Source organism: Syzygium oleosum, unplaced genomic scaffold, assembly GCF_021117445.2.
Source record: "Syzygium oleosum isolate NSW1041296 unplaced genomic scaffold, Sole_v2.1 Sole_v2.20, whole genome shotgun sequence".
NCBI lineage: Eukaryota > Viridiplantae > Streptophyta > Magnoliopsida > Myrtales > Myrtaceae > Syzygium > Syzygium oleosum.
In genome coordinates, this window is record NW_026607504.1 from 148741 (window position 1) to 219803 (window position 71063).

Sequence of the window (71063 nt, forward strand, 5' to 3'; positions counted from 1 at the left end):
GAAATCAAACTTTCCAGAGATTGACAGATCTGCCGTGCTCTCAAACCAAGATGATACCAGACTCAAATTGCATTCGATCTTGTGATATCTGGGCTGCGGAATATTAGCCTGGATGCGCCACCGGTCATCCTCATCGGTGTTTGGGAGAGAGACTTTTTGTTTTGTTTTGCTTTTTTTGGGGGAACCCTTCCCTCTCTAATTTTGTCACTCCAAAGCAAAGCCATAGCAAATTTTAAAGAAATTAAAAGTGGACAATAACATATGGAGGACAGAGAAGATGTACCTCAGAAAAGTCCCCAAAAAAAGAAAGGTCGTTGTTCCTTTCCCAACATCCGATCATTCACCAAAGATGAAGAAGCCTTTCCATAGTAGCAAAGGAAGCAGCGAATGACTGAGGCCTGTGGGGTATGCTTTTTACCCTCCCGACTACTGTGGGTTTTCTCCTGACTTTAATAATGTCTTTCCTTTAGTCGCATTCCCTTTTGGGTGAATGTTTTTATAACAAAGTCGAGATGGTGGTACACCCAGTTTTTTTTTACCGTCCATTATAATCCTGCATCCGACACCTACTGCCGATAGATACCCCCCTCATGGATACTCTGTACCCTCTTTTCATTTTGATGCGCTAGATTCTGGTGGCGGTTTCTTGAATTCAACAAGATCCCCAGAGTGTGTGTGTGTGTGTGCGCGCGTGCGAGAGAGGGAGAGGGAGAGGGAGAGGGAGAGAGAGAGAGAGGGAGAGGGAGGAGATCTAACCCCCCGTGTCCATGGCCGCTCCTCAGCCCCGTCGTCCCGATCGCTCCGCCGCTGGTACGTCCCTAATCTTGACTACCCTCTATTTGATCTTTCTTGATTCATCTCCTCGTCGTCGGCCTCGGTTCATCTGGTGGCATGGCCTGTGAACCCAATCCCGCATCTCTTATCTCGTGTTAATCCTGATGAGATGAAGCGGGTTCTATTTACTTTTAGATGCCGTGATCAAGAGAACCCTCTTTTTCTCCCTTTTGGTTCTGTCGACTCTCTTGGGTGGATTTTCCTTTCCTCGGCCTCAAAACAATCATTAGTCAATGACTTCCGGACTGGGTGCATCATTTCTGCACAGCAATGAAGGGCAATAACCAAAAGGAAAACAAAATCATATCCAGCTGCCAAGTTCATCTTTCCCCCCATCATGGCTTTGCAGAGTTGATGGAATTATCTTGTGATCCATTTATGTGTGTGTGTGTGTTTTTTTTTATCAATATCGGTTTGACTCGTGGACTGTTGATCTTGTTGTTCACTTACGGACGGCGCACTGCCTTAATTTGCTCGGCTAAGTTAGTACTTGGGGAAGAAATTATAGGTGCATAGGCGTCGATCGGTTGGGCAAATGATCATAGAGCCATAGATGCAAGCTTTTCAGCACTGGAAGCTGGATAGGTTTCGTTGATTATGAGTATTGCCTTTGGTTCCCACGATACTACATCACTGACAAACTGATTGTGGATGCAGAAGAGGGACCTACTGATCCAGAAAACATGAATCAGCAGTTAACTGTGAGTCCAATGTGATGCATCTTTGTTCTCTCGTTGTGCTTACTCGGTAAGGTTCCCTGGTATTGCTTTGAATGATAACGTTTTACTTGGGAATGTCTTCCAGCATCCAGCAAAAGGGTCAGTTTCTCCTAATCCTTCCCAGGACGGTGCTGCTGCAGGTTCTCAGAAGGAACCGGTGAGTCAATCAGTATCCATCGGTTTGAGCAGCGATGGTGCTGATGCACATGCCCATCAGCCACAGACCTTGCATTACGGAGGTTTGTGGGTCTGATATTTTTTTTTGCAATTTGGAGCCGTGTAACTTGTCATTCTTTTCTATGATTGGATTGTTGCGATCTGTATATTGCTGATCTAAGAATCAGTGGTATGAGGACTGTACCACTTACTGCTATGTCTTTGACTTACTAGGCCAAGTAGTAGACCTAACCAGGCGGTGCAGTTCATTTATTTAGGCTATCACAGCATTTGAGTTGTGGAGACATTTCTTTTTTTAATGCAAAAAAGATCTTATTGACGCTGCTCTGCAAAGTTTCAGTGAGAGAGGATCTGTCAGATCTAATTAGGCATTTGTTTTAAGGATTAATTCTCAGCTAAATTAATAGTGTGACAACTATAACTTCCCATTCTTTTCTTTTGGAAGTGTATGTACCTATTCTTGATGACGTCATGCGAATATCCTATTCTCGAAATCTCTAGATTTCTTTCCCTTTTCTTTAACCCAAAGATAGCTGAGCGTATCGACGGATAAGCTTCCTTCATTTCTTATCTCTGCTATTGTTGGTTCCTTTGAAGCCCAAATCTCATCTTTATAAGTTGCTGCTTTGACCATAAAAGAATCTCCAAAATGCTAAACCAAATCCAACAGATGTCTTCCCTGGCTTTTTTGTGAAGAAGCAGATGGTCGACTGACTTCCCTGCTGTTTTGCAGAGGAAGCATCTGTTTATTATTTCGGATTATGTCTTTTGCAGATTGTTTGTTGCTTAGAATATTGCCCGAGTTGCCTTCGATATTATTAAAGCCACTTTTGAAGGTATCGTGATTTTCCAGATTAATTTTTAGGGGAACAGGTCCTTGCACTCTCCCAGACCACTAGGTAGGATGCCCCATTTGGAGTTTCTGTTTCTCATTCGGCAATTATTACTACTTTGGACAAGTTATTGGTACCTCTCAATTCCCAACCGTGAGGGAGCTTTCCAATAGAAATATTCCAAAAGTCACTCCTCTCACAAAAAATTAAGAACACAGAAATTGTTTCTTTACGCTGGTTCACAATTTTGAATCCGATAGTATGTACTCATATTGGATGAAGGAAAGAGCACAACAGAATGCAGGATTCTCTCTCGTCCACCTAAAATTACTGAGCCAGGAAATTTATTAGATTGCAAGGGAGAAGATGTAGCAGCTTGCCTAGATCTCACTCTTACTATCATCGAAAATAGGTGAGATTGAAAGAAACGCTGAAAGAGTGTTGCAGTCTTGCTATGGCTGTGCTGCCAAAAGGCACCCAGAGTCCTCTGGTAGGACACAGTAAGAAGACTGCAAGTGCATCTGAGCACCTTTTTCCTGCGACAATTCGTTAATTCCATTCCATTGATGCTAGGGAATTCCTTTCTTCCACTGATACTTGGGCATTCCTTTCTCATTATAAATTAAGTAATTCATGAAACCATGCATAGCTGTGTGCAACAGCATGTTTTAAGGATACGCCATCAATTAAGAACTGATTAGACTGGTTTCAACATCGGCAACTTGATTTCCTTTAGCTTTTGCAATGCCTGGAGTTTACTTGCAGTATAAAAAAAAATGAATGCTTGTCTTCATGAACTTCAGGATATGGCAGTTCTACTGGGGAGTGGGATGATATTTCTCAATATGCCAATGCAAAAGGGCTGGAAGTAGCATCTCCAGTATGTTATTTATTTTTTATATTAATTTTACCCTCATTCTTGCTCAGTCAGAATGTATTCTATTAACCTTATGTGTTTTTTTTTTTTTGGCATTTAGGGAGTCTACAATGACAATCATTCTCTTGTTTTTCATACTGGCTATGGGTACAGTCCGCATATGCCATATGGACCATATTCCCCTGTCACAACACCATTGCCTTCTGTTGGTGGAGATGTGCAGATGTATTCGTCACAGCAATTTCCTTATTCAGGACAACCTTACTTCCAGCAACTAGTGCCTCCGACTATGCCATATATTTCTTCACCAACTCAGGTTTCACAACCAGATCTCACAATGTCGATGAATGTTGACCAGCAAGGTGATGGAGTGCTTTTTGGGCCAAGGCCTAATTATCCTTCATCCGTGGGATCTTTTGGTAGAGGAAGCTTTCCTGGAAATCCTTGGACTCATGCGTTTCATGATCAGCAACTAGGGTTGGATGGATTGAGTTCTGGAGGTCTTTGGTCAGATTGGTCCAAACCAGCTGATAGGCAACGGTCCTTTTCCCCTTTATCGCCAGCAGTATCTCCCCAGCCAATAGGCATAGGGCCATTTACCCAAAATATTGGAATTGTATGCCTTCTTGCTTTTCCATCTGTATCTATTAGATATATTGTTGAGTTTCACTTTTTGTTGTTTTTGGGGTGGATAGATTTTTTGTTCTTTCTGCTGGTTGAGATAAGTGGCAGTTGAAAATTTTCAAGTACACATCATTTATGATGAGATGCATTGAGCAGCCTCTTGGATTGATACGAGATTAATGCTTAAAAAAAACATAATTGCTTTTGCTTAAAAAGTTTCACTTAGTGGAATATTAGTGTTGGGCACGCGCACTGTGCATACATGATGATGGACGTTCACATATAAAGAAAAAAGGAAACACTTTAATAGGAATTGGGTGATTATCCAGTGGAGTGGACATAGTGGTAGTGGGGTAGTTATTAGACATGTATGAGGTGGGTGGTTATTGTAACAGAGGTAACATTGCAATGTCCAAAATTGAGAGAAACTCATCTTTTGCCCTTAATGATATAAATTTTAAGATCAAGAAGACCGTAGCCAAAGGACTGCTCTTTCATTTCTAAAGATAAGCTGTTCATCATTTGGTGGTCCATATGACTTTCCTTACCTGTGTATGACCATGTCCATAGCCTCAATGTTTTTGCTTATTAGTCTTCTTATTGGTTCTACTGTGGGGAAGGTATATTGAGATCTTACTGAAATAATCTTGTGAGGATTGAGACAGGATGGTGGACCTTATTGACTATTGTTTATCTTATTCAGGCTTCTGATCTGCAAAGAACCTTGTCTGGATATGGATCTTCTGATCCATATAATAGAGACTTTCTGCACAGTGGTATCAACAGGGGAGCTAACTTTGGGACTACATCGATTCCTGGTTTAGGACTAAATGGTCAGGGCTGGCTTTCAGTTGACAATAGACGGCGCCGTTGGAGAAGCAATGGTGCTATATGCAGTTGTAATGGGCCATCTGATATCCTTGGTGACCAAAACCGTGGACCTAGAGCATCAAAGCTGAAGAATCACACTACTCCTGAACATGGTTCCTCCATTGATGATAGCAAGCTTAGCACGTCTACAACAAAGATCCCTCATGGGTCATACAATCACATAGATTTCATCACAGAATACAACGATGCTAAGTTTTTTGTGATTAAGTCATATAGTGAAGATAATGTTCATAAAAGTATTAAATATGGTGTATGGGCAAGTACACCAAATGGGAACAGAAAATTGGATGCTGCTTACCGGGAGGCAAAGGAGAAGCAAGACGCTTGCCCCGTCTTTCTATTCTTCTCGGTAAGTAGCACAAGATATCCTTTCGTTATTGATTTTGCTATAGTTGATCAGTCATCAGTTCAAAGGGAAAGTTTCAGAAAATTCTGCTATTTTGAGCAGTAGAGTAAGAAAAGGTGGTGTTCCTACCACGAGGATTACAATTTCAAAGACTTTCAGGTGTAAGAAGTTGACCGTGGTTGTTCATTTAGTCTGTTTTTCTGTTTATTAATTGAAGTTCCTAATAAATGGTCAACTCACATGAGGCAGCTCCTGGAATTATGTACTTTCTTTGGGTTCAATGGAACTTACTTACTTCTGGAGGATCTTTCTTTCTCATAGTGAAAAGACATAGTAATTGAGCTGCTATAGTAAATGTCAATAATGGTTTAACACTTATAAAGGAAGTCTCATGTCGTGACCGACCTCCGAAATAGGTGTCAACATCTCATACTTTAAATATCTTGATTGCTTGGATACCTTTATCCAGAGTACATGGTGTGTGTCGTTTGTTAATTCCCTACTCACTAGCATGCCTGTTTCTCACTGTGCCGGGAGAATCTGAATACCTTATTCACTCGCATCAGGAACTATTCAGTACATATCAACTTTGCATTGTTCCACTCGTAAAAAATTTGGACTTGCTTCTTTTGGATTATAGTTAGTTCTCGTACTATATCTGTTTCCATCACATGCAGGTGAATGCTAGTGCTCAATTCTGCGGGGTTGCTGAAATGGTTGGACCTGTAGATTTTGACAGAAGCTTTGATTATTGGCAACAAGATAGATGGAGTGGGCAGTTCCCTGTGAAGTGGCATATTATTAAAGATGTTCCAAACAGTCAGCTTCGTCAAATTGTTTTGGAAAATAATGACAATAAGCCTGTGACAAACAGCCGAGACACCCAGGAGGTACGTTAATCAGGGATACTTTGGAATGATTGTACTTTATATGCTGGGTCTCCGTCATGTGTTGCTGCGCAGCAGTAACCTTTCAGAAAGACATTGCTTAATTTTTTTAATAGCATTTATTCTAAGAGAATACTTTGGATCCTGTAGAGAATAGATTATCCTTCAATGGCTTTGTTACTTGTGGTTTCATCTCATTGGTTTATTGTTAAGTTTTGCCTTATTGAAGTTAAGGCAACCCCGCTTAATGGTATAAAATTTAGTTGTTACTGTTTTGTCTTCAACTTAATGGTTCTTTATTTTGAAATTGTTTAGGTGAAATTGGAACAAGGTATTGAGATGTTGAATATCTTCAAGAATTATGAGACAGATACATCTATTCTGGATGATTTTGAATTCTACGAAGAACGTGAGAAAGTTATTCAAGAAGGAAAGGCCCGGCAACAAGCCAGTCCACCTGTTGTAGGGGTAGCTGGCAAAAATGAGCAGAGGAATCAAGTAATGTTATCCAGTGACTTCATCGATAAAATGTCTAAGAATTTTGGCCAGGTCATGCACGTGGATGAGGAAAGTAAAGATGATACAGTAGCTGATATGGCTAGTCCCGCACATGATAGCACCACTGGCACCAGAGTCGACTTTCAAGATTCTATGACAGCGGCCATTTCTTCTGCTCAAACCAGTTAAGATGTCATATTGCTGTTTGGTATGTAACACGACAAAGTGCGACTTGACTAGATCTACTTCTTGATTACTTTGAAGAGAAGGGAGGCTGTGTCTAATGTCTTTGGGATTAGATTGGGTGAGTGTCCAAACAAAGTGTCTTGCCTAGTTTTAGGAATCTTGCATGTTTGTGTATGATGTGCTTTCTCATCTTTGATTTCCAGTCATCAGCGGTTGTCCTGTTCTTTTTCTGTAAATTACCTTAACATTCCGGCCTGATTTATCGATGTTCAGTTAAGTGCCTTGTACTTGCAGGAAGTTCAATAAAAAGCAGCAGTTTACAAAGAAACTGAAAAACGTCCTTCCGTCATGTCTTTGCATTCATATTTTCGTTATGCAACTTCAATGATTTCCTCCCCTTGGAGACACATGTGAGAGAGCGCTAAGTTCTACTGCTTGGAGGCGACTCTAGTGTCTCTGGTGATGGTTGTGTTCATGTTAGTGGTTCAGTTTGGCGGCAGTGGCGGCTGCGGCCAAGTCTTCTCTTCTGGTGGTGGCATGGTGGTGTTGAAGTGTAGAGTTAGGCAGAGGGGTCGCTGGAAGAGTGACTTCTTTTTACCAAGAATGGAGGTTTTGTTTTTCGTAAGATGGACAATAAACAGAGAAGAGACATATGAGCATTTTAGCTGTGGAATATATAGTTGTAGAATATGATAAGTGACATACCATATTTAAAAAGATCCATTGTAATTATGGAAAGCTGTTTTGAAACTTTACTCTTTTGTACAAAAAGTTGCCAACCATCTCGAAGAGTTATTAACTTCTAAATACACGAGAAATTACTACAAAATGATCGACAAATAGTTTTTGTACTACTTATTCTATTATAATTATTCGATACATGGATGTCTAGATAGAAAACATAGCACAAAAGTCATTAGTAACATGTTAAAGGTACTAAAAATTTTCCCACCAAGAAAAGTAACTACAGTTATATTTATTTATTTATTTATTTTTGATAATCGAGGTGTTCGTGCGGCCAGCGAGCTAGGGCTCAAACTAGTGGTGATGCCCGACTAGTCCTCGAGGGGGGCTAGCGCAGCATCCCACCGCCACGACCCCCCACTTAAATCACCGATGGGCGAGTTTGAACCCGGGACCTCTCGTGAAAGGAACTGAGCGCAAACCAACGCGGCCACCGATGGGTAGGTAACTACAGTTATATTTATGGTTAATGACTTCTTCATAATTTATGTTACTTCTCTCATGGCTAGTAGCTAGTAACTTATCAACTCGTATGAAGTAGGTTTTTAGTGCCTGACATGCTAATAAATCGAAAATCAAATTAGAGTGTTGGAACTTGACATTTAATTGTAAATGAGGTCCAACATTTGCAACCAACCAGGGGCAAGTCCTGAGTTTCTCCATCGTGTCTAAAACATGGTAAGGTGCCATTAGAGTTTTGCATTCGCCTTTGCCATTGGGCAACTTCTTTTGGGAAGACTACACACGACACGTCTAAAGATAGTTAGGAAAATGACAGAGGAGATTATCTAATTTAATTTTTTTAAATAATGCGAAAAATATGCGCAAAGTAAGATATTGCCATTAGAACCAAAATAAAAGTTAATTAAAAATTCTATAATGAAAAATGAAAAAAATACAAAAGATAAAATTTGATTAAATATTCTGTAGTTGAAATGAATCAATTTTCAAATAATTTTGATACAAATTTTAACCCCATTTTGCTAACATATTAAAAAGAAATAGTAGATTGGAAATAAAAATACAGTCAAAGTTGGAAGTAAAAAACTAGCATTCCCAATATCATTATATTCGAAACTAACTTCTTAACGAAAATAATGCAATCAGTAAAGGTATCTAATAGGTTGGAAACAGATATTTGCAGAGATAAAAGACAATATGAAAATTGTGGGAAAATTGTCCCAAAAGTCTTAAACTTATTGTACGACGATCAATTCGGTCCTAAATTTTTCAATTGTGTCAATTTATTCCTAAACCTTTTGAAAATTTGTCAATTTAGTCCTAAACCCTTTGATGACTTGACGATTTAATTCTTACGGTCAATTTTAACATTACGTTGATGCTGACCGTCCTACATGATGTGGTTGGCCCTAACATGGATAAATTTTGTATTTTTTTTTCCTTTCTTTTTCTTTTGCCTATGGCCGACGACCCTTGACAAATCCTCTGAGGGTCGTGACACACCTGGCCATGGCCAAATATCGGCCATAGAAGAAAGGAAAAAAAGGAAAAATTGCAAAAATTATCCATGTTAGCGGCAGTCACTCCATGTAGGATAAATGGTGGCTAGCTAGTATCCACATCAATGATTTCCAGCTAAAATTAGCCAGAAAGATTAAATTGGCAAATCGTTGAAAGGTTTAGAATTAAATTGGAAAATTTTCAAAAAGTTTAGGATTAAATTGACGTAATTAAAAGGTTTAGGACTAAGGGTGCATTTGTTTCACCGAAAACTTCATGATAAAGAAATTATTTTCCATGAAAATCATTTTCAAGGAAAATAGTTAATTTTCATTTGTTTTGTTACCTTAATGGAAATGGAAAGTCGTTTTTCCCCAATTTAAACTTATTGTTTTCAGTCTATGAAAAATGTTTTCCATAGATCGATTAGTTTTTCGTCATCCAAACATTGAAAAATCGAAAAACAGTTCAAAAATAGTTTTCCTTCAAACAGACCCTAAATTGACAAACCGTTAAAAAATTTATGACTAAATTGACATAATTGAAAAGTTTAGGACTGAATTGGATGTCGTACAATAGGGCTAGGACTTTTTTGGATAATTATCCATGAAAATTTCCATTACCAAGTAAGCACTTAAACTATAGCTTAGTGATTAACAAATACAAGTTCACTTTATCAATAAAACTTGATTTTAAGTTGACACGTGGCAGCTTCATTGAGACAAGTACATATCACTTTTTTGGATGATTGTAAATGGTCTCCCTGGAAAAACTGTTAGGTAGTTTAAGATTCATAATCACCATTAATTATTCGATAAGAAGGAACTAAAACTCCTTGAAAGGAGACTAGGTCATCTTATAAAGGAAAAGTTTGTTTTGTGCCTTCTCTGTTGCGAAACATGATTGCAGTGCAAAGGTTCATATCACAGATCAAATCTTAACAATACATTCGAGACATAAATATGAAAACTACCATTAGCTAGAATTATTCGATTGTACTTTCAGTAAATTATTAAGGTTCTTTTACTTTCACATTGTTCAATTTCATTTTTCCCCTGCATGGCGCTGGATGGAAAGTAAACATCGACCTTTCATCGACTAGAATACTTTCGATGTGACAAATAACGAGGAAATAAAATATTTGACCTGTTAATAATTGGTAATTTCACACATGTTAAAAATAACTAGAATATCATGGACGTAAAGTGAAAATGACATGTAGCATTATCGCAAGTGATTCTATTGTTGGTAATGAACAATGATGGTGTCTGTACCATGGACTGACCATATCATTCTTCATGGCGATTCTCCAGAAAAGGGAACCAGTTAAAAGGCTTCGGCTCCCCTAGGCTTTCGCTAACTGACCCTTGCCTTGACTCTCTACTTTCTCCTTCTCCTCTATATTTCCATTTTTAGGTGCACTTTGCAACCATTCCTCCTCTAATCTTAGAAATTAGTTCCAGTGCCTTCTGCGCAAAAGAAAAATACCAGAAAAAGAACACGAAATTCGTCTTCTTCCTGCCCAGGAGAATGGAAGAATAATGAAAGAACACCCACAATCAGAGAGGGAGAACGTAAATGCAAAATGCATGGAGGATGGAATGAAATGAGCATCTTATGAAATTAGACGTTGCCATCTCTGTCTCTGCTTTTTGAGCAATCCTCAGCCTCCATTACTTTCTTCTGTCTCTTTCTGAGCTTTCCTGATCGTTTGGCTCAGAAAGAATTCTTCAAGAAATGTATCAATTTTGCGTCCTTGCCCTCTTAGTCACGTGTATAGGGATTCTGACCCCCTCGGTTCATTCCAAGACCAATGCTCCTGATGGTATGTAAACTTGGGTACCCTTCCCTCCTCTATCGTTTAGGCTATTCCTCCTGGCAGCTTTGTATTGTCATTTTAGCCCATATCCACAGTAGTCGTTACCGGACTCTTTCTGTTCAACATGGAATCTATATATACGTTACCGCTTACTCATATATACATCTACATGATTGTGTGACTATGGTAAATGGTCCTAATAAGACGTTCGCTCGACAATACTTTTCTCTCTTCAATGAAGATGCGTGCCCAAATACTAGGAAATCTCAAGATTCTAATATATATTTGGATGTAAATTGCAGTCTCTGCCCTTAATGTGATGTACAGCAGCCTGAATTCTCCTTCAGCATTGACTGGTTGGAAATCGAGTGGGGGTGACCCTTGTGGCGAATCATGGAAAGGAATCGAATGCTCTGGGTCATCAGTGACTGAAATGTATGTGTCTAGGTGTTTTTGTCTGCTTGATTGCACCCATATCACTCTAATGATATCGCTTCATGCTCACTTAAGTTTTCTCCATGTATTATATGTTTCTGAAAGCATGCTAATTTTTCTTTGAATTTCTTGCAGACAATTGTCAGATCTAGGCCTCACTGGATCAATGGGCTACCAGCTATCAAGCTTGAAATCTGTGACGAACTTGTGAGGCCGATATATTGACAATAAGTGCATTTATCTCTATGCTATCTTTCACATTGACTGATTGTCACCTGACAACAGTGACTTTCTTTGTCATAGTATAGTGATTTGAGCAAGAACAACCTCAATGGTGACATACCGTATCAACTACCTCCAAATGCACTTCACATGTAAGTACGCTTTCACACATCTACTTTGAATAACAGTTGCAGCTTCATCCTTCTAGAATGATCTGGATCTGCAGAACAATAGTATTCGACCTCCCTGTTCATTAGTTTCTTCTCATCTCTTTCACTATATCTGAATTTGTTCTTTTCCATTTCTACTCTGTCTTCCCAATAAAGAGAAGGCATGGTCAACCTCAATTGAACTCCTAGAAGCCTCCAACGAGATTCGTGGATATAGCAGTATGCATTTGTATAAGAGGAGCTTTCCAAGTGATTTGCCTATGATTTTTGGAGTTAAAATGCAATTTATTGCTCTTCTACCGAAACTACCTAAGTTGTAACATGCTTTACATGGGATTTCACAATTGTTTTGGCCAAATTCTCCATGCCTAGAAGGATTTCTGACTTAGGTCTGGTTTTTCTGATAATTCTTGGTATAATCGATATGGCATTGGCCAATGAACAAATTTCAGTTGAATGACATCCGATTCTTCATGCAGTGACCTTTCATCCAATGCATTCACTGGAAATGTTCCTTATTCGATTTCTCAGATGACTGATCTCAAGTACCTGTAAGTATTTTAATTTCAATAAAGTCGTGTTTGTCTCGCCCTTTTTGAGTAATCTTGTAGTTTTTTTGCAGAAATCTGGGCCATAATCAGCTCAATGGACAGTTAAGTGATATGTTTGGAAAACTCCCCAAACTCACCACTCTGTAAGTCCAAGTAACTTGCAGGACGTATATTTGCAATTAAGTTCCTAACTCTTGCCTGCTCTCGTTATGTATACATGTGATAAAGTTTGTAGAACAAGAAATCTACAATTTCCATCTGCCTTGGCATGTCATGTAATGTTAACTTTTGTTTGTCCTAAATGTAAACTTAGTATATCTTTAGTGTGATCTCTACATGATGTAGCAAGAACCTATGTTACCTATGTTTTTCAATGCTTTAAGTTTCGGTTAGCTAATTATGCTTAAGAACTGTGGCAAGTATGACATTGTCACAACATTGATATTTGAATGTCAACAAGGTGAGCACTCTGATGAAGGTTATTTTTGTGTTACAGAATTATATGGGTGTTTACATAATTCGATAATAAAATCAATGTCATCATCAGAATCCTCCGTGTAACTACAAACAGAACTCTTAGAAACAAGAGAGTACATCATAGGTTTCCTCTCCATTTTTGGCTACCAGAGAGAGCAAAAAAGAAATGCCAGAGTTTGCTTCCAGAAATAAGATTTGTATGGCTTTAGTGAGAGAGACGGATAAAGGAATTTACTTATTTGAATTGTGGGAACTAATTTGTGTGCAAGTGCGGTACTCGTTAAATCTAGATCTTTCAGTGAATCTTCCATATAAGCAACCTCTTGGTCCCTTTAAGAGAAAAACTGATCAAAGGACTAGTAAATGAATATGGTATTAGGATTACACGGTGGCCTGACAAGGAGGAGGGTGATATGTGTTTACTTGTTTACCTATCATGTTGCTTTAAGATGAGTATTCAATCAGTGGCTTATTCATGAAATGAATCAGGGATCTATCTTACAACTCATTGTCAGGGAATCTGCCTCAGAGTTTTGGATCACTGTCAAGTCTCACAAAATTGTAAGTCGCCAACACATTTATCCACTGACTTTCGAATCTCATGTTTCTAACTCCGGCTTTTTATACAGGCATTTGCAAAACAATCAGTTCACAGGTCCTATAAATGTCCTTGCAGGCCTTCCCCTCAATGATCTGTAAGCAGTTAAGCTGACATTTTGTTGAATTTGATGATTGCTAGCATTCAGGTTGTAGAGAGTTAACAGCTTGCTTTCTTATAATGTAGACTTTTTGGAGGATTATGTCATACTTTGTGTTTTGTGTGCATGTACACTCCTTTCAGGCATGTGATCATGTGTTGCATATTTTGAAATATAAATTGGTGCTTATGTTCGTGTGCTCTAATTTTAGACACTGCAATTTAGAATTTCCCGATGGAGTAGTCAATATCAATTGCTGTACGCACCACTCTCTGCTTCATGTTTTGTGCCAAGTTCCTGTTGAAGTTGATGGAAATCTGGAGCCTGACAGGATATTCTCGATATATGATCAGGAATGTTGCGAATAACCAATTCACCGGCTGGGTCCCAGATGCATTGAAGGATATTGACAACATTGAGTAAGTTTCTGTCTGTTTGGCTGAAGATAGTGATCACTTGTCTCCTTGACCGGATTTTTCTTTTTGTGAAGGACTGAAGGAAATTCTTGGTCCTCTGGCCCAGCTCCTCCGTCACCTCCTGGTGCTTCTCATGCTAAGAAAAGCTCAAAAGAAAGTGATGGCAAGTCTGGAGTGAGTGGACTAGCTGTAGCTGGAATTGTTATGGGAGTGTTAGTGGTGCTGGCAGTTTTAATTGCTCTATTTTCTAAGCGATCTTCTTCACCATCTTCACATTTCCTGGATGAAGAGAGGGCTAGCCAACGCAGAGCATTTACTCCCCTTTCATCACGAGAACTGTCCCATGACCTGCGTGCCGAGACGCGTAAAAGTTTTAGAGGTAGCTTTTTCTTCTTTTGGTTTCCATCATATAGAGCATAAGAGAGTAACACACGTGGTTCTAAAATGAAGATTGGCCAGGCCATTTATTTGGTTTTGCATTCATAGATGTACTGAAATTGATGTTGCTAAATCATATGTTATATGGAGAATGCAAATGTTAAGCTTACTAATAAGTAAATCAGAAACGTCTGATTGTGTTGCTCCTCTCTACAAATTTTACTCTAAATAGACAACTGAATGTCAACTATTTCGTTTTTCTTGACAAGTCAACATAAATTTCATGCAAGGGTCTATTGGGGTTGTTCCAATCCCAAAGTCAAAGTATCCTTCTCGATAAATGGCTGACTTGGAACCAATAACATAAATAAAAGTACAAGACAGTCTACTTCCCAACATACTCTAAGAGAAGTTGAGCACCCAGTTGATCATCCCTCACTCTGCCTTCAGTCAATGAAATAATTGAATGACATCCACAATTTAGTGTCAGGGGATTTGTCACGTGGATTGCTGTTTCTTGTCATTATTAGGTCCACAAGTTTGCTGTAGGCATGGCCTTATTTTGCATTGGCTTCCTCAAAATTTCCTTTCTGGAGGATATATTGGGCTTCAAACTTCAGTTCATGTATCTGATCTTTTCTTTCTTTGTTTCTCCTTTAGTGTTAGATATGGATCGTAAGTCAATGGAATCATCTGCTTCCATTGATGTAAAGGCTTTGGAGAAATCGCCTTCAATTGGATTTCGTTCTCCACTTCATGACCACATGGAGTCCCTTAAGGATAATGAATTTGCAAACCGTTTGAATGCAAGAAGAAGCACATCATTTCGCGCTACGACCTACAATTTGGCCGATTTGCAGAGTGCAACTGGTAATTTTGCAACAGGCAGACTTATTGGTGAGGGATCCATTGGCCGTGTTTATAGGGCTAAGTATGCGGATGGGAAGGTATAATATGCTATATTTTTCTTCTTTGTAACCTAATCATTCTTTTCTTGCATGACTTATGCATCTTTGTTGTGAATTGTTAGGATCAAATGACTATTCCGTCTTGCGAGTATCTGCACAAGTTTCCCATGAGCCATAGGTCCCAAGATATCTGTTTCTTTACTGCACAATAGATTAGACTACTTGGGCTCTCAGTAGGTTTAGGTGTTTAGCATCTAAATAACACAAAGCAATTGCACTCACAACCTAGCTCAGTTGTGCTTTCAGTTCAATTAAAATATGACATGAAGCAGAAAGTCATAACTTTTTGTCTCATTATCTGATTGAAGTATCTCGCCTGTCCAGCTGTTACTTTATAAGTAGTCAGGTAAACGTCAGATTACTCACGCCAGAATCAAATAGCTATTACTGGGGTCTATCCACATGAAAGCTTGTCTTACATAAGCTCATATTCATTCCCAAATGAAGGTTGCTAGAGCTCTTGTTAATAGGGAATTCTAAGCAAGTTTCTTCACTTAACATAACGCTATGCCTTTTCTTCAAGTTATGTTTTTCTTCTTTAGTCTTTAGGATGGAGGCCAAACCTCAAAAGGATGAGCTAGCAGCATTGCCACGTGAGCCTGCTACATTTTGCTTCAGTAGGAGTAGGGCATCATACTTGTGCTTATTGTTTGAGCTGCCTCCTTCCCATGAGATTTGCTGATATGAACAGTATCCAAAGGACATTCAGTCATGCCCACACCACCCACATCCAGTGACTTCTTCCAATTATCTTTCGGAAAAAAATTTGATGCCCGGCAGAAGAAGTATTACTGGTCTCTCAGGATGATTGAAAAAACAAACATGGCATGTATTAGATTTACATTCTGAGTGACCTTCTGAGAGTGTAATGTGGATTCTCAGCAGCTGTCCAGGTTATGTTGATGGTCATACTTTTGTCATGTGATGACACACGTCCTCAGATAATAAGGTCATGTCCTAAATTGTGATTCAACCACCACAACAAATCCTGAGATCGAAAAACCTTTAGGAAAATCTGTATATGCCCAGCAACATCATTCAGCTGTTTGCTCACGTATCCATTGTTGCAGATGAAAGCTCTTAGTAGCTTCATGTGAGAGGACATTGCCTCAACGGATGTTGTCATCCATACTTTTAGCTGAGAAACATTAGTCTTCCATTTCTACACAGTTTTCATTCTTTATGCTACATTCCGCTCCATTTTTATTACGTCTACTCTTTCAAAAAGAGTAAAGTTCTCTTGTATCTTGGAAACTTAGCACGCTATACAATATTCTTTGGTAGGAAGAACTGTCACTTAGAAGAAATAAATTGTCCATTTTGAATTATAATTATAGCACTTCTTTTCTTTATCAGGTTTTGGCTGTCAAAAAGATTGATTCTTCACTTTTCCAAGGCAGGAGGGGTGATGAATTTTCAGAAATTGTTGCAAAAATCTCAACGCTTCACCATCCAAACATTGCAGAACTTGTTGGTTATTGTTCTGAGCAGCGGCATAACATGCTGATCTATGAATATTTTAGGAATGGCTCCCTTCATGAGTTTTTACACTTGTCAGATGATTACAGCAAACCATTGACTTGGAATACTAGAGTCAGAATTGCTTTAGGCACAGCGCGAGCTGTAGAGTAAGTTCTATACCAACAGTATCATCCGGAAGCCATTAGTAGTGTCAAGCTATTTCCAATCTTTTGTAGCTATTAATTCTTAACATTTCTGGTTCCTTCACCGTTGTGAAAACAAATGACAGTTGACAAAGTGGCTGGAATTGTTTCTAGTTAAAGTCCTGTTTTATGTCTCTTACTATTTCTCATGCAGGTACCTCCATGAGGTTTGCTCTCCCTCTGTAGTGCACAAGAACATAAAATCATCTAATATTTTGCTTGATGTTGAACTTAATCCACGACTCACCGATTGTGGTTTGGCTACCTTCCATCAGGTTATGTATTGAAGCAAACTCTCTCCCTCTCTCTCTTTACATTGGACATGTGAACTTGTTTGCATCACCTCCTATAACTTTGTGAACATATACATCGCTATCACTATGGGGCTGTGCCATCAACAACATACAACTTTTGTCAAGCAACACTAAACCTGACAATAGCTACCATCTCTGTCCCTCAGTCTACCTCTGGCTGCTTCTTGAGCTTTAACAGCAATTTATTCCTTTTCCAGCGGACAAGTCAAAATCTCGGAGTTGGATACAATGCTCCAGAATGTACAAAGCCCTCAGCTTATACTCTGAAGAGTGATGTTTACAGTTTTGGAGTTGTCATGTTGGAGTTGCTGACTGGTCGAATGCCTCTTGACAGGTAACTTCAGTAGTTCTTGTAAGTGTTTAAAGAGATTTGAAATGGTGAAGGCAGTGTATTAAATCCATCCAGTCTGACTGCCCTACTATCCATGTATCAGTTCGAAACCAAGATCAGAACAATGTCTAGTGCGATGGGCTACTCCACAGCTTCATGACATCGATGCTTTAGGCAGAATGGTGGATCCAGCACTGCGCGGACTGTATCCTCCCAAGTCAGTCTCCAGATTTGCCGATATTATTGCTCTCTGTGTTCAGGTAATACTCCTCTGTCTGCAGTCTGCCCCTCAATGAGGGAACAGAACTACTAACTAGAACTTAAAGGTAGGTCATAGAATGAGTACGAGAGAAGTAATATGGCACAAATAAATTTAGACTTGAGGAACATGTCTAGGTCTATGTCTCGCGTGCAATTTAACTCGCCATTAAGTTTCTTCTTGCTGTTGAGCCGTGGAGTGTTGAAGACTAACTAGGATATTTTACCTTGTTTCTCTCTTTCGTATCTGGTGGAGAGGCCTCTAACTGTCTGCATTTTGTTTTAGTCGGAGCCTGAATTCCGACCTCCCATGTCAGAAGTGGTGGAGGCATTAGTGCGATTAGTTCAGCGCTCTAGTATGAACAAGAGGGGGGAGAGTCCAGGTGCATCTCGTCGTATGGATGACTTCGACTATTGATTGTTCGTCCTTACGCAACGGAGAGGAGAGATCGTTGTACTTCAATTCAACTTTTGATTTGTTTTTATGTTTATGTCTGCCCATCAAATGACTTTGTGTGCGAAGAGTAGTCTCTGCCAGTCACTTTCCTAGTGGAAAAAAGCATAGAACTCAAAGATAGCAGGAATGCTACGAGGGTTCAGCATTCATTGGGAAAGAAGCTTATGTAAATACATCAGAAATGACATCAGAAGAAGACACATCGCCGCGGAAGATTACCATATAGGCAAGAGATGATTCAAGAATCCAGGGAGAGGACCGAGTTTCGACATTTTGGTTTTGATGGTGATGGTTTAAGGTTGGCGAGATGCAGGGCGAATGCGAAGAGCCTGCAGTCTCACAACTGGAGCTAGGCATAGCATTTGGGACAGGGTTGTAGTTTGAACTTGAGCAAAGTGTCTCCACAAAAGTAGGTATGTAAATTGAATGGACGACTTGAAGTTGCTAAATGTGAATTGACAGCGTCAATGACAGTGAAGTTACTTGCGAGCATGAGCACCATACTGATCACGAGATGCTGCCACACAGTCAAAGGCAGCCACTCTACTGACCATCCTCTTTACCATCTGATAAACTTGATGCAGAAGAGAAAATGATAGTCACCAACGGTTATTGTGTATTGTTTTAAGTTACAAACCATTTCACTAATTTACTGACATTTTTTCATGCAGCATATTAATGTGTTAAAGTCATTTACTATTATAGAAAATTGCTTACTCAGTTCACTTACCAGCAACAATTGTTTCAAAATTACCAACTATTGCCAAAACTTACCGACATTTATTTGCTCTTATACGAAATTGTCAGTCTTGATTGGGGTGATTTACCACCAGCTTTTCCTGGGTTAAGTTACCAACGAGTTTTACCTGTATTAACTTCTATTTGAGTGAGTCATTAACATTTATTTGATTGTTTCGAAATTACAAATGATTTTAATAAATCGCCGATATTTATTTACGGAGCTTATCAATGTGTTAAATTTGCTAAACTCTTGCAGGGAATCGCCATATTTTATTTGAGTATGTTTACCAATATTTATTTGATTGTTTCTAATTACAATCGCTCCAATATTTTACCAACATGGATTTGTTAAAGATACCAAGATGTTCAATTTACTAACTCCTATAGAAAATTATCAACATTTATTTCAGTTACTATCAACATTTGTTTGATTGTTTCGAAAATACCAATTATTCCGAAAATTTACCAACATTTATTAGATTGTTTTGGAAATCAATAACTGATAATATACTAATGTTTACTTAATAAAATCATCAACGTATTAGAGTTTCTAACTCTTATACAAAATTACCAACCAGTCCAATAATTTACCAACATTTATTTGTGAAGCTTAATTAACCAACTCTTACATGAAACTACTACCTAATATTTGAGTTAGTTACAAATGCTTATTTAATTGTTCAAAAAAGTGAATGTTCAAATAATTTCTCGACATTAATCAACTCATCTTTATGGAAACTACCGACCGGCAAAGGGTTACCAATGTTTATTTGATTATTTCAAAAGTACAAACTGTTTCATATATACTGATGATGATGTGGAGAGCTTATCAATATGAAATAGACCCCCCCCCCCCCCCTTTTCAACATGACCAACTACATTTCAATAATTAACGAACATTTATTTGCGGAGCTTAAGTTACCAACTCTTACATGAAATTACCAACTCTTATTTAGATCACTTTCCAACTTTTATTAATTATTTTAAAATGTCAACTATTTCCATTAATTTATCCACATTTCGTTGGGAGCTTCCAATGTATTAAAGTTCAAATTTACAAATAAATGTTGGTAAATTATTAAGCCATTTGGAGATTTCGAAAGAATTAAATCAACGCCGCTAATTCTATCAAATAAGAGTTTATATAGTTAAAATTAGATGTTAACTTAATTGGTGAAGAGTTGATAAATCACTCAAATTAATATTGGTAAGCGAAGCGAGTAAATATTGTCAATTTGTAAATAGTCGGTAATTCAAAACAATCAAATGACTGATACTCCCAGCATATTACTGGCTATTGTTGGTATCTACTAACAAATTATATGTTAAATAAGTTGACAGCCAAAATTAGCAAACAACATATTTTGAAATTTACCAACGTTTTTAAGGATTTATTAGGAATGTGCATAGTATTCTTGTGGATGAATACTATCAACATGCATTGCAGAGCCCAGTGAGAGATTGCGAGCCGGTAAGAGGGGTTCTCATGCACAGGGAATCGTTGGGACTCGTCTCGTGTGATGTCCCTCTTTAATGCATTGTTCTCCGGGATGTTTTCATGCTTCTCGGCCGCCGACAGCAAGACACAAGGGCGGGGCGGGCCTCCGTACTGAAACGTTGGTGTATCGACAAAGTGAACATGTCCCCAATGCACCTTCTGGTTGCCCTCGATTCTCCTCCATTTGCATCTGCTGCTTGTTGCTCTAGTATTTTCGTCTCCTTACGGGAGAGGCACTGGGAATGGGTCAAGGCCAGGAAGTCGAGACTAGAAATGATTCCCAGGTCGAAATTCAGGTTCTAAACTTGCCTTGTCCTTTTCTACTGTTAATCAAGTTGGGTTGCTGGTTAGTGGGGGAGGCTGGCGAAAGAGTTGTAATTGCAGGAAAGAGCGGAGATGTACTTCTTCTATAGGCCCAAGGTGGAGAGAGAAGCAGCTCACAGCGCTGACGACGTGCAGCGCCTTTACATAGTTCTCAGTTCCCAGTCCGGCGAGAGGCCCATACGGGAGAGTCAAGATCCCCACAAGGCTACTGTCCAGTGTCCAAGGTGGCCAGAGTAGCCAGGTAAATGATGGTTTAGAAGAACCACGACCCAACTATGTCTGTGATCATCTACCTATGTCACGTGCCCTTTGTGAATGCCAAACGCAGGAAGGGAGCATCGAGAAGGGAGCGCCGTTGAGGTTCATAGTGATGGGGAAAAGAAGAGTCTTCCGGATCCAACCAAACGGAGCCTACGTTACTGGGGATTTGTGGAGATGGTCACCACCAACATCGATGATGTCAAGTCGGCTCTTAAAGCAGGTGCACTGCGTCTGCTCTGCTCTGCCTTCTCTCGCTCTCGTGCGCGCTCTCTCTCTCTCTCTCTCTGATTCAATTGCATAATCAACTTGCTTATTGCAGAGGAGTACGACAGCAGAGGAGTACGACACTTCAACGAGGGGACACCGCCACATGGCTGTGGCAGGAGCGTTGGGGTAGGGTGTGTACTGCATAGTTCGACACGAATCCAGCGGGAAGAAAGCGCACACGCATCTCATATACAGGCTCGAATTCCTTCTGGAAGACAAGAAGCAGGAGCCCCAGGAGTTGCTGAACGTCCACAGAGAAGGATCCTCTCTCATCCAGATCAAGAACCCCGAGCAGCACCAGCAGCTGCACGGCAAGTGCAAGGCGGCGTTCCCCACCCACCTGCAGGGGCAGTTCGGGCGGCTGAGGTACAGCCCGGCAGACCCACCTGACTTCCTGAACTAAGAAGGGTTTGAGTTGCTGCTGATATCAGCATTGGACGACATGGAGGAGGAGCAGGGGAGAGAGCTCATAGCAGAAGAAGAGGGCGATCCCTCCTGTTCCGATCTGCTCAAGACGTTCGGGGACACTGTAACCGTGGATGCCCTCCTCCGCAGGGGCACCTGCGTCTGAAAATTCAATCTAGTGACACTTCTGTTAGTGTGACAACTGCGGTTGCGTTTCATGTGGATATTTGGGCCCCTAATGTCACGCCCCGTACCCTACGAAGCGCTAACATCCCTTACCTTGGTCGATTGCAGTGCGACGTCCCAGGAAACGTCGCCGACCCAACGCCCAACAGAGAACAAGCACAAGCGGAAACAATTAAATAAACATCCCTGACAATTATAAAATACGAGCCAAGGATAGCCAAGCAATAAACACGATCACAGCAGAAAATAGGTACATACTTACATTACTATAGAAAACCTTTTTACAATACCCATCAAACAACAAAAGCGAGCAGTACAAACAGTCAACAGCCACTGGGTCAAAAGGGGTAAGTGGCTAGGGTGCTCTTAGAGATCCCAGTCAGGATCTGAGGATTCCGAGGATTCATCCAACTGCTCCTCTGACTCCATATCTGCTGCTCCGTCTCCACAGGGGTGCATGCTCAACGACCGCTGAATGCGATGCGGTATCCCAGAAAGAGGTGGTGACCTCGGCATTCTACGGTTGGGGGTCTGAAATGTTTCGGTTTACACAACCGTGAGACGAATCTCAGTGAGTTCAACCCCTAAACCTAGGCTAGGCTAGCATGCAATCTCCTGACCGGAAATAAACACTCAAAGTATAACACAACAATGATCACACAAGTCTCTGACCCTGCAGGTTAGATAGTTCAACATCTAATAATCACGGCACATACATGGCACACATAGTCACACGTATGCCAAACACATGCTCCTGCACCGAGTCTCACACACTCGCACGCTAATCCATGCATTCTTATGCATGCAAATGTCGTCAGCATGTCATATGCATTTTCCGGCCCACTGGCCCACACTGGCGCACTGGCAATCGCCCGATTTATTATTTATTACGACTCAAGTCGACAATATTCACGGCCCGGTGCGTCTAGCCTGCTTCAAAGTGCATGAGGCGCAGCAACCGATCTGGCCCAGTGTCTCTTGCCTGCTTCAAAGTGCATGAGGCGCAACACTGATCTCCTTACGAACCAGAGCCTGCTTCAAAGTGCATGAGGATGGTCGTCTTCCGGACGTACCGGGCATCGTCCTGCTTCAAAGTGCATGAGGACGGCATCGACCCGAAGGTCATGACCCGAAGGCCCTTAGGTGATCACACAACCCATTATTATCTGAACCCCGCGTAATACGCATCAGGGTATTTTAGGTGATCACATGCTCATGACAGGCACGCAGTCTCACACAATTTCATCACAAGCCTCATTCTCGGCATTCATAATGCGTGCCATGAAATGCAACATGAGCATCCACATAACATAGGCACATGCACACAGTTCAATCAGAGTCATTCCACAGTGCCTAATTCACAAGCCACGTGCTTGCTTTGCCTATTAATACCGTGCGGCCCAATTCCAAATACACAATTCAAGCCATCAATTGGCCAATCACACTCCGCACGATTCAGCCACGCAAGCACGCAATATGGCATTTCACAATTAAACACAATTGATCGCCAATCAATCAATAGCCAATTATTCTGGGTAATCCCGGCCATTCAGCTAATAATTCTTGCTGTCCATTATAATCCGGTACATTCCTCAAAAATATGGACAGCCGCTATTTCCTCAATCCGGGCCCAACAATTATATGTAATAATCCCATTAATTTCCTCGGATTTTATTTCCACCAAACCATCCTCAATACAGTCCGAATTACACACTGATACTACCCAAGCCTGTCCAACATACACCGATAATACCTAAGCCAGTCCAAAAAATCGCACTATCAATCCTAATCCGAGTTTAGGAATTTTACTCACCTAATACAAGGTCACGACGACGGGGAACGGCGGCCTATTGCTGGTGAACAGTAAAACCGACGGCGGAATTCCCGGGGCGACGCGTATGGGACAGCGTGAACAGTGATCGTACGGACGCGATGAACAGTACTCCCGTACGGACACTGTACGGACAGGTGCGACCGGCGTCGTACGGAGAGGCTGGACGGCTGGGTGGTGACGGAACAGCGATCCGAGCTCCTGCGAAGCTCGGGCGGCCCTTTTTGCCGGACGGGAAAGAGAAAAAGAGGGAGAAAGAGAGAGAAAGGGAGAGAGAAAGGGTTGGCCAGGGCAAGGCTGAGGCTGAGGGCGCTGAGGTGGTCCACGGCGGGGCATGGTGGTCGGCGGCGGTGCTCCGGTGGCCGGCGACGAGCTCTGGTGAGCCAAACAAGAGAGGAAAAAGAGAGAAAATGGAGGAGAAAGAGCTGGTGGCGGCTGCTGGGGGTGTTCTGGCCGTCAGTGAGGGTGAGAGGAGAGAGAGAGAGTCTTATCTGGTCAAACATGGCAGCCTAGGGGCGACACGTGTCGCAAATCCGACGGTTTTGACCAAAATACCCCTAATCCAACGGCCGACGTTCGTTCTAGCTAAATAATTGATGGACAATATGGTCTTTAGGTCCAATAATGCAGCTGATAATCCATATTTAATTACCCCAAAATTTTTCCAAAAATTCGGACCCGAAAATAGCCCAGGGGCAAAATCGTCATTTTTCCGGTCCGGGGCGAAATTCCAATTTTTGCACGTACCAACTCTCCATGAGCGTGGCCAACATAATGTGGTGTCGGAATCACGAAATTCATCGCGCAAGCCCTCGAAAATCCACGTCGAAATTTCCGGAATAAAATAATATTATTTATCCAATTTTTTTCCAAATTCCAATTTTTGGCCATAACGACTCCCGGTATGCGTGGCCACCCAAAAATGGCGCCGGCCTCGAAAAATAACCTCATTTGGCCTCGAAAAGCAACGCTGGCGTCCCGAGGGGCAAAATCGTAATTTTTCACCCCTGGACCGAAATTCCAATTTTTACTCGTACTAACTCCAAACGTGTGTGGCCAGCATAATATGACGTCAGATTCCCAAAAATAGTCTCTTAAGCCTTCGAAAATCAACATCGAAATCTGGGCCCAATTTCGTGATCAAAACTCGCTCGAGTTTCAATTTCAGGGTCTCTGGCTAACGGGCGGCTGTTTAGGACATACGCGTATCGACCTAGGGTTATTCGAATTACGACGGTCCCGATCATTGAGAGAATGAGAAATTATCATTAGTTCCAAAGGTCACGATCGTTCGGTTCAGATTCAGGATTGGTTGGCCATGTGCACTTTCAATCTTGCAGAATCACCTGCGATCCGATTGTACATCGTTGGCCTTGGCCAAACCAAATCCATCACCTTTCCTAAGATCGGCCCACGTCGGCCCAAAATATTCACTCATCGTATCTCGAGATCGGTGTCCCGTTCACTGTCGAGTCCCTAGTCCACGTACCGTTTCCTAGTTAGCCATACCCCATTGGTTAGTATCCCGAGAGTGATCAGCTCTGGGCGAGACTTACTAAAATGAAATGCGAAATATTGTCAATTTTATTGATCCCAGAATTATGTCGAAATTCGGGCGGTTACAACTCTTCCCCCCTTACAAAAATTTCGTCCTCGAAATTTGTAATCTATCCTTATCTACTCAAATAACTGGGGGTGTTGACGTCGCATCGCTTCTTCGCTTTCCCACGTGGCACCTTCTGTTCTGTGGTGCTCCCAGACAACTTTGACCATTGGGATTGTCTTGTTTCTCAGCACACGCTCTTTTCTATCATCGATCCTGACTGGTCTTTCCACGTACGATACTTTATCGTCCACGTCTATCTCCTCATATCTTAAAACGTGAGTCGGGTCTGGTTCATATTTTCTTAACATCGACACGTGGAAAACACTGCGTACTTGGAACAAATTAGACGGCAAGGCAAGTCGATAAGCCACATCTCCAATCTTTTCCAAAATTTCAAATGGCCCGACATACCTAGGACTCAGTTTTCCTTTCTTGCCGAACCTAGATAATCCCTTCATAGGCGACACCTTAAGAAACACGTGATCTCCAACCTGAAATTCTAAAGGTCGTCTTCTTCGATTGGCATAACTTTTCTGGCGACTCTGCGCCGTTCTGAGTCTGTCTCGAATGACCTCAACTGCTTGCTGTATTAACTTTGGACCCGTGATACTCCGTTCACCCACTTCATCCCAACACACTGGCGTCCTGCACGCCCTACTATATAAGGCCTCAAATGGTACCATCTGAATGCTCTGCTGATAGCTGTTATTATAGGCAAATTCCACTAAATGCAGCTGTTCTTCCCATTTGCCTTGAAAATCCAACACACAAGCTCTTAGCATGTCCTCAAGGGTCTGGATCGTCCTTTCAGATTGGCCATCCGTCTGGGGATGATAAGTAGTACTAAACTGCAACTTTGCTCCTAAGGCCAATTGCAAGCTTTTCCAAAAGTTGGCCGTAAATCTCGGATCACGATCTGAGGTGATCGTCACTGGTACTCCATGAATACGCACTATTTGCCGCACATATAATTCTGCGTACCTTTCCAGCTCAAAGTCATTTCGCACTGCCAAGAAGTGCGCTGACTTAGTCAGTCGATCTACTATCACCCAAATTGAATCATGTCCTCTCTGATTACGCGGCAATCCCGACACGAAATCCATCGTGACATGTTCCCATTTCCACTCGGGAATCTCTAACGGTCTCAATAAGCCACCTAGCTTGCAGTGCTGTGCCTTCACTTGTTGGCACGTCAAACACTTGGCCATATGCTTGGCCATATTTACTTTCACCCCATTTTTCCGGCAGTGTCACCACAAATCCTAGTACATTTCGTACTGCCCGTGTGAACATCGTAATTACTCTCATGGGTCTCAATATGATTTCTTTCTTACTCCCTACGTCATTGGACACACCTTTGTGCTACTCGGGTGAACCTTATGCTTACTGCGGAAATTTCCATTCAAATTTTTTTTTCCTCGAGTTTTGCCTCATCAGGTACACACAATCATACCTAGAACCTCAAGATTTCTATCCCCGAATATAGGGAAATCCGACTTCCGCTCATCGGTATCCATCTCAACGACTTTTTTGAATCTCGTGATCCACATAATGCCATTCCTTGTTCTGGGCCTAGATTTCCAACTAATCCTCAAGGCGGTCAACAGATTCCACATCCAGGTCACCTCAAATTTAACTTCCAAGTCCCTGAGCCTTCCCAACGAGGTTCATTCCTTGATCACCACATACGTCCCAATCGACTCACGACTTAGCGTATCTATTACTCATCCAGTCTTTCCATGGCGATACAGGGTGTTGCAGTCAATTTTTCGACATCCGTCGGGTAATTCTTTTCACGTGGCCTCAACTGGCACGACACATAATTTGCTACTCTACCGTGTTGCATCAACACACACCCAAGTCTTCTTAATAAAGCGTCACTATAGACCTCGAATCCTCCCGGTTCATGTTGAATATTCAATACCGGGGCAATTATCAGCCTACGCTTCAGCTCTTGGGAACTCCATTCACAGTAATCATTCCATTCAAACGGATTTCCTTCCCAATCAGTCGTGCCCGTAGCACGGCTATCGACGAGAATCTTCCACAAAACGTCGATAATCGTCAGCCAAATCTAAGACACTGCTAACCTCCGTTATTGGCATCAGTCTTGGCCACTTAGTCATCACCTCGACCTTAGTTGGGTTCACTGTAATTCCATTTCCCTTACATTATATGTCCAAGGAATGTTATTCTATTGAGCCAAAATTCGTACTTGCCATACTTGGCGTGGAGTACGTGTTCTCTCAAGGTTCGCAACTCCTCAGTCAGACTTGCTTCTTGCTTCCAGGCTCCTCGAGTCTCCCAATACATCGTCAACGAAAACCGTTACGAACTAATCCCATAATTCTTGGAACACTCAGTTCATTAGGTCCATAAAAGCAGCGAGGCATCCCTTAGACCAATGGGCGTTACTATGAATGCATAATGCCCATACCTCGTCTGTTAAGCAGTCGTAATTACATCTTCTTTTTCACATCCTTAACGGAAAATTTCCAGTCCGTAACACAATCTTAGGAACATTCTCGTTATGAATTCTTTGCCGATGACATCCGTCCATAATTCAACCTCAAAGGACACTAAAGTTCCTTGCAATTGATCAAACAAGCTATCGATCCTCGGTAATGGGTACTCATTCCTTTTTGTCACCTGGTTCAATTGCCGGTAATTTACGTACCATCTCAAAGTCCTGTCCTTTTTCCTCATACCAAATACAGGAGCTCCCCATAGAAATATACTAGGGCGAATAAAATTTTTGTCCATGAGTTCCTACATCTGAACTTTCAATTCTTTTGATTTCCAGCAAGGACACTCAATACAACGCCCTCGAAATCAGTTCAACTCCTGGGCAAATTTGCCACGATTCCACTTCTCGTTCTAGTGGCAATCCCGAAATTTCTAAGGAAAGACCTTGAAAGGTTACACACCTCGTTAATTTTTCCGACTTTAGTTCCGTCACGATCGGGTTAACCACGCCCACTTAGCGTCCTTCTCAACCTTCATCTGACATCTAATCACCTCAAGCAAGGGCATCCAAGGAATCGATATTCCTCCTCGACTTTCCTGAAATCCAAACCTAGGACGTCCATTCAGACAAAACTGGATTACCCTATTGTCATAATTCATTATGGCTTTCTGCCTTATGAATCATTCCGTATCAATTTCCACGACAAAATCGTACATGGCCAATACTGCCAAGTCAACACTCCTTCCTCTACTATCAATTACTGTCTCACAGTTAGGACACCTCAACGACAGCATCACTTTATCATTCAAGGAATCGTCACACCAAACGTGACTCAAGTACAACATACTCAATCCCATCCAGTTTAACTAGTTGTTCCGACTCTCACTTTCGATGCAAGCCTCAGGACGACTCGTTTGACGGTTCGGCTTTCTGATATCCTTCCTAACCAGTGGGACGAATCACCTGTTTCCCCGCCATCTGCCTTTTCTCGAAGCGGCGATTATCCTTAATTTGAGCAAACCACTATCCAGACGTAGTTGCACTTTCCAATTGATCTCGCTCTATTACTTGAGCTCATTCATACACTTCCCCATCATTCCTGATTTTCCGAACCTTGTCCTGTAGATTCTCAACCAGCCAAGCAGACTCCATTTCATATCATTCCACAGTCATCTGCCATCGGCGAAGTCACATAAACTCCATAAGTTCCCTTTTCTTGGCACTCTCCGGGAAATATTTTCCCATAGGAACTCTTAACAATCATGGCCCAAATTTGGGCTATACTCATTGGGGATATCTTATCCCTGGTGGAAGGCCATCTATAACTGGCAGGATTCTATAACTGATACACCGCCAAATTTACTTTCTCAATCTCGGTGCACTCCGATGTTTCAAAGGCTTTCTCAACTTTCGCTATCAATCTCGGTGCAACCTTGGGTCACCCTTACTATTGAACTTAAGAAAGTTCCACTCGAGAGATTATTCCACCAGTTGATGCACTCGCCTATTGGCCACTATGTGAGCTTAACCCTACTGGCATTATTTCCAATCACAGCAGCAATCGCTGCAGCCTCAACAGCCTAGGCAATAATGGCGCTCCCTTCCTGAGCTTGCCTGCCCACACATTCCCCCTTTCTAATAGGATCTGAGTCACAACCTCGAATCTTAGGTCTCAGCCTCATGGTCTACAACACTCGACTGCTACCGAGTTTCCTTACTCATCACACTGCCATTCTTGATGCCTCACTATACCGTTACCTGCTATAACCCCCTAAGGGATTTGAGACTTAAACCAATTTATCCCAGTCTAAGTCCTAGGCAGGTATCAAACAACAATTAATAATTAGCATGCGGCCTAACATTTATCCAACACATCACCCAAGGGATTCACATACTCACTTCGGGTCCTGCCGCACCTGCACTGCAAGGGCCACACTGGTAAACACACAATCAATATACAATGGTCAGGAGATGCATGTAGTACACGAGGTCACCCTACTGGCTACCCATGGTCTCATCGCTCCTTATCACTCCAGGCTTCGACCAAATTGGACCGAGCTGACCTTGCTCTGATACCAATTCAAACGGGGATGTCATGCCCCGTACCCTACGAAGCGCTAACATCCCTTACCTTGGTCGATTGCAGTGCGACGTCCCAGGAAACGTCGCCGACCCAACGCTCAACAGAGAACAAGCACAAGCGGAAACAATTAAATAAACATCCCTGACAATTATAAAATACGAGCCAAGGATAGCCAAGCAATAAACACGATCACAGCAGAAAATAGGTACATACTTACATTACTATAGAAAACCTTTTTACAATACCCATCAAACAACAAAAGCGAGCAGTATAAATAGTCAACAGCCACTGGGTCAAAAGGGGTAAGTGGCTAGGGTGCTCTTAGAGATCCCAGTCAGGATTTGAGGATTCCGAGGATTCATCCAACTACTCCTCTGACTCCATATCTGCTGCTCCGTCTCCACAGGGGTGCATGCTCAACGACCGCTAAATGCGATGCGGTATCCCAGAAAGAGGTGGTGACCTCGGCATTCTACGGTTGGGGGTCTGAAATGTTTCGGTTTACACAACCGTGAGACGAATCTCAGTGAGTTCAACCTCTAAACCTAGGCTAGGCTAGCATGCAATCTCCTGACCGGAAATAAACACTCAAAGTATAACACAACAATGATCACACAAGTCTCTGACCCTGCAGGTTAGATAGTTCAACATCTAATAATCACGGCACATACGTGGCACACATAGTGTTGACACCTAAATTTTGGCGTATCATTTAGTCGTAATTTGTATAGAAAATTAGGGATTAAATTTTTAACCCCTAAACAAAAATATTTAGGTTGCATAACATATAGTTTAAATTCATTTTAGATTAATTGCATTTTGCATCGGACCGGCGGTGACGAACGAGTTTAAATTTCATCGAATGGGACTCGGCTCGCTTGGAATGCAAAGGCCGGGAATTACAAGTCAAACGGGCTCGGTTGTTTTAATTTGAGCTTAATTCAGCCCATTATCCTTAATTAATTCAGCCCATTTAAATTAAATTAAAATCTAAGCCCAAGCCTAAGCCCATTAGGACTAGAGAGCCCATCTAATTGACCTAGATTAGTGTTATATATACATCATTAGGTAAGGATTTTAGGGAGGACTCTCACAATTTTCAGAACACGATTTTTGAGAGACACATGTGAGCGAGAGTAAGAGTAAGAGAGAGAGAGAGAGTCGGTGGCGCTCACCTCACAGCTGCGTCGCCTCGCGACCGTACTGCGCGGGACCCTGTTGCTGCTGTTCCGCGACATCGCCTGTGCCTACGTCGTGCTTGCCGCCGCCGCTGCCCAACGTCCACTACCACGCCGATCCAGTGACATCCGTGAGTTGCCGCTGCTGTGTCCAGACCTCCCTGCAGCCGCGCCTCACAGCCATCAGCGTATTTGGCTGTCCCACAGCTTCCTTGTCGATCCAGACCAGCCCAGTTTTGGTTCTTGACGACATCAGCGAGTCTGGTGAGCACCCAACGAAACAGTCCAGGACCTACGCTCTCTCGCGTCCTGTTAGCATCCTCCAGCACGTAAATACACAGCACAAATCCAAGGGGCGTCATCAGTCAAAGAGGTGGTCTTTACAAGGAAGTGGAAGAGTGACGGAAGAGAAGAGAAAATAAGTGGAGGAGCAATTTATCGTTTTTAGGCGGTCTAAGTCAACGCAAGTTCAAGACCACCTGGCGTCCTTCCTTCTTCTCGGCAATTACCCATCGACAAATCGAAGAGATCAAGCATCACCGAGAGAGCCACCAACGTGTTCTTCAAGAGCATCCCTCGGCGAGTCCAGCCTGCAAGCGTTTCGGTGCTCTGTCCAGCGAATTGCTTTGCCTCCTACCCTCACCGCGACATTGACGAGCTCCTCGTGATCCACGATGCCGCGTCGCCCGTCGTCCGAGTCCGATCCCGATCCACAATTCGAATTTGGGAATTATCTGCAAATTAGGTAATTCAACATTATCCGATATTTTCAAAATATTTAATTTCCTAATATGGGTGTTTGAATATTTCGTGAATATCATGTGGATATTTAGATATCTTAAGATAATATTCGAATATCCGCAATATTTTTAAATATTCAAAATTAGGAAAACTTCCTAATTTAGCAACGTATCTGGACGGCTATCCGACCTTATCCCTAAGGTTCGATACGCGGCGATACGGAAAATTATTATCCTATCCATAACTACTTGGGTACGATAATGATTTTAATCCGCTTTCCAAATTTGAATAATCGGCTTTCCGTCGATATCTATAATCCTATAGATATGACCGATAGTTTGATTTTTGTGCCTAATCCGAGTTTGAAACAAATATGGCGGATCGCGTGGACGTTTTGAATGTGGTTGCTATCCTTGTTTATTTAATTGCTTTCCTTTTTCAAATAAACAGAAAATTCAAAAAATATTAATTAGATTTGAATTAGAGTTTTCACATGTCTAGGAATCCTAAATATATCTAGAAGATAGAGTAGTTGTTTAATTTAAATTAGGACTTGAGATGATCTATTTCCTAGTTTAAATTAAGTAATATTCTAATCTTAATAGATTATTAAGGTTATTTTATTATTTCGAATTTTAACAAAAATCCTAAAAAGAAATCGTGCTAGGGTAGATTAAGTAATCATAATTTGCATGTTAATTTAGGCATTTTTATTATTCCGAATTTAAATTGAGAAAATACCAAAAATAATTATTCGTCCTGTCATTAGAAATAGGTCACGTCGTCGCACGACATATAGTTTGCATGCTAGGTTGCATTAATCGCATGTCATTTTCGCATGTCATTGCATATAGGCTAGACTTCATTTAAATAAGTGAAAATCCAAAAAAAGAAATTGAGTGAATTGCTTGTTAATTAGAAATCATATTAGGGTGTCAATGTGATTTTCTAGCTAACAATGCAGATGCTTACGTTGCTTCCAGGTAAGTAATTCTTCAAAACTTGCAATTTATTTAATGCTTTCTGGGTGTTAAATTGATGGTTTGCGCACTCGCATGAACACCTCACATGTTAGTAACTAAGTTGAAATGGATCCAAACTGCCTGCCCAAACATTTTTGAAAAGAAAAGGTACCGAAAGGGCGTTAGACCAGATCTAGCGTAATCAAGTCCCCGGGCTTAGAATCTCTGGTTCGTAGGAATAAAATATATCTCCCTATGTTTTATTTAGGTTTCTAATCGACCTACCATAAATAGATTAGTGGCGACTCCAAGCATGAAAGCTTTTGCATGTTAAAAAACTTAAACCCTAAGTTGCGAATTGGTAGGGCTTGGGAGGGCCCGAGTTAGGCTCAGTCTTAACAATCCATTAGCCTGAGAAATTTTAGGTCGCGACACATAGTCACACGTATGCCAAACACATGCTCCTGCACCGAGTCTCACACACTCGCACGCTAATCCATGCATTCTTATGCATGCAAATGTCGTCAGCATGTCATATGCATTTTCCGGCCCACTGGCCCACACTGGCACACTGGCAATCGCCCGATTTATTATTTATTACGACTCAAGTCGACAATATTCACGGCCCGGTGCGTCTAGCCTGCTTCAAAGTGCATGAGGCGCAGCAACCGATCTGGCCCAGTGTCTCTAGCCTGCTTCAAAGTGCATGAGGCACAACACTGATCTCCTTACGAACCAGAGCCTGCTTCAAAGTGCATGAGGATGGTCGTCTTCCGGACGTACCGGGCATCGTCCTGCTTCAAAGTGCATGAGGACGGCATCGACCCGAAGGTCACGACCCGAAGGCCCTTAGGTGATCACACAACCCATTATTATCTGAACCCCGCGTAACACGCATCAGGGTATTTTAGGTGATCACATGCTCATGACAGGCACGCAGTCTCACACAATTTCATCACAAGCCTCATTCTCGGCATTCATAATGCGTGCCATGAAATGCAACATGAGCATCCACATAACATAGGCACATGCACACAGTTCAATCAGAGTCATTCCACAGTGCCTAATTCACAAGCCACGTGCTTGCTTTGCCTATTGATACCGTGCGGCCCAATTCCAAATACACAATTCAAGCCATCAATTGGCCAATCACACTCCGCACGATTCAGCCACGCAAGCACGCAATATGGCATTTCACAATTAAACACAATTGTTCGCCAATCAATCAACATCAAATTATTCTAGGTAATTCCGGCCATTCAGCTAATAATTCTTGCTGTCCATTATAATCCGGTACATTCCTCAAAAATATGGACAGCCGCTATTTTCTCAATCCGGGCCCAACAATTATCCGTAATAATCCCATTAATTTCCTCGGATTTTATTTCCACCAAACCATCCTCAATACAGTTCGAATTACACAATGATACTATCCAAGCCTGTCCAACATACACCGATAATACCTAAGCCAGTCCAGAAAATCGCACTATCAGTCCTAATCCGGGTTTAGGAATTTTACTCACCTAATCTAAGGTCACGACGACGGGGAACGGCGGCTGATCACTGGTGAATAGTAAAACCGGCGCGCGGAATTCCCGGCGACGCGTACGGACGGCATGAACAGTGACCGTATGGACGCGATGAACAGTACTTCCGTACGGGGACACTGTACAGACAGGTACGGCCGTGTCGTGCGGCGAGGCTGGACGGCTGGGTGGTGACGGAACAGCGATCCGAGCTCCGGCGAAGCTCCGGCGGCCCTTTTTGCCGGACGGGAAAGAGAAAAAGAGGGAGAAAGAGAGAGAAAGGGAGAGAGAAAGGGTTGGCTAGGGCAAGGCTGAGGCTAAGGGCGCTGAGGTGGTCCACAGCGGGGCACGGTGGTCGGCGGCGGTGCTCCGGTGGCCGGCAACGAGCTCCGGCGAGCCAAACAAGAGAGGAAAAAGAGAGAAAATGGAGGAGAAAGAGCCGGTGGCGGCTGCTGGGGGTGTTCTGGCCGTGAGTGAGGTTGAGAGGAGAAAGAGAGAGTCTTATCTGGTCAAACATGGCAGCCTAGGGGCGACACGTGTCGCAAATCCGACGGTTTTGACCAAAATACCCCTAATCCAACGGCCGACGTTCGTTCTAGCTAAATAATTGATGGGCAATATGGTCTTTAGGTCCAATAATGCAGCTGATAATCCATATTTAATTACCCCAAAATTTTTCCAAAAATTCGGACCCGAAAATAGCCCAGGGGCAAAACCGTCATTTTTCCGGTCCCAGGGCGAAATTCCAATTTTCGCACGTACCAACCCTCCATGAGCGTGGCCAACATAATGTGGTGTCGGAATCGCGAAATTCGTCGCGCAAGCCCTCGAAAATCCACGTCGAAGTTTCGGGAATAAAATAATATTATTTTTCCAATTTTTGTCGAAATTCCAATTTTTGGCCATAACGACTCCGGGTATGCGTGGCCACCCAAAAATGGCGCCGGCCTCGAAAAATAACCTCATTTGGCCTCGAAAAGCAACGCTGGCGTCCCGAGGGGCAAAATCGTAATTTTTCACCCCCGGACCGAAATTCTAATTTTTACTCGTACTAACTCCAAACGTGTGTGGCCAGAGTAATATGACGTCAGATTCCCAAAAATAGTCTCTTAAGCCTTCGAAAATCAACATCGAAATCCGGGCCCAATTTCGTGATCAAAATTCGCTCGAGTTTCAATTTCAGGGTCTCTGGCTAACGGGTGGCTGTTTAGGACATACGCGTATCGACCTAGGGTTATTCGAATTAAGACGGTCCCGATCATTGAGAGAATGAGAAATTATCATTAGTTCCAAAGGTCACGATCGTTCGGTTCAGGTTGAGGACTGGTTGGCCACGTGCACTTTCGGTCTTGCAGAATCACCTGCGATCCGATTGTACATCGTTAGCCTTGGCCAAACCAAATCCATCACCTTTCCTAAGATCGGCCCACGTTGGCCCAAAATATTCACTCATCATATCTCGAGATCGGTGTCCCGTTCACTGTTGAGTCCCTGGTCCACGTACCGTTTCCTAGTTAGCCATACCCCATTGGTTAGTATCCCGAGAGTGATCAGCTCTGGGCGAGACTTACTAAAATGAAATGCGAAATATTATCAATTTTATTGATCCCGGAATTACGTCGAAATTCGGGCTGTTGCACCTAATGCCAATCTTGCTGTATAATTAAATTTCGGCAGCACAAACGGCTGTAACCTACTTAGGAATGGCCTAAGTAGCGGAATGCCAATTCCAACAAGTATTCTATGATTCACATATGGATCCAAACATGGGACAAGGGACTGGCCGTTGGAATTGTGATTCATTTCCAATTCATTAATTCATGCAAAACCAACATTAACATTGGTAGGTGGATTTGAATCTTAAAGCATATCGACAATGAACAGGAAAGAGAGAGAGACTGAGACTTGAGAGGATAATCGGATCATAAACAAGAATATGAAGACGGGCAATCCTCATACGCAGCAGTAAACCCTTTTAGATATTCTTAAAAATATTTACGTGTCCCTTTGCAATTTTTCAAAAAAAATTTCATTTTGGTTGTCTTTATTTCCATTTTCTTGTCAAATCGATGCGCAGCAAGCCAGAGGGTTACGATAAATTCAAGAAAAATTTGAAATAATTGGACTTTAGGTGAAATTGCACTTAGAGAATTTCAGAGAGTAAAAACTTGACAATGCTCCCCAACTGTCGACGGTTTATCTCAATTCTCGAACTCAGGATTGCGTCGCTCGTGGTTTAGGGTTTAAGGAGGAGTGGGGGGCGATGCAGGAGCGGTCAGTATCGAACATGTCCATCTCCATCTCCATGTCCATGTCCCTCAAGCTCTCTTCCTTCCCACCTCCACTTTGGAGACTCCAACCTCCTCCTCCTCCAGTATCGGACGCCGCCGCCGCCGCCGCTATCCCGCTCTCCTCAGCCCCCGCCCACTTCAGCACCCGAGGCTTCCATTGCCTCCTCCCCCGCTCTCCCCTCGGTACCCAGAACCGTCGTCCCAAGCACCCTCCCCTGCTCTCGAGCCCCGCCGATGTGCCCTCCCCTGAAGATGAAGAAGATGAAGAAGATGAAGATGAAGGTGAAGAAGACGACTCCGCTTCCTCCGCGCGCGACGCCGTGTCTCGCCTCCTTCACCTCGAATTCGGTCTCTCCTCGGACGATGCCTCGAGGGTCGCCTCCAATGCCCCCGACTACATCCGCTCGTTGATCGACGGGGTCCGGGAGCTGGACGAGCTCTCCCTCTGGGATTCTTCCTGGAAGTCTGCGCCCCTCGTCTCCGCCTCCACCGCCGCCGGTTTTCGGGAGAAGGTGGCGTTTTTGGCCAAGCAGAGAGGAGACCGAGGCAAGGTCGCTTTCCTCGAGAGCATCGGCCTCCCTCTCTCCTCTGCCCTCTTCGTCGCTCGTTCCGTCTCCTCCGACTCTCTCCCCACTCTCCTTCGCAAGGTCAGCTGGTCGAATTATTCCTTCCTTCTCTTTCGCTCATTATATATCAGCTCATCCTTGAGCAGTTTCTTTTGGAATGGCGCTTTTATGTCTGAATTGAGCCGTGTCATTCCAAATTGTCTCTCTGGCTCACTGAGAGCAAGCTGGGATTCCAATAACTTGGCTTGCTCTATACACTTCTGTGCTTTCATAAATAGGAAGTTACAATCAGTATTCTCCGCAACACTAGTCCTCTAACCATTGTGCTTCGAAGCTTGACGCTACTCGCCCTCCCCATCAGGCATATGTTCTTGAATTAAGCTGCGGGACATTCTCTTGACAATAGCTTGAAGCATCGTGTTTAGAAAGGATTGGTTCATCAGTCTCCACATAGTACTCACTGACACAGAAAAAAACAGAAGAAGAAGTACTGCCCTGTTTAATTGTCCTTGTCTCTATCCTTTTGCGTATTGCTGCCCTGGTAATGACTTGATAGTTTACTTATGAATATGACATTTTCCTGGAAAATTATGTGTAAGTTTGTTTAGAGACAACTCTGTTTTGCTCTAGGAGTTGGTTTTCTGGGGAACACTCTGGAGAATATATTGATTGTCTTTGCATACTTCTCTCATATATTTTTTCATGTCACTGCGGTGTCATGGCTTAATTTGTTTCTGGCTTATAGGTTAAAGTGTTGAAGGAAATCTTATTTTCTAGCAGTGATGTAGAAGGTTTGCTCGGGAAAAATGCTCGTCGAATGATGATGCACTTATCGATTCCTGTGGATGAAGATGTGCAGCTAACCTTATCTTTCTTTGAAAAGGTATGGTGACTATCTTGCTTTAATTGAAAGGTGTGATAAATGTCTTTTGACTAGTGGCGGTTCATTTATCTAGGGGCACCTTTCATGGATAATTATACTTTACAGATTGAAGCAAGACGTGGGGGTCTAGATATGTTGGGCTACAAAGATGCCTCTTTTCTATATCTGGTTGAATCATTTCCGCGTCTTCTTTCATTGCCGATAGAATCCCATGTAAAGCCTCTGGTACAATTTTTTGAAAGTATTGGCATTCCTCATGGACGAGTACGGAATATCTTTCTTCTCTTCCCACCGATCATCTTCTACAAGGTTAATGACATAAGCAAGAAGGTTCTGGTGTTTCAGAAGGTATTCCGATTACTATTGTTAAATTGATTTATTTGGACTAGCAGCCAATGTCATGTTAAAGAAGCAAGCATAGGTTCTTTATGTCTGTAACTCAATTTTTTCTTTCATGTTTTTCTTGCAGATTCTTGCAGATAGTCATGATGTTGGGAGAATGCTTCTGAAATATCCATGGATGCTTTCCACGAGCATCCAGGTGAACTATGAAGAGATCCTTTCATTCTTTCAGATGGAAAAGGTATATTACCGGAATACTCGTGTTTTTGGTCCCTGGCCAGGCTATATATCCTCATTAGAAATGGGTTACGATCAAGCAACATTTTTAGGTGAATTTAAATGCAAATTTTGTTTGATGCTGATGGATTTGGTAGAATAATTTAGTAATTTGTTCGTTACTATGTGTTAAGAAGCATCGATCAAATCAAACCGATGTTCAGGCAGAACGACTTTTAAAGAAAAAAAAGGGAAAGAAAACAAAAGAAGAGAGTGATAGCCTGTTATTCTCAGTTTGCCTTTTGATCTTTAGAATGGGCTGGGGTATTTGTTTGAGAGTTTTGTAAATTTTAATATGTACCCGGGTGCTTCAAATATGAAATCATGTTGCTGTTTTATTACAGGTACCAGAACCAAGCAGTCACCGCGCAATTAGATGCTTGCCTCATATTATGGGGTGTTCAACTAGCAAGCTAAAGTTGACGGTGGAATCATTGGGTGAACTATCTGTTCGAAATAAGAAAATGGGTAAGGTCATTGCTAAAAGTCCTCAGCTACTACTACGGAAGCCTGAAGAATTTTTCCAGGTAGCTGGTGAACTCTTTCTTTTATTGGGTATATGCTTGGTTCTTTATCATCCTTGGATGTGATAGTAGCCTGACATGTACCACGTTAGATGCTTTCTTGATTTTGTTGCGTCTTCTAAGTATAAATGCTGTGTTTTCAAAGTTCCTTTGCCACTTACCTGCTACCTAATCACAATGCATGACTCTGTAATCAGGTGCCACTGGGGCACCTCACTATGGCTTGCTAAAATGTCCTATAGGCGGATATGGGACAATCATCTACCTGTCGATCTTATTGACATTATCTTAGCTGCAATTATCAGCTTCCTCTCTCATCACCTCCTTCCCTTGTCCTTTCGCTGCAAAGTAAAGCAAGAAAGGCTTTGCTCTATGATTTTTTTACCGACGTTGCCTCTATCTACTTCAGTCCCTCAAGGCTTATTGCAAAGTCCAGTCACTGGAGACCCTTTTTTTCTCCTGGGCCTTTGGATGTTGTCCATCAAAAGTTAGCGTGCTTGGTTATCTTGAAATATAAGATTTAATTATCACTCTGTTATCCAATTAATTGCTGGATTCTTCAATTGCTGCAAATCAGTAAGTGATGCTAATTTATAAAAGCAATGCTTTCTGCAGGTGGTTTCTTTACTCGAAAATTTTGGATTTGATAGGGAGACGGTGGGGAAGATTGTTCTTCGCTGTCCTGAAATTTTTGCTGCTAGTATAGAGAAAACTCTAAACAAAAAGCTTGAATTCCTTAAAAACATGGGCATTTCCAATCATCACCTTCCAAGGGTTATAAAGAAATATCCGGAGGTTCTTGTGTCTGATGTCGACCGCACTTTGATCCCTCGGTAAGGATTTTTTTCCCCCGAAATTTTTTTGATTGAATTGCTCTCTTTTCTTGAGCATCCTTTTGCTGTTCGAGACAAACTCTAAGCTAAAGGCATATTTTCTGTTCCGAAATAAGGAGAGTGGATAAAATTGCACAACAGGATCTTAAATGTCTGAGTCAGCTGTTTATAATCACTTTTTATTGTTTAGACTATCGTCTAACAATAGTGGTGTCAAGTTATTGAGTAGGATGTTTGAGTAAGTTCTGTATAAGCTTTTTTGTAAATGAGAGAGTTGACTGCTGCACAAGTAATGTTATGTGGTAAAAAAAGGGACTTGGCAATGAGAATCAGAATTCCCTTTAGATTTTGTGGGCGCCGTATTTGGTGTGTAAACAAATTAAATAGCAAACGCGTTATGCTGTCAGTAATATGCTTATAAACCTAGAGAAGCATACCGAACTGAACTACTGAAATATAAAGGAAATACTTGCGAGGTGATTAATTATCTGTTTGGCTTGAAATGTGAGGCTACAAACTGGGAAAGGAGGAAAAATGAAAAAGATACAACTAGGATGACTTAGTATGGCAGAGGTAGAGTCGAGAAGAGCCACCTCAAGATGAAACTGGAAAAATGAATTCTTCAACTGCATTAAGGATGTCTTTTGGTTAAAGTAAGGCTCATGATTCTAGAACAAGGAGGGGAGCCAAGTGATATGAGCAACTTTCCTTGCTCGAGTTTTCTGTCTGAAAAGATGGTTTATGTAGCATGTTTGGGCTAGTTTAATATTGTGTTGGTGTATTGCGGACAGGATAAACTATCTGATGGAGATAGGGCTTACAAAGCGAGAGATTGCCTTCATGGTGCGGAGGTTCTCGCCATTGTTGGGTTACAGCATTGAGGAGGTGTTCATACCAAAGCTGGAATTTCTAGTGAAGACAATGGAGAAGCCTCTGAAGGAGATTGTGGACTACCCGAGGTACTTCAGCTATTCACTGGAGAAGAAGATAAAGCCTAGATATTGGGTGTTAAAGGGTACGAAAGTCGAGTGTAGCTTGAAAGATATGTTGAGCAAAAATGACGAGGAATTCGCCGCCAAATTTATATATGTCGACAGGATGCTTCTCCCCCCCGCCCCTTCTCATCATTGAAATACCCGTGAAAGTCGTTGAAACATAGAAAGCCGGTGTGTTGTACATACATATGAAGACAGTGAAATCAAAAAGAAAAAAAAATAGTGAGTTGGGTTTTCCTCAGTCTTGGATAATTTAGTGCCTCTTCCATGGAACTCTGGTACACAGGGAAGACTCCCTGTCGAGGCCTCGGATATGTAAAGTCCATTCGTTGGTAGCGTTGGACCATTAGATTTCAATGGATCGTGACGTGCCATTGGATCAAGATTAAAAGACTGAAACAGGCAACTGATTATGACTAAGGTTTTGATTGTTTCGCGGAAAATATTTTTCAAGAAAGTATTTTTCTCATTTTCCAGCATTTGAAAATGCTTAAATGAGTCAATGGAAAATCTATGTCTAAATTCAGAAAAATGATTTTAAAATATGATTGGTTATCGATACTTAGATAAAAACTCTGCACTTGAAAATGGGAATCTTAACTCTTTTTTTAAGGTCCTTGCCGCTTGGGCTCAAATCCATCAAAGTTGGGCTTAGGACATTGGCGCCTGCGCCCAGGTCCCTGGCGCTCGCAAACAGGTCTATTGAGAAGGGGCTTGGGACCCTGGTCCCTGTGCTTGGATCCCCGGAATCGGGGCTTGTGTCCATCGAGGTTGGGCCGTGACTTAGAGTTAGTGCCTAATTTCCCTGCACATGGGCTTGAGTCTAGACAGTTCAGGATCTTGATATTTGTGCTTGGATCTCTGACACTCAGGCATGAGTCCACAAAGGCTATACTCAGGGTTCCTGCACTCGGGCTTAGATCCCCAGTGCTTGTGCCCAAATCCCCCGAGACCGAGCCTGGTCTTGGGACCTCGATGCTTGTGCCTAGGTCCATAGAGGTTGGGCCTTGGTCCATCAAAGCCGAAGCCATGACCCCGTTGCCCTTGCCCGAATCCGACACCTCAGCCCGGGTCTATCAAGGGCGAGGCCCAGGACCCCAATGCCTATGTTTGGTTACCTAGCTGCACTTGTGCATACTAGGGTTCGAATAGTATATCTGTATATAAGAAAATCAATTCAAATGACGGAAAATATTTTCTAGTTCTTTTTCAGATTTCAGCCAAACATTAAAAATATTGTCATTTTTCTGGAAAATAATTTCCTAATAAACATTTTTCAAAAATAAAACATTTTCCCAAAATAAACATAACCTAAGTTGATTTCAAGTAACTTTGTACACCGATCAGTAACTTTTATGAAGAAAATTACTAGCACTAACATGTTGAAACTTAGCTTTGATAAAAGAAAATAGGAAGTCCCTTTCTATTAAAAGATCATTCATTCTTGATGAGTAAATACTTATTGTTTCAATTTGAAAATCTATTGCATCAAAAGAGTCGCTTATTTTAACCACTGATTCATCTGAGCTTAATATTTCTCTATGACAAGTTAATAACCACATGAAAAGATAATCACTTATTTTTGACAGGTTGAAAAGTTCTTTCCTTTATAATGCAAAGTTTTAGTGATCATCCAGTTGCTCGCTACAGCGGGACAGTCGCTTAGCTAATTGCCACATACTCATCTCATTTTTGGTAAAATAAGTTATTGAATGCGTGGAGGAGTAGCTGTAGGTATATACTTGGTTTACATATACAAATTTTCTAATTGATAAGGTTAATTTTTTTTTTGTAAAAATTGCTATACTAAAATTTGTTTTTGCGTTTGCAAAGTTGCTCTTGACCGTGTTTCGCTAACGTGTCAAAGCTAAATAATCTATGAAAAGTTGCTTTCACATGAAGAAAGCACTAATTTTCGATAAAGCACTAATGGCCATAATCTGGTAAATGAATACTTACCCTTTTAAATATGGAATAAATTGCTAGTCGCGACGACTCGGTGCGATGAAGTCTCTCCCAACAAGTGATGATCCTTGTCGGATTGAAAACTTTACCAGAGCATGAAGGGATCTCGCATATAACAACATCTTTGAATCATCGTATGTTCTTTCAGTCCACGTGGAGAAATTGAATTGAAGCTGTTGTTGTTAAGTAATAATTAACATTAGTTTATCAATTCCTGAGTGGATATCAAGTTCGGGGCGAGTCTAATTAAACTTATGCTTTGGACGCGAGGCTTAGTGCTGCATATCAATCAGGGATCGGCCGGACGGATGTCGATAGGATTTGCCAAAGAAAATGGAAGCGGGCGGACCCCTCCGATTTCGAAAAAGCATAACGGAGACTTGTGAAAGAGACCCGGGAGGGGAAAGCAAACGACCAGATAATGAAATCGAAGTTGGTTTCACTCGAATCGAAATTCATGGGTCCAAGTAGGTGAGAATCTCGTTGAAATTTGGAACCAAGGGAATCGGGAATCTTGACTGTATTTTTGTCCAACTCATGCTTGTTCCACAGATAATAAGTTGAACGAACGGTTATCGTCCTTAAATGCGATGTGAGACTCGCCACCATGAAGCCCGGGTTGCTTCTCGCTCACGCTTGTTTGGGTCGAGGGAAAGGGAAAGGGAGTGAGCGGAGATACCGGAAGGGGATACTGCAAATGCTGCGACTTACTTTCTTTCGAACGCGAACAAGACAGAGGAATAGTTTGAGTGTATTCAGAATATAAGCGTTGCTTTCGATATGCATCCGAACGCTAAAGGAATTTTGATACCCTTTCTCTTGCCTTGCGTTCGTTTGGTTGCATGAACGTTTTGGTAAGCTTTGAGCACGAGCCTCGGCTCACCGAGTGTTTTGACAAAGAACAAAATCGAACCTTTATGAGCGGTAAAAAGAAGTGGATCCTCGGCGAGGCCAGAGAAGAGCGAGTACGCAACCTTATTGAAAAGTGGGTGTACACAATGATTCGTTTCGAGACATTAAACTCAATAACAGCAAGTGCACCCCATTCAAATGCCCCATTCAAATGCTCGAAAGGAAGACTTTAGTTTTGATCACATATCATGTGTTGAAAAGAAGTAGTGATATTGGTGGTGCGTGATTAGCATAAAGCTGGATTGTTTGTGGTTTCGATAATTGGAAGGGTGCATTAAACTGAGAAGCATATGAGGAGAGTGAGAGATGCTTTTCCTTCTCTTCCACGTCCCTTTGCTTTTCCTTCTGTTTTTCTCTATACCCAATTCCTGTACATGCATAACTCATTTTTTTTAAAGATGTTTGTGATGCAGCAGAAACATATGACGTAATAAGATAGGAATGTTGGATGGGAACAGATAGCTGACATGGTGTCGATATCGCCGCCATCAACGACTTCAATCAAAGCTTCATTTTTAGTCATTTGTTTTCGATGCGCTCGATGCGGTCGACTTTAAAAACTCTGAAGTACATTCCACGCCTATCACACCTTGGACCCCATCTCACCTCACCTCAGCTGTAAAACCCAAAAACATCTTCATCTTTTTTGCTTTCTTTTTGTTTCTGCTCTAGAAGTGCAAGCCAGCTTCATCTGAAAAAGATGGAAAGAGTATGCAAGCCAACACACACAGAAATAAGAAGATGGAGGAGGAAAAGGTTGTATTGGCCGCCTTCGAGAGACGACAGGTCAAGTCAACCTCACCACAGCCAAACCATGCAACATGAGATGCAATTTTTCACAACTTACGAATAGGAGCACCAATAATTCCTCGAAAAGACTAAAGCATCGTGCCAACTCCTTTCATTGTTAAGGAAAGAAACATAAATTGGATATTCTACATTTACAACTTCTCCCAAATATGAAACCAGAGAAATAAATAACCACTATTTGTTCAGCCGTATCGATTGCTCATGACTTTTGGCCTCTATCCAAACCCCACAAAAAATGATTACAGGACTTCTGTTATGGACTCATTGAATGATTCTAATATAGTTCATGGCCTATTAGAAGTAAAAGATGCTTTGGCGGGACCCTCGTGAAGAGAAAAGGACTACAATCAGTTTGACAATGATCGAGTGATTCTTCAGCGCAAATCAAGGAATCTCATAGATGTGGCGCACAATGGGTCGTAATCTATTGTCGACTAGAGGTTTCTTTATGAAAATCTCAGGTTGGAGATTGAAGAAGGGGAAGGAAAAGGAGTTCTCGAACCAAAATAGGTTGAGGAGGACCTATTCAATCACATAATTTCAGCCCCATAAATATGGAAAAGAAGAACACAGAGAAAGTTGGGAGATCCAATTGAAAATGAAAATTCTAAAGACAATTATCACTCAATACGTAACACAGCATAGTTCTCATTCGACCCCACCGGTCCACTGTGAATATTGATGTCTTAGTGGGGCACTAAATCCACAATTAGCATTTGTAACAACATGGGAGGATGTGTCACACGCTTATCTCTTGATATCCAGAAAGCGACTTCCTCTACTCGCCATTTCCCGGAAAGCTTCCACTTCAATGCTCGCATCAGCAAATTATAATAGATTGGTTACTTTTCTGAATCCTTAAGTACCCTCCTCAGATTCAGTTATTATCCCACGGGATGCATTCGAGGAGATTAGATTAATGATTGTTTTGTGGTTGCGAATCCAGTGAAGTTGAGGGAAGGATGTGGAGGAGACCGACCCACTGATTGCTGCATGATTGTTCCACAAAATTTTTAGAAATCGCAGGCCACGTCTTTGCCGGGTCAATGTCTAAATGATGAAGCGCGTTATTGCCTAATGAATTGGACTGAGGTTTAGTATTCAAACGTGATCAAGAGGCGATCCCTTTTTTTTTACCAACTGGAAGTGGGGTTTGCCATTGAAGTCTTCTATGGAACCACGCCCTCGTATACTCTCAACCACTAAGTGTTGCTGCAACTAGTTTTGTCTAGTGGACTTGGACTCATCTCCACCTTTGTCATGTCTTTCACATTTGTGAGGTCCCTTGGTTTCAGCGAAACTAAAACCCCAAAAAAGAGAGAGAGAAAAAAAACCTTCCCGCCTTCCCACGAAAATTAAGAATATTGTGTAAATTTCAGCAAATTATATATAAAAAAACATATATTAATTTACTTGTCAACCTCTATACTTATGAAAACTCCAAACGTGTCGGATTTGAAAAATGTCAAAATGGGTAACTAGTACGATTTTGGTTAAAGTAAAAATAAAAAAGTAAAACTCTATTGGGTCGGGTTCGAAATAAACTTTTATTTTGTAGACCATCGCTGAAAAACCTCTATCTTTATTAGATGCACTGTTCAATTAACAAATGTATATATTCGGGTACACTTTCATGTCAGGTCAAGTCTAGAAGATCCACATGCTAGATTCTAAAATGGAACTGCTGAGGAGATCATCAAGTGCTTTGTTAGATGATTATTGCTCTCGTGCAAGAAACGGGCTTCTCATTATTTCAAAGAATTAAAAAAGTCCAACGGATAAAGGAAGCCATGCAATTCTAAGAAAGTTCTGACCAGAAGAGTTGGTAGTGCGATCTTTTAATGATGTGATGATGGGGTGAGTCGTTGGCAAGCAAAAACCATTCCAAGGGTTTTGATTACATATAGTCCCAAAGAAAAGCACCTAAGACTCTAGTGGCAACAGATAGAGAGCACCTTCATGGGTCTTTGATCCAATTGAGCCGTACAATTGTTATTTTCAGGTGTAAACCTGCAAAATATCATAAGCCTACCAAATAAATGAACAAAAGACGAATTGTGTCTATGAGCCAAAAAAAATAAAAACCTAAAGATGTTGGTGCTGCGAGAGCAAATTCTGGAATAAACGGCAAGGGTATACATGTCAACCAAACGACAAATTGAGGTGAGAGAATGAGTTAGCAATAGTTAGGGAAATCGGCATGCAATTCCGCAAGCAATTGTAATACGATCTTACTAAGTTAAGATGTAGTGCCAAAGTTGTACTTCATCTCTATTTTAAGACTCGGGTTAGTTTCTGTGCCACTTGCGGGTGGATTTCTAGTGACGTCATTGTGCCACAAATCGCTCTATATCCCTCGACTTGGCCAACTATGCAAATTGCTTCGTGAAGTGCTCCTTGATTAGTTTTCATCCTTCAGCATCTTATTTATCGATACCCTCATTATTGAGTAATCCGTGAAAACCGAGAAAATGACCACAATGAAGCATTGATGAAACTATATAATAAATGGGCGAGAGAAGATGACGATGAAGGAGGAGAATCGACTTGGAATGGGTGGAGCATATGCGAAGACTGGTGGGGGTACCGACAAAAATCCATGTAGACAGACTTCGGTCGTATCTTTCCGAGTCTTTTATGGAATGGGGGTCATCGGATTACCCAAGGAGGAGTTGCTATCAACGTTCCCACGCGCATGCAGTCCCCTCCCTGCCACCACTATATAAACCCCTCCCTCCCATTCCACACATCCAAGCCATCCTCCTCAATCTCCTTTCTCATCGAACTCTCCATCGTGATGACGATGACCTCCTCATATGGCAGCCTTGTTCCTTTCCTCCTCCTCACCGCATTGGTGATGGCGGCTGTGAGCGAGAGTCGGAGGAGCTTCCAAGAAATTGTGTCGCAGTCGGGTGGGGATGCTGCTACTGACGGCACTCAATGGGCTGTTCTAGTCGCTGGGTCGAACGGTTATTACAATTACAGGCACCAGGTGATCCACCACCTGAATCAAGCATCACCTACAGTTTTCTTATCATATTCTCCTCGTATATCTATATAAAATATTATGGACAATTGGCTTGCTGTACGTACTTCCATACTACATAAGTAGCACGTAGATATACAAAATATGAATGGATTGACCTGTGTGATGTGTGTCTATGCAGGCTGATGTTTGCCATGCCTACCAAATCCTTAAGGCAAATGGGCTGAAAGATGAGAACATCATTGTGTTCATGTACGACGACATCGCCGAGAATGAGGACAATCCCACCAAGGGTATCATCATCAACAAACCCAACGGCCCTGATGTCTACCATGGAGTTCCCAAGGTCTTAATTCAACACTCTTTATCTAGCTACTTTTTACATCCACTATATAGGAGGATGCATATTCGCATGATTGATTTTCGATTTTAATTAACCAATTGGATAATATTGCAGGACTACACTGGTGACGAAACCACAGCAGCCAACTTGTTTGCAGTCCTTCTCGGGAACAAGACGGCCCTCAGCGGGGGCAGTGGCAAGGTTTTGAACAGCGGCCCGAACGACCACGTCTTCTTCTATTACACCGACCATGGGAGCACGGGACTAGTGTGCATGCCTGTGGGGGACTACATATATGCAAATGAACTGATGAACGTGCTAAAACAAATGCATGAGGCGAAGAAGTACATGAACATGGTGGTATACATAGAGGCGTGTGAGTCCGGGAGCATGCTGCAAGGGCTGCTCTCCAAGGACATGGGGATATATGCGACCACGGCGTCCAACGCCAACGAGAGCAGCTGGGGCTACTACTGCCCTCGAGACGATGATCCGTCTAAGTACGACACTTGTTTGGGGGATCTCTATAGCATTGCTTGGATGGAGGACAGGTATTACTATGTCGGCTTCTCTATTTTTTTACAGTAACTATAAGTGCACATTTGATTATAAAATTCCAAAAGCAAGAAATGACTCTTTTAGAAAAAAAAAAAAAGCCAGCTAGATGGGCAAATAACAAGATAAGCATGTGTGTCTATCTCTATATGCCGAGCGTGCACGGCATCATCTTTTACAACATTTCTTTGTCAAATGTACATGTACTCATTCTCTGTTCTCTCGGTGTTTGTCACCATTAATCCGAATATGGGCACGTGAGAACAGTGATGCCCATGATTTGGGGAAGGAAACATTGCAGGAGCAATACTTAGCAGTGAAGAAGAGGACCAATTTGTCCCATGTGATGCAATATGGGAACACAGTTCTCAGCAAGGCCTTCCTCTCTACTTACATGGGCCAAAGCTCCAAGAAAGTCTCTTCCGTTCCCTTGGACGAGCTCTCTTCTTCGAATTCCCTGGCAGTTCCCCAACGGGATGCTGATTTGGTCTTTTTCCAACGCCAGGTCTGTCTCCATCACCATTGATTATATTGCATTTATCTGTTATGACCAGTAATTAAACAAAAGATACGGTTCTTTTTTTTTACTAGTATTTCTTGCTATGTCTGTCTTGTCTCTTGAAATCGGGACACCTTTTCGATTCACTTGTTGTGGGTAATTGTAGGTGCAAAAAGCTCCAAAAGGATCTGCTGAGAGTGTGGAAGCACAGAAGAGACTGGACGAACAAATTGCTCACCGATCGCATGCTGACCTCAGCATCAACCAAATTGTCAATCACCTGTTTGGTGATTCCATTGCTGCAAGCATGTTGACTGCTGTTCGACCTGAAGACCAACCTGTTGTTGATGACTGGGACTGTCTCAAGACATTTGTGAGTCTCCATAACGTCCTCATCAATTACTTCAACCAATCCCTACATCATACATGTGTATTCACATCTAATTTTTCTCGTGAATCGTTTCTAATGTCGAATTTGTTCGTTGTGACATATAGGTGAGGACTTACGAGCAATATTGTGGACGCCTTAGCGAGTACGGAATGCAATACACAAGAGCCATGGCGAACATGTGCAATGCTGGAGTTAACAAGGACCGTATGGAAGCAGCTTCGATTCAAGCTTGTTCCGGGAAAGCGGAGTGAAAACGATGATCAGTGTCCCAATAATGCTTTTGTGTACAGTTTCTGAACTATCTATGGAGTATATGTGCTGCTTCTAAGAAATTGGAATAAATTTACATTGGCGAGCTCTCTATGTATTTTGTGAATCAGTCGGCTCGTCAAAATGCTCAAAGTTTGTTGGAAAGTATGTCGGTATCTTTTCATATGGTTAATGATATGGTCAGTTTCTTTCTTTTTTTGGCAATTCTCGCGAATCGGCTTTACAATACATGTAATTGGGTTTGCACCATATCCTTTTCAACCCCATTAACCTAAATGAGACGACTGGATGATGACCCCTTTCAAGGGCATGTTTCAATTAATGAAAGGATTGACGCCAAACAAGAGAAGCACCTAAGCTAGCTGCTTCAATGAAGGGATGGCATTGCTTTCACTTGAGAAACAATAATAGGAAAATATTAATAAAAAAACCTTTTTTTTTTGGCTAGAACCTTGGTGGATAAAGTAATAGAGTTTCAGAATGAGGGATTACGGCATTGTGGATATATAGGGAGAGTGACAACTTGTTTCCTTATGAACCTAATCCATCATCTGGAGACAAAACGACCGACAAAAAACAACCAGCATGAAGACAAACGTTAACGTAATCTAATGCATCACTCATATCCTCGCTTCCATCAAATTGAGCTCCTATATACTTTACAGTTTTTGAGCTTCCCAGGATGCATTTGTATGTATTCACTAGCTTATATATTGTACCTTCCAATCGTCCCAAGCCGCACAGCTAACTCTCTTCATTGAGTTGGCTTAGAGTGTTGGAATGAGCTCTCAGTATTTAAGAAAATAGGCAATTGTGTCTTTGAAATATAACGTGAAACGAACTGCCATGAGTCTACGAGAATTGATCGGACTTAATAATTACATACTGTTTCCCTAGAAGTCGGGATTTGTCCCATATAGTGAAAAAAGGTTGATCGTTGTTTTCTGTTAAAAAAGTTTCGGACAAAAATTGAATTGCGTATCAAGGATGAAGAACAATGAATTTGAAGGAAGGGAACTGCAAATACTGAAGAAATATAATAATAAATTGAAAATACATAGAGAATATGTTCTTGATATCGTGGTGTACTTTACAATTACTACACACCAGCTTTTGTAATAAACTAAACATAACAGCTTACAAGCAGTCAATACTCTCTACATGCTGTGACAAGCGGTTACTAATGCAATTCCACAATTCTAAGCCCCACGATCGCACGTCAACCATATCCGTAAGCGGTCACATTTGTTCAGTGCTTCTAGAGTGTGCGAGTCAGTTTCTACTAAAAGAGAAAGAAGAGTGTGCAAGCCAGCAACGCAGAAGTAAGAACGTGCAGGAGGAAAAGGTCGTATTGGCCGCCTTCGAGAAATGACAGGTCAAGTCAACCCCACAAAAGACTATTCAATCAATCACACGGTCAGAGCTTCTAGAGTATGAACAAGAAAAGGCACAGAGAGAGTCGAGGGGTCCAATCGAATATGAAAATTCAAGCCATTATCTTTGAATATGCAATATAGCATGCTTCTCATTGTACCCCACCACCACCAGTCCATCATGGTGTTCTCACACGCTATCTCTTGATACTGAGAAAGCAACTTCCTCTACTCGCTGTTTCCCGGAAAGCTTCCAGCCATATGAATATTTGTTGTTTTTTCTCAATCCTTAATTACTCTCATCGGATTAATTTATTCTCCCACGAGATACTTTCGAGGAGATTAGAAAAGTTGATTCTTTCTGGTTGCCAATCCAGTTGTGGTGTTCTAATGTTGAGGGAAGGATGTCAAGGAGACCGCCCTCTCATGCTGCATGATGCTCCCACATATTAAAATCGCATGCCATGTCTTTGCAAGTGTTGTGACCATCCATGAGGTGAACCATCGAAGGAAAGCTATTGGATTACTAACCTGGCACGAACTGTTACTCATCGAAGAGATAAATGCCATCGCCTAACGCGATCTCTTCAAAGCCCATACGAATTGTAACTTAAAATAATATATAACATCTGTTGTTTTTTTCTTCAGTGTTGACACCTATTTTCAATTTGCCCAAAAATTAATTACACAAAATTTAGGAATTAATTTTCTTTAATTCCTAAAACAAAAAATTTTTCTATTTAAATGCATTGCATATAGACATTAGGCATATTTGCATTAATAGGGTCTATTAGAGCATATTTTCTTAATTAATTTTCAAAAAATTAAAAAATTAATTAAAAAAAAATTAAATTAAAAAAATCGGATCGGGCCGGGCCAAGGCCGGCCCAGCCCGACCTTCTTTCTCTTTACCCCTCCCGCGCAGGCCCCCGGCCCGCTCCCTTTTCTTTTTCTTTTCTTCCTCCCCGCGCGGCCCAGCCCATTCTCTTCTTTCTTTTTTTCTTCTTCCGCGCGAGCTGGGCCTGGCCCGGCCCAGCTGCCCTCTTCCTTCCTTCCCCCTGCGCCGGTCGCTCTCTCCTCCCCTGTTCTCCCCTGTGCGCGACTGAAGCGTGACGCATGGCGGCGCCGCTCCTCATCGTCGTCATCCGGTCAGAGGAGGCCCAGGCGAGCACGCCACAGAAACTGGCCATTAAGGCCAGTCCCGTCTTCCCCGTTTCCCAGGCTCTCTCTCCCTCTCTGCCCCGTCTCTCTGCACCCTCTCTGCACCGGCCCCCCCTCCTTCTGCTTGCCCGCACCGGCTCGCTATGGCCGCGAAAGTCGCGGGGCAGTGTAGGCCGGCAAAGCCGTCGTCATTGTGCACGTAACGGCCGGGGACGCCGTCGTTCGCCTATAAAAACGAGAGAGAGAAAGAGAGCCAGGGTCGGCCGATTTCAGAGAGAAACAGAGAGAGAAAAATAGAGAGAGAAAGAGAGAAAATAGAGAGAAAAAGAGGGGAGAGTTGGTTCTTGCAGGTTCCCAGCCGCGTCGCCGTCGCCCCCCGATCAACCGGAAAGCCCCAGACGCGCCGTCGACGGTGAGCTCTCCCCCCAGCCCGAACCGCCTCTGTTCTGCTCTGTTTTTCTGTTCGGTTTGACCGGGACTCGCGCCGGCCGTTTCGCGCGAATCCCGGCCCATACCGTCATCCCCTGCCGTCCGTGTGTCCTCATCGAAGGTAGGTTGGGTCGCCTGAATCCGCCGGAACAGGTCAGAATTTGCTGTTTTTGGTAGCGCACACCATCTGCTCGACAAAAGTCCTCAATGAAACCGGTTTTCGTTTTGGTCGCCGGCCGGCGAACGGCGGTCGGACGGTAACCCCGGTGGGTGGAGAGGCTTGGTTTTACTCCCAGGAGGCCGATTTGGGGGCGGCGCCGGTCTGGGTCACCGGCGAGAGGCCGTTTTTGGCTTGGCCGGCGGGCCGCTCCCACGGAGTTCGGCTGACCGGTTCGGCCACGACCCGATCCCGGCCAACGACCAGGTCGGATCCGTTGACTCGGGTCTGTCTGACCGACCTGGTTCAACAGATCCGACCCGGGTCAGCGACCGGGTCGGATCCGTTGACCCGGGTCGGTCCGACCGACCCGGTTCAGCTGATCCGACCCGGGTCGGTCAGACCGACCCGGTTCAGCTGATCCGACCCGGGTCAACGCGACGGGTCGGATCCGTTGACCCGGGTCGGTCCGACCGACCCGGTTCAGCTGATTCGACCCTGGTCAACGCACCGGGTCGGATCCGTTGACCCGGGTCGGTTCCGACCCGGTCCGGATCCGCTTCTTTTTTATTTTATTTTATTTTATTTTTATTTTTAGTTTTTTAAAAAAATTTTAAAATTATATATATATATATATTTTTCCTTTTTTCTTTTTTCTCCTTCCCTTTTTTATTTTTTTATTTTATTTATTTAAAAAAGGTTTCGTATTTTATTTTATCTTTTTTTCTTTTTAAAAAAAAAATTTAAAATTTTTTTTTTAAAATTTAAATTTTTTTATGTGATATATTGTTGTTGTTTTAATCTAATGTGATATTATTTTGTAAGTTTTTGTCTTGTTTAAATTAGACAAGCTTGAGGTTGCGTGGTAGTATTTTGCATGTTAGTTTTTATTACCGTTGTATTGTTGTGCATGTTTTTAATACAATTGCATAAGTATTGTGTTTTTGAATGTCATCTGACTTAGTTAAGGTTAGAACCTTAGGCTGCATAAATTGTTGTATTCTTGACTGCTAATCGTTTCTGATTATGCACTCACTTGATCACCTCACATGTTAGGAGAAAGGTCCTAAAATCAATCCAAATTGCCTGACAAATGTTTTCAAAAAATGAATAGGGTAAAAAGGTACCGAAAGGGCATTAGTTATCCAACTAGTGTAACCAAGTCCCCGAATTCAGTTAATCTCTGGTTCGCAGGAATAGGGTGATTCTCCCATCACCCTATTTGGGTTTCTAATCGACCCACCCCAAATCGATTAGTGGCGACTCCTCGATATAAACCACTTGCATATTAAAAACTTAAGCCCTAAGTCGCGATATGGTATGGGCTTGGGAGAGCCCGAGTTAAGTCCCGAACCTAGACTTAGCACGTACCAGGTGAGCCCCCCTTCTTTTTGCATGTTTTAAAAAAAAAAGGGGCTCGGGAGTTCGATCGCGACAGACTGGCGACTCCGCTGGGGACTTGCAATTTTTAAAGTGGACTTAGGCCAAAAATTTTATCCTGTTAAAAAATGATTTTTATTTGGCAGCAAGGACTCCAGGTACGATACTGACATTAAGGTGTTATTTGTTCTTGCAGGTTCGAATTGATTGTTTATAATTTGTTGTGCATGCTTTAATGATTTAGCACTACACCGTTGCACACACAACCACGCTGCCGGACCTGGGCCGCGATAGGGCATCTTAGGATGGTGTTAAGAAAGATACGACCTCGAACGCGAGCCCGCGATGTAGAGGTTGCCTTTCTTTTCCCCGAAATTTATTTCTAAAAAATCGTAAAGAAATATCTTTAGCCGCTACTCGCGTGACTATAAGATATTCCTTTCGATTTGGCCGAGGTTAAAAGGACTTGACACCAACGCGAGGCTGCGACGGTCAGGCACCCTTTTAATTTCATTTTGCTGAGCCAGTCTAGATAGAAATTGAACCTCACTCCTCATGTGTATGTCATTGTGATTGCCATGGTTCAAGGAAAGGTATATATTCTGTCCCTTTTCATTTTATTATCTAACGTACTTATTCGTTTGATTTGTTTTTTTAGGCCACCCGTTGATTGCATTTTATACACGATGGGAAGAGCTGATGTCCAATTTGTCCCCACTCCTAAAAAAGAGCTTCTGGCATGGTGGGACCGACTCGATCAAAATGGCCAACAGTATGTTAAAGCAAGAATTGGTCGCCTACTTCCCTTGCTCAAAATCAACATCCATTCTGGCATGATGCAAGCATTAGCACATTTCTGGTGCCCACAAACATCCACTTTCATATTCGGTAAGTTTGAGATGACCCCGACCCTGGAGGAGTACAGCGTTGTCATTGGAAAGCCTTTGGGATCTGAACTCATCAAACCACTTTTGGGTGTGTCCCCTCTATCCGAATTATCCCAGTTTTTGCGAACCGATAGCAATACCGTGAAAAGAGTCGTTAAAGCCTATTGCAATGCCTGCCCCTGATTTTTCCTAAATGAACGTTTTGAAAGTCAGCCTATGAGCCAAAAAGCTAAAATTTTTATCCTTGCTTTTGTTGGGTGTGTCATTTTCCCCCATCGCAGAAATTCAATAAACCCTTCGATTGCGTATGTGGCCAAACAAATTTGCACCGGCTTGGGTTGTGTTAATTCGGTTCTAGCAGAAACATTTTTGTCTCTGAACCGTTTTAAATAAAATGATGATAAAATCATGCGGGCCGCCCCAGAGATTTTGCAAATCTGGTTTTTATCTCATTTGAGAGGATTTGGGCATCTCATGCAGCTTTTTGAAGTCGATGACTTCATGCATCCGATTTAAAGGTTCGAGGTTTTAAAAAATAATTCCCCTCATAAGGATTACTCCACCTGGATAGATTTTTTGAAAGACCCCGATCCCGAGGCTTTCTTATGGCGTGCTAAATGGTTCCATGAGGGTCAGGTTCGGTATGCTCACCAGTTTCACAATCCTGTCCCTTTGCTCGGTTTATCTGGCATCACTTCATACTACCCCTACCGGGTAGCTCGCCAGTACAGGGCCCTCCAGGAGATCCCGCCACCTCTCATGACAGATTTGCTTCGAACCCGATTCACTCGCTCAAATTACAATTACGCTGACGAAATTGGTGTCATCCAGAGAAGATGGACTGAATGTCAACCTGAGAACATTCTTGTGCCTGAACTATTGAAAGGGCAAGAAAAAGTCCACCATGCCTCTTTATTCTACATCTTACATCACAAAATCCCGGCAGAGCTACAGCCAAAAGTCCCGGATGTACCCAACAAGCCCAGTTGCCAAACACAGATCGACCAGCTCAAAAGGACCGTGGGGACAAAGGATACGCTTATTGCGGAGCTTGCCCGTGAAAATAAACGGCTCCAAGAGACTGTAGCTTCCCCATCGTTTATAGAATAAGCATCCGGGAAAGGGCATCTTTTTGTTAAAAGCCCTGTTTTTTTATATTTCCCTGTATTTATGTTTAGGGGTTTTGGTTATCTCCTGTAAAAATGTTTATGGGTTGTACAAATGTTAATATAACTCGGGCCGCTTTTTATACTTTAAATAATTTTTTTTTCGCCCCTTACTGATACCACCGCGGCCTTTGGCCCAGTGGTATCCGGGGATGTAGCCTCAGGGTCCGAGGCGACCGGGGTTCGAACCCCGGGGACGCCACCTGTAATGATATATAAATAAAAACCTTTTTTTCTCTCTTTTTTTCTTTGCAAATAAGTAAATTATGCAATAATAATATGACTAAGTCATAGAATGATTTTTTATTGGGCATTATACTCATTCATATCAGCGTTTTCACAGGTAGCTACAAAAAATGGCCGAAGAAAACGTCCGTCTTAATAACATGGAGGACGAGATGAAGATGGTCATTAATGCGATCCAAAATCTCACAAAGCAGGTGGAATCCATTCATGGCAAGCTCACACCTACGCCTGCAGCAGTTGAGGTGGTGTTATCACCACCATCTACCGGAAAAGACAAAGCCTCTGCCAGCGACAATAAAATGCCCCCGCTAGAGGACGATCCGCTTCCCCTTGCTGTCAGGAAGCCTGAATTTGAAGCTGTACCAATGACAGAACAGGACAAACGCCTTGCAAAGGTCGAGGAGATGCTGAAACAGCTACAAGGCCCGCAGAATGCTGTACCACTTGACCTATCTATATACAAACGGGTCAAAGTACCAGAAAAATTCAAGATGCCGGAATTCGAGAAGTATGATGGTACCTCATGCCCCAGACATCATTTGCACATGTATCATGTACGGATGACCCAGTACGTTGACAATGAACCCCTCATGATTCAGACCTTCCAAGCGAGTTTGACGGGGCCAGCCTTGACATGGTATATGTCGAAAGATGTGGATGCTTTTAAGTCTTGGGATGATGCCGCTGATGCATTCCTCAAGCAATATCAGTTCAACCTTGACGTCACCTTCACTCGTGACGATCTGGAACGCACGGAAAAGAAGAAGAGCGAGTCATTCAAGGAGTATGCCACCAGATGGAGGAACTTGGCCGCCCAGGTTACCCCACAACTCATTGATCATGAACAAGTGAAGTTGTTCATAAAGTCGCTTACGTACGAATACAGACACCGCCTGGTTGGCGCCACTGCTGAATCCATTAATCGTCTCGTTTCTGTGGGTGAACGAATTGAAATGGGACTGCGTGACGGATGGTTTACAGACCCCACTTCCACAAGTAAGAGACTCCACAATCGAAAAGAGAAGGAGCCCCTGACGGATGGAAACATTGCATATACCCTGCACCTGTTCATCCTCCTGGACATTGTGAATAAATGAGCAAGAAACTCTACCTCAAGTCGCCAAATTTCATAGGCGATATAAGAAAAGACAATTCACTCCATTGCCTGGATCCCCTTCTCAAGTCTTGGCCATACTCCGGAAGAAAAACCTGCTTTCTACCGAACCAAAACGACCCAACTCAGAAAGCTTTTCGAATTATGATCCGTCAAAAAAATGTGACTATCACATGGGCGAGGTAGGGCATTCGACTGATGACTGCTATACCCTCAAACACCGAATCCAAAACTTGCTCGACACCAAAGCCTTTTCATTTCAGACATCTAAGCCAAACATACAGAACAACCCGCTACCCGAACATGAAAACAGAATCAATGCCATATCCACTTTCAACGCCTGTCGAATCAAGAGTGAGAGAGTACGCACTGTTGATGTTTATAATGCTCTAGTGAGAGCAGGGTATTATCCTACTGGTGAAGTACTGCCCCTGTCCCTAATGAAAGAAAGGGTTGTCAGCATGGCGAAAGCAGGTTTGATTGTGTACGCCGACTGTATCGATATAGTAGCCACCATCTCTGAGGTTATCATCGACTGGGACAAAGAATTTTCAGCATTGAATGCCGAAACAAGTGAAACCATCCCCACGCTTATGAACGAACCTTTGTCTGATAGCCCAGACGAGGAGGAGGAGCTGACGATTGAGGTACCCTTACCCGCAGAGCATATAGTGATCGAAATACCTCAGCCCTACCGGTACGAGAATGACAAAGCGGTCCCATGGTCCTACGAATTGGATGTGGACCTAATCACCAGGTCAGGACGAACGTATGCCCAAGCCGACGCTCAGCCTCCGAAGCCTGTTACCGACGAAGAAGCCAAAGAGTTCCTGGCCATCGTCAAAGCCAGTGAATATAATGTGGTGGATCAGCTACGTAAGTTGCCTGCTCAGATTTCCTTATTAGAGCTCCTCCAAACGTCCGTAAAGCATCAGAAAGCTCTGATGAAGGTACTCAGCGAAGTAAACGTACCAGAGACAATCGAGCATGATAAGCTAGAAGCATTTGTGGGGTCTATCCTTTTGAAGGATCAGATAACATTCTTGGAGGATGAATTTCCCGCTGAAGGAAGGGGACATACTAAAGGCCTCTACATTTCCGTCAAATGTAGAAACTCCCACGTAGCTCGAGTTTTGATAGACAATGGGTCTGCACTGAATATTTGCCCGCTGGCAACCTTGCGCCGTCTTAATGTGGACACATCTAAGCTCCGTGCCTCCAAAATATCCGTCCGAGCTTTCGACGGAATGAAGAAAGACACTGTGGGTGAGATCGACCTCGATGTCCAGATTGGCCCAACAGTATTCAGCATCCTATTTCAAGTAATGGACATCCCCACTGCCTTTAGCTTTCTACTGGGCCGTCCCTGGATTCACTCTGCCGGAGCTATACCTTCAAGCCTTCACCAAAGCGTAAAGTTTGTGGCCCAAGGGAAGCTGATCACGGTCCTTGGAGAGGAAGACCATCGGATCTACCAAGAAACCGCCATCCCGTATGTCGAACCAAGCAGCAAAGTCGAATCTAGCTATCAGTCCATCGAGCTCGTTTCGACTGTGCATGGATATCGAGGAACTGCTCCTCTTCTCCTCGATATGTCAAAAGCCTCGGTCATGGTAGGGAAAGTTATGGTTGGGAATGGCTTCACCCCGTGTCAAGGACTTGGCGGAGGAGGCCGGGCATTCGAGAGCCTATTCAGCCGCTAAGAATCACCGCATCGCTGGTCTAGGGTATCGCGGAGGAAACCCATCAGCCAACAAGGGGCATATAGCGGGTCAAGTCGGTTTGCCACTTCCCCATATCCGGGAAACTTTCCCGTCACCTGCTAAATTACTGCAGGATGAAAAAATTTATCTTAACCTCTCAGGACAATCAGGAGAGGGGTTCAAGCATTATGTCGAATCTTCAAGTCAACCGAGCTCTTCGATGCTCCCTGTAAATGTTGCTGTTGACCGACATCGGAACCCAGACAAGCTACCAATTGAGGAAGATTGTGGACGAGAAGAAACGCTGGATAATGTGGTCACCCTATTTGACGACATCTTTATAGGAGCCATACAAGAAGACTCGGCCTCTCAGACAAGTACGAACCCGCCTGATTTGTTTGCACGTTTGCAGTGTCGGTTAGGGGAGCTACGAGATTTGCTTGTGTCGTTAATGGATACTATCGGCCAAATCTCGGATGTATTACTGCCGTTTCCCGATCAGGAGCAGGTGACCCAAGTAAATCGTCCCGAAGAAAACCCGCCATCGGGAGCCCTTCCCGACACGACTTGGGGAGATGTCAAACTCCTACAGTGGCAGGGCAATGTACGACGATACTCGCCGGTTCCCAAATCCATGGATGTGATATTCTCTATCCTTTTGCAAAAGGGGCTGATCACAAGGAAGCCAAAACACCCTACTCCTGAATACTTCATTAACTATGATCCCTCCAGATCTTGTGACTTTCACTCAGGAGAGGTCGGGCACTCGCTGGATGATTGTGACGCTCTGAAGAATAGAATTCAAGATCTACTGGATGCTAGGGCATTCACTTTTCGTGCCCCATGGTTGTGTCATGGTGAAGATGACCTCTTGGTGGTACCTAGCCTTCGTGACGCTGCCCCTGAGCTTTCTGATAAGGTATGCAAGGGAAAGAAAATTATGGATACCCTGGGCCAGCCCAGTGGTAAGTTCGATTATTACGTTGACTACCAGATGCCATCAAGTTTTTATGAAGACCAGCAGAACAGCATTCCTAGCGGATGGGACGACATGGAAAAGTTGACACCAGTGAAGAGAAGAGCCGATGAACTAGATTCCTGGAACGATGATTTCGAAGACTTCTTCGTCGGCGCAATAGACGAAGGACCAGTGGAGGGGAAGGGCGCAAGCCCGCTTGAGTAGAATTCCTCTTCTCCTTTCTGCATGAATCCCTGGAAAATGGGCTATCCTTGTGTTTTGTTTTTTTGTAGTCATTTCTGCTGGAAGAAATGTCTTTTTAAATTCTCCCTCTTTTGAGGTTGTAAATCCGTGTATTGTAAATAAATAATATTTTGAGGGCCTGAGGAAGTATTCCAAACCGGCCCGTTGATGATATCCAGCCACGAAAAGGAAAGTGTTCTGAGGCCCGGGCTTCCTCATGCTTCCTCGTTTCGAAGCTTTTGAAAATAAAACAAACGTTTTATCATTTTTCAAAAGACCGAAAAAGAACGGTGGTGAAAAAGCGTGCATGCTCATAACCCTATTTGTTTTTCTAACTCGCTCACTTCGTGTCTCAGAGCATACTCCCTTTTGATTTATTATTACGAAAGGGACATTTGGAAATGACACAAACTGAAGAGCACATCAGATCCTAGTGATGCTAGCGGACCAACTCATTTGATAGGGGCAGTCCGAGCGAAGATCATCCAATCTTCAAATGAAGCATGGGGCAAATCTCATTATTACCAGTGGGTGATATCAGCCTCAGAGAGTCAAAGAGAATGCTGAGCATTCCTTGACTCCATGATGAGCGAAACATCATTTCGTACAAAAGTCGGGGGCAGATCAAGAAAAGATTACCCATTTTGAGAAAAGATATGTCTTATTCCTTAACAAATTTTGGAAATGACATTCCATCCCTTTTCTTTTGCAGATAATGAACTGGGGAACATGCTAGACTCTGACGTGCTAGCAAGCCGGATAGAGCACCAATGTTGGGACCTCTCGAATGAAACATGACGAAAAAGTGCTTAATTGGAAGAGTAGACTAGGGGGCATGCGATCTCCCAGTCCATCAAAAAGGGTGTATTTCGTTCCTAAAGTTCATCCACTTTAGCATAGAAAAGACACATCTTTTCCTTTTACATAGGACAAAATTGAGTAAAGAACACTCATGGTACAAGCAGCTGGAAAGGACTTTGCATATGACAAAATGGCGTCAAGGCAGATCCCGACAACCACAGAAGTCTCGATGGTAGTCATGCCCATGTTCGTCAAAGACCTTTAAAGCAGAAATTAGCTTTGCTGCGAAGATCCCCATGCAAGCAATTGCACATACCCTGTGCATGTCAGGAATCATATGATTCCCGAGAAACTCCCCGACGTACCGGAGCCGCATTGACACAGCACGCGCTGACAATAGAACCCTCTATCCGGAAGCACCCCTAATTATAGAGGATTTCATTCGAGCTTCGAGACCTAGAATATGGAGGAGCAGACTGAGACAAAGAAGGCTGAACAAAGTAAAGAGGAGAAAAGACTCTGCTAGCTTTGAAGGCAAAATGGAAGAAGGGTAATTTGTATCGTTCTCAATTTACCCTCAATCCTCTCATTTCTAACATAAGCTCCTGTTTTTGTTAGGAGGGAATTATCGACATCCGAGGAAACTCAAGGAGTTGCCAATTTAATTTCAAATGAAGGGAATCACGAAGGGTAATGTGGTATCGTTCCCAATTCCTGTCCCTCAAAGAGCCGTTCATTAACACGGTCTTTCTTATTGCCTTACAGGTTTACCTCGTCGCTGCTGCAGCATAGGTAAGTATTTCGTTCCCTTAAAACTTTAATTTTAAGAGTTGAAAGAATCAAAAGAAAGAGGAAACATGTTAAAGCAAATAAATGCTTAACCCTCCCCAAAGTGCATCGCATATCTTTTGGAAATGAATTTTGCATGGTAATTTTACTTGTTTAATTCACCAATTCCCTGTGAAAATCTTGACAATTCGACGAATGGTGTCGAACTGCTCCGATGTATTGAACGAGGTGTCTCAGGATGATGAGAGGCAATCCTTAGTCTATACACATTCTCACGTACCAAACCCTTGCAAGATGAGCGAAAATGTTCCACTTCTACAAGGTAAAGGGGTTTCTCGCATAAGGTACGGTAGCCAAAATGACGAGAGGCAGTTCATTTCTCTGCCCCATACACTACCATTAATCCTTTGCTTGACCATTTGAGCCCATACACTTGGAGGTTCTTTTTAAATCACCCCTGTCAAGAACCACCCCACATTGGGACAGCTTGAGGTAAATCAACATCACAGGGAGAATTCAAATTCAGAGGGAGCAAGAAGAGCGTCTCTCCCTTTCGATCACCGCCCCTGTGGCTTCGACTTCGTCATTTTCACGGATCCGGTGGTCCTCGACAGAGTCCTCCAAGACAAGCACACCATCGACGGCGGAACAGTCGAGGCTAAGAGGGCTTTGTCAAGAGAGAAGCAGTAAACTAAAGATTGTCCAAAATGCCAACATCTTATTGATAACAGTGATGAGCAAGACAAGAAGGATGAAGAGTTTGTAATATCTAAAATTTTCTATGATCATCAGCTGCAACAGCTCGCACAAGGTGAAAAGATGAATAGAAATTTTCTTGCTCTCATTTACATTAATCTTTGAGTGTTTTTATTGCAGATGAACTCTCACAATAATTTAAGTGCCCTAGGATGACGGAGAGCGGTTCTTCTTCTATCCCATACACTCATATCCCTTGCTAGCCCAATTAAGCCGACGATTTTATTTCGTACCAACCCAGTTGGTGATCATCTCCTACACCGGGGCAAGGCAAAAGTCACCACAGCTCGAGCATCAGGGTCCAAAATACCGAATCAAGATGAAGACTCCAAGAGCCTAATAACATTGTCTGCTCAAACTTGTTTAGGCTAGTCCTGACAACACCAAAAGAGCAGTAAAAAATGCTGAAAACTTGGGGCATGAAAAAGCAGTGTGCCTGGTAAAAGCAAGGCCAATGCCCATGAATAAAAAACAAAGAAAAAGGAAAAAGGAGAAGAAGAAAAACGATGAAAAAGACGACCCCAAAGGGTTAAACTTGAGTTCTTCTTCGATACAAATTCCTACTTTAGGAACTCTGTCTTGACAAAGATCTGTCACATGACAGATGAAGACAAGCCTATTCTTGAGAAAACAATTGGAACAGAGATAGAATGGTATCCAGGAAAATGCTTGACGCAGAAGCTCCTCAAGAAAAAGTTGTCAAAGAAGCTAAACACGCGATTACCCAGGGAGTTTTCCAAAAGAGTCCTGATGGTGGAGAAGAAGGCTGGTGACAATACTAAGATGATCACCAATTTGCACCCTTACACACATTTTGAGCCTAACGATCTTTTCGTTTCTCAATCTGTGAACTCAGCCCACGTTACATCCCTCATGAAGTCTCTTCTGATTAGGGCACTTGATTTAACGTGGAATTTCAAATGTTTATAAACAACGCTCGAGGAAGTGCGAGCAAGACTATTTCTATCTCGTTTTGCAGGGTTCTTGACTTGTAAACCCGGAGATGATTGCAGAATATTTTCTTTCATGGCCTTGACTCGGACAGTCTCCTTCGTTAAGCGATTGACCAAGCCTACATTACGACTCTAAAGAAGACCTCTCAGATTGGTAGCGTCGTACCGCTTGCGAGAAAACTCAGACCCTTGCGGATGTGATAACGGTCAGATTGAGTGTTTTCGATGTTCCCGCATTAATGGACGGGATAAATAGCCCTTTTTCAATGAGAGCGAGTGGAAAGTCCTTTCTGACTGAGGATCTCTCGTTCAGCATCTCGAGAAGTACACCTCCCAAGCGAAATTGTCTTGATTGACCCTCGGTGGATGTTTGGTGATGCAAACATGGCAAAATCATCATGCAGGAACTTTCAAATACACATTCTAGGATAGCCTAGCTTGTCTATCCTTGATGAATGCATGTATGTTTGCGTTAACCCTCTTTGACAGCTCAGAGTTCTAATCCCTAGAACACGAAAATTCGGGCACTGGAGAAGCCCTCATTATCATCACAAAAGAGATACCCTGAAAAAGGTCGGGTATTCAGCAGATGATACATCAAACCTCAGGGTAAGAAATCCAAGGTATTTCATCAGATTTCTTTTCAAATTACCCGGAAGGTAAACAGGGTGTTTCTTTGAAAAAGAAAAGCATTTTGGCTTACTGGCCAAGATATTTCATATGATATTCTAGAATAGCCTTAATTGTCTATTTCTTCGATGAATACATATGTGTTTGTACAAAGAAAAACTTGTCTGACAGGAGACACGCCCTTAAGAGGCAGGAACGTGCCCAGGTAAGTACATTTTACCCATGCCCGATTCCAAAAATTCATGTACCTACGATCTTTATGGTACCCTTGGAACATTGGATTGACCCCATTGTTCACCCTTTGAACATTGGATTGACCCCTTTGTTCATCCTTCTGAGCACAGGACTAACTCCCTCTGTTCACCTCAAGTCTTTTCAGGTACCCCTTATGATGCAGGTACTTTGGTAAAGCAAAATCCAGTCAGTCAAGGCGACCGAAGAAAGGTTCGGGTCCTAGACGTGGCAAAATCAAGTCAGTCAAGGCGACCGAAGAAAGGTTCAGGTCCTAGACAGACAAAATCCAGTCAGTCAAGGCGACCGAAGAAAGGTTCGGGTCCTAGACAGACCAAATGAAATCCAGTCAAGGCGACCGAAGAAAGGTTCGGGTCCTAGGTAAGCGATTTCCCCAGTCGAGGCAACCGAAGGTAGATTCGGGTCCGAGACAAATGAAATCCAGTCAAGGCGACCGAAGATAGGTTCGGGTCCTAGGCAAGCGATTTCCCCAGTCAAGGCGACCGAAGAAAGGTTCGGGTCCTAGACAAATGAAATCCAGTCAAGGCGACCGAAGATAGGTTCGGGTCCTAGGCAAACGAAATCCAGTCAAGGCGACCGAAGAATGGTTCGGGTCCGAGGCAAACGAAATCCAGTCAAGGCGACCGAAGAAAGGTTCGGGTCCTAAGCAAGTGATTTCCCCAGTCAAGGCGACCGAAGAAAGGTTCGGGTCCTAGACAAAAACAAAATCCAGTCAAGGCGACCGAAGATAGGTTCGGGTCCTAGACAAACCATTTTTCCCGTCAAGGCGACCGAAGACAGGTTCGGGTTCTCGACACACAATATTAACTATCTGGAATTACTCTACCTTTCGGTAAGGTAAGTAGCCCCAGGTATGTTTTTATTTGCTTTAGCATGCATCATCTTATATCGCATCATAAAAATGGGACTCCGGTCTCACCAAAAATAACATTCATTGAGTATGCATGGGCCAAATTTAGGTGTCATTTTATCTTTGAACGTAACCTCTGCAAGCTTAATCTCTGCGAGCTCACCTTCAAAGAGGGGCAGCTGTTGACACCTATTTTCAATTTGCCCAAAAATTAATTACACAAAATTTAGGAATTAATTTTCTTTAATTCCTAAAACAAAAAATTTTTCTATTTAAATGCATTGCATATAGACATTAGGCATATTTGCATTAATAGGGTCTATTAGAGCATATTTTCTTAATTAATTTTCAAAATATTAAAAAATTAATTAAATTAAAAAAATCGGATCGGGCCGGGCCAAGGCCGGCCCACCCGACCTTCTTTCTCTTTCTCACCCGCGGGCCCCGGCCCGCTCCCTTTCTTTTTTTTTTTTCCTCCCCGCGGCCCACCATTCTCTTCTTTCTTTTTTTCTTCTTCCGCGCGAGCTGGGCCTGGCCCGGCCCAGCTGCCCTCTTCCTTCCTTCCCCCTGCGCCGGTCGCTCTCTCCTCCCCTGTTCTCCTCTGTGAGTGACCGAAGCGTGACGCACGGCAGCGCCGCTCCTCATCGTCGTCATCCGGTCAGAGGAGGCCCAGGCGAGCACGACACAGGGACTGGCCATTAAGGCCAGTCCCGTCTTCCCCGTTTCCCAGGCTCTCTCTCCCTCTCTGCCCCATCTCTCTGCACCCTCTCTGCACCGGCCCCCCTCCTTCTGCTCTGCTTTGCACCGGCCTGCCATGGCCGCGAAAGTCGCGGGGCAGGTAGGCCGGTGTAGGCCGTCGTCATTGCAGACGTAACGAAGCCGGGGGACGCCGTCGTTCGCCTATAAAAACGAGAGAGAGAAAGAGAGCCAGGGTCGGCCGATTTCAGAGAGAAACAGAGAGAGAAAAATAGAGAGAGAAAGAGAGAAAATAGAGAGAAAAAGAGGGGAGAGTTGGTTCTTGCAGGTTCCCAGCCGCGTCGCCGTCGCCCCCCGATCAACCGGAAAGCCCCAGACGCGCCGTCGACGGTGAGCTCTCCCCCCAGCCCGAACCGCCTCTGTTCTGCTCTGTTTTTCTGTTCGGTTTGACCGGGACTCGCGCCGGCCATTTCGTGCGAATCCCGGCCCATACCGTCATCCCCTGCCGTCCGTGTGTCCTCACCGAAGGTAGGTTGGGTCGCCTGAATCCGCCGGTTCGCCGGAACAGGTCAGAATTTGCTGTTTTTGGTAGCGCACACCATCTGCTCAACAAAAGTCCTCAATGAAACCGATTTTCGTTTTGGTCGCCGGCCGGCGAACGGCGGTCGGACGGTAACCCCGGTGGGTGGAGAGGCTTGGTTTTACTCCCAGGAGGCCGATTTGGGGGCGGCGCCGGTCTGGGTCAGCCGGCGAGAGGCCGTTTTTTGGCTTCGCCGGCGGCTGCTTCCACGGGTTCGGCCTGACCCGGTTCATCCGACCCGACCCGGTCAACGACCCGGTCGGATCCGTTGACTCGGGTCGGTCCGACCGACCCGGTTCAACAGATCCGACCCGGTTCAGCTGATCCGACCCGGGTCAACGACGGGTCGGATCTGTTGACCCGGGTCGGTCCGACCGACCGGTTCAGCTGATCCAACCCGGGTCAACGCGACGGGTCGGATCCGTTGACCCGGGTCGGTCCGACCGACCCGGTTCAGCTGATTCGACCCTGGTCAACGCACCGGGTCGGATCCGTTGACCCGGGTCGGTTCCGACCCGGTCCGGATCCGCTTCTTTTTTATTTTATTTTATTTTTATTTTTATTTTTTAAAAAAAAATTTTAAAATTTTATATATATATATTTTTTCCTTTTTTCTTTTTTCTCCTTCCCTTTTTTATTATTTTATTTTATTTATTTAAAAAAGGTTTCGTATTTTATTTTATCTTTTTTTCTTTAAAAAAAATTTAAAAATTTTAATTTTTTTATGTGATATATTGTTGTTGTTTTACTCTAATGTGATATTATTTTGTAAGTTTTTGTCTTGTTTAAATTAGACAAGCCTGAGGTTGCGTGGTAGTATTTTGCATGTTAGTTTTTATTACCGTTGTATTGTTATGCATGTTTTTAATACAATTGCATGAGTGTTGTGTTTTTGAATGTCATCTGACTTAGTTAAGGTTAGAACCTTAGGCTGCATAAATTATTGTATTCTTGACTGCTAATCGTTTCTGATTATGCACTCGCTTGATCACCTCACATGTTAGGAGAAATGTCCTAAAATCAATCCAAATTGCCTGACAAATGTTTTCAAAAAATGAACAGGGTAAAAAGGTACCGAAAGGGCATTAGTTATCCAACTAGTGTAACCAAGTCCCCGAATTCAGTTAATCTCTGGTTCGCAGGAATAGGGTGATTCTCCCATCACCCTATTTGGGTTTCTAATCGACCCACCCCAAATCGATTAGTGGCGACTCCTCGATATAAACCACTTGCATATTAAAAACTTAAGCCCTAAGTCGCGATATGGTATGAGCTTGGGAGAGCCCGAGTTAAGCCCCGAACCTAGACTTAGCACGTACGAGGCGAGCCCCCCTTCTTTTTGCATGTTTTCAAAAAAAAGGGGCTCGGGAGTTCGGTCGCGACATTCAGCAATACCAGCTTGGGCGGAATTTTCATTTCCTTGATTCTATTGGTTTTGATAGTTCTGATTGTTTTGTCGATTTGCATCTCCTTGATTTTACTAATTGAGATTATTTTCTCTTTGTTGCTTTACCTTCAGTTTCAGACAATTTATCTTACTATGCTCCTTAGACTTACAGTAGTTGCAAGTGAGATCCTTAAGCTTCGATTTTGATCTTCTCCTGCTACCATTGCTTCTCTCAACAGACTTTTCCTAGCAACTAAACTAGCCCCATGATCATTATTGCCTTCAAAAGTCAATTCTGTATCTAGCATTTGCTTATTTAGAAGACTAGTTTTGACATCTTCAATATCAATAGTTTATCTACTAACAATCATGGTCTTTCTAAAAAAAATTATAAAAGGGAGGTAGTGAAACTAACAATAAAAGAGCTTGATCTTCATCTTCAATCTTAATATCAATACTTCTTAATTCAAAGATAATAGCATTGAAATCAGAAATAGGAGACTTGAGAGAAGCACCTTCAGCCATACAAAGAGTGAAGAGTCGTTGTTTAAGCCTCAACCGATTGGTGAGAGATTTTGTCAAAACATACTCTCCAATTTGGTCTGTAAACTTGAAGCTGTTTTCTGATCTAGTATCTCCTGCGGAACTTCATTCGTGAGACACAACTGAATAGCAAACAGAGCTTTTTCATCCAATACTTCCCAAGTTTCATCCGACGTACCAATTGGTTTCTTTCCTTTCCCAAATAGAGTTTTCTTCAAACCCTGCTCCATAAGAATAGCCAATATACAAACCTGCCATAGGTTGAAACAGCTGCTCCCATCAAACTTCTCAATATCAAATTTCGTTGTTGAACTTGAAGCCATAACCAGAAGATCGAGAAACCCTAAGGTTGTGATACCAATTTATTGTTTTTTTCTTCAATAACACTTACTTGAGCGGTATTTTCGTTTCCTTAATTTTGTCTGTCCTGGTCGTTCTGATTGTTCTGCCAATTTACATTTCCTTGATTTTGTCGATTGAGATTATTTTCTCTTATTATGCCCTTTAGATTTACAGTCGTTGCAGTCAGATTCTTATGTGTCGATTTTGATCTGCTACTGCTACCATTGCTTAGCTCAACAGACCTTCCTCTAGCAACTAAACTAGCCCCATGATCAATACTGCCTTCAAAAGTCAATTTTGTATCTAGTTTTTGCTTATTTAGAAGACAAGTCTTGACATTTTCAAAATTGATAGTTTCTTTACTACCAATTTGTTGGGAGCGCACAACAGAAGCCCGATACATTTCAAGCAATATCTCCTCTAATTTGTCCACAACTTCCACCTTAAAAGCGATCTCGACCTTGACCTCGACCACGATCTTAATTAGTCCCTCAAGTTTGCAATGGATCTCTACTTTGGTCCTTCTCATATCAAATGGTCAAACTAGTTTGGAGTATTTCCTCCACCGACTCATGCTTGTTTCTTCTTAATCTTTTTTCATGGACTTGCAATGAACCCAGAAACTCATCGATCGTCCTGCCATCCAAATCTTTGGACTCTTCAATTACAACACCAATGTGATTGTACTTCTTGTCTAAGGACCAAAGAATCTTCTCAACAACTCAAACATCTGAAACATTGTCACCATTTCTTTTCATTTGGTTGACAATTGCCAAAATTCTTCTAAAATAATCAACAATTGATTCAAATTCTTTCATATGGATTACCTCGAATTCACCTCTTAAAGTTTGAAGGCGAATCTTAACTTTCTGTTCTCCTTGGTGTGTGTCGTAAAGGATCTTCCATGCCTCCATAGATGTAGTAGCGTTCTAAACCTTCTCGATCAGAGAATTATCTAAAGCTTGACAATGCACATTGATCTTTTGCTCGAACTTTCTCCAAGATAGTCTTTTGATTTTGACTCAAGGTGGCTTCGTCCTCTGGTTTATCATAGCCTGTGTTGACAAGTTCCCATACCATAGGCACCGAGTAGGGCTTTCATTCTAACAACCCAATTACCATAATTTCTTTTATAAGACGAGTGTGTTGAAGAGGAAGTTGATTGTTTGCAGAAGTGAGCGCCGTACACAACATTTGGCACTTTTAGTGTCCTTCTCCCCTCATAAATATATCTAGTATTCCAAGAAAATAGATTCTTAGGAATTTACAAAACATTAAACTATACATGAAAACACGAACAGTCAAGATGCATTTATGTAGGACATTTAGGACATTTATGAATTTGGTTTGATTACCAACAGATTGGTGGTGCTCTTGGATGTGGATGAGCAATTGAAGTGAGATGACTCAATGTGCGTGGATGATAGACATTGAAAAAAAGAGAACAAGTGAATTTGTATGTGCTCGTCTCGGATGGGGAACGCCAGAAGAAGGGATCATTGGTGATCGTGCTCTTGGTGGATGATCTATGTTGAAGAGAAGAAAACCCAGTGTTCGTCTAAGTCCGATATCGTGTTTATATATCCTTAGGTTCAGGGCTTTCTTGCAAGAATAACAAATCCCTCACTTTCCTAATTTAGACCAAGAGAATATGTGAATCCATTCACTAAAATATTCCCTTATTTATTCCCAAATAATTGAAAGTTTCAAAGATAACAGCCTTAGTTGATCAAAGAATGCAATCTTTCCAAGTTTAGAACCTCATATGCAAGGTACACGTAATTTTCGGCCACTATAAGTCTTCAATGAGCTCCGTCGAATTTTATGGTCATGTAGGCTTAATCTTAAAAATTCAATTTAAGGCCTCCGTATTTAAACCCATTCAACACTTTTATAACCAGACTAACTGGAATGC

The 71063-nt window shown here is 42.6% G+C and overlaps 5 protein-coding genes across 6 annotated transcripts; all 5 read left to right on the top strand.

Moving 5' to 3' along the window:
- Window positions 1-404: 404 nt before the first annotated feature.
- LOC115693553 (YTH domain-containing protein ECT4) lies at window positions 405-7159 on the top strand. Of its 2 annotated transcripts, none has more exons than XM_056320374.1 (8): window positions 405-810; window positions 1492-1535; window positions 1639-1792; window positions 3367-3443; window positions 3541-4056; window positions 4768-5304; window positions 5979-6191; window positions 6504-7159. In XM_056320374.1, the coding sequence occupies exons 1-8, from the start codon at window positions 768-770 to the stop codon at window positions 6873-6875; spliced, it is 1956 nt and encodes a 651-aa protein (XP_056176349.1). In that variant the 5' UTR covers window positions 405-767; the 3' UTR covers window positions 6876-7159. The 2 variants fall into 2 exon arrangements, with proteins under 2 accessions (XP_056176349.1, XP_056176350.1); XM_056320375.1 differs by having other exon boundaries at window positions 793-810; window positions 1492-1581; window positions 1694-1792.
- A 3374-nt stretch (window positions 7160-10533) lies between these two features.
- LOC115693558 (protein STRUBBELIG-RECEPTOR FAMILY 5-like) lies at window positions 10534-18908 on the top strand. Its single transcript, XM_056320565.1, has 16 exons — window positions 10534-10902; window positions 11199-11331; window positions 11467-11538; window positions 11640-11705; window positions 12203-12274; window positions 12346-12417; window positions 13241-13312; window positions 13381-13446; window positions 13803-13868; window positions 13940-14244; window positions 14904-15190; window positions 16568-16839; window positions 17030-17150; window positions 17387-17523; window positions 17624-17780; window positions 18065-18908. Exons 1-16 carry the CDS (start codon window positions 10815-10817, stop codon window positions 18194-18196), a joined length of 2118 nt encoding a protein of 705 aa, XP_056176540.1. The 5' UTR covers window positions 10534-10814; the 3' UTR covers window positions 18197-18908.
- A 1808-nt stretch (window positions 18909-20716) lies between these two features.
- LOC115693560 (uncharacterized) lies at window positions 20717-21956 on the top strand. Its single transcript, XM_056320703.1, is given in 6 exon segments — window positions 20717-20770; window positions 20859-21007; window positions 21009-21039; window positions 21127-21174; window positions 21177-21279; window positions 21395-21956. Coding segments are annotated over 6 exon segments (888 nt in total). The 3' UTR covers window positions 21898-21956.
- Window positions 21957-36507: 14551 nt separating this feature from the next.
- On the top strand, window positions 36508-41464 carry LOC115693559 (transcription termination factor MTERF4, chloroplastic). The gene is made up of 7 exons (XM_030620581.2): window positions 36508-37249; window positions 37914-38051; window positions 38157-38399; window positions 38521-38634; window positions 39014-39196; window positions 39809-40026; window positions 40818-41464. Exons 1-7 carry the CDS (start codon window positions 36575-36577, stop codon window positions 41155-41157), a joined length of 1911 nt encoding a protein of 636 aa, XP_030476441.1. The 5' UTR covers window positions 36508-36574; the 3' UTR covers window positions 41158-41464.
- A 5978-nt stretch (window positions 41465-47442) lies between these two features.
- On the top strand, window positions 47443-49956 carry LOC115693554 (vacuolar-processing enzyme-like). Its single transcript, XM_056320258.1, has 6 exons — window positions 47443-47700; window positions 47876-48040; window positions 48152-48588; window positions 48860-49097; window positions 49258-49464; window positions 49587-49956. Exons 1-6 carry the CDS (start codon window positions 47506-47508, stop codon window positions 49731-49733), a joined length of 1389 nt encoding a protein of 462 aa, XP_056176233.1. The 5' UTR covers window positions 47443-47505; the 3' UTR covers window positions 49734-49956.
- Window positions 49957-71063: the final 21107 nt, after the last annotated feature.

Bases quoted from the DNA above. Each gene is read 5' to 3' on its own strand.
- LOC115693553 (XM_056320374.1), top strand. From the start codon at position 768: ATGGCCGCTCCTCAGCCCCGTCGTCCCGATCGCTCCGCCGCTG. The intron at 811-1,491 runs GTACGTCCCTAA...TTGTGGATGCAG, and splicing joins TCCCGATCGCTCCGCCGCTG to AAGAGGGACCTACTGATCCA. The intron at 1,536-1,638 runs GTGAGTCCAATG...AATGTCTTCCAG, and splicing joins ACATGAATCAGCAGTTAACT to CATCCAGCAAAAGGGTCAGT.
- LOC115693554 (XM_056320258.1), top strand. From the start codon at position 47,506: ATGACGATGACCTCCTCATATGGCAGCCTTGTTCCTTTCCTCCTCCTC. The intron at 47,701-47,875 runs GTGATCCACCAC...GTGTCTATGCAG, and splicing joins ATTACAATTACAGGCACCAG to GCTGATGTTTGCCATGCCTA. The intron at 48,589-48,859 runs GTATTACTATGT...ACGTGAGAACAG, and splicing joins ATTGCTTGGATGGAGGACAG to TGATGCCCATGATTTGGGGA.
- LOC115693558 (XM_056320565.1), top strand. From the start codon at position 10,815: ATGTATCAATTTTGCGTCCTTGCCCTCTTAGTCACGTGTATAGGGATT. The intron at 17,524-17,623 runs GTAACTTCAGTA...TCCATGTATCAG, and splicing joins GGTCGAATGCCTCTTGACAG to TTCGAAACCAAGATCAGAAC. The intron at 17,781-18,064 runs GTAATACTCCTC...ATTTTGTTTTAG, and splicing joins TTATTGCTCTCTGTGTTCAG to TCGGAGCCTGAATTCCGACC.
- LOC115693559 (XM_030620581.2), top strand. From the start codon at position 36,575: ATGCAGGAGCGGTCAGTATCGAACATGTCCATCTCCATCTCCATGTCC. The intron at 37,250-37,913 runs GTCAGCTGGTCG...TCTGGCTTATAG, and splicing joins TCCCCACTCTCCTTCGCAAG to GTTAAAGTGTTGAAGGAAAT. The intron at 39,197-39,808 runs GTAGCTGGTGAA...TGCTTTCTGCAG, and splicing joins AGCCTGAAGAATTTTTCCAG to GTGGTTTCTTTACTCGAAAA.